The sequence below is a fragment of the Eutrigla gurnardus genome (genome assembly GCF_963514095.1).
Source record: "Eutrigla gurnardus genome assembly, contig: SCAFFOLD_54, whole genome shotgun sequence".
Classification (NCBI taxonomy): domain Eukaryota; kingdom Metazoa; phylum Chordata; class Actinopteri; order Perciformes; family Triglidae; genus Eutrigla; species Eutrigla gurnardus.
The window spans coordinates 39463-100410 of record NW_028155488.1 but is presented as its reverse complement, the minus strand read 5'-3'; the positions used below and the strand labels follow the sequence as shown (position 1 = coordinate 100410).

General features: G+C 41.9%; 5 protein-coding genes, 1 long non-coding RNA gene and 1 pseudogene across 7 annotated transcripts; 1 reads left to right on the top strand and 6 right to left on the bottom strand.

Annotated features, from left to right (window-relative positions):
• Window positions 1–1167: 1167 nt before the first annotated feature.
• LOC311010257 (uncharacterized protein) lies at window positions 1168–7360 on the bottom strand (the record flags this gene model as incomplete). Its single annotated transcript, XM_084040793.1, is given in 4 exon segments — window positions 1168–2648; window positions 3470–3473; window positions 5865–6090; window positions 6092–7360. Coding segments are annotated over 4 exon segments (2928 nt in total). The 5' UTR covers window positions 7309–7360.
• Window positions 7361–9209: 1849 nt separating this feature from the next.
• LOC311010256 (E3 ubiquitin-protein ligase TRIM35-like) lies at window positions 9210–14785 on the bottom strand (annotated as a pseudogene). Its single transcript has 2 exons — window positions 13691–14785; window positions 9210–9424 (listed from the first exon to the last, which is right to left on the bottom strand). The product of its transcript is annotated as an E3 ubiquitin-protein ligase TRIM35-like (transcript).
• Window positions 14786–23127: 8342 nt separating this feature from the next.
• Window positions 23128–26586, top strand: LOC311010250. Its single transcript, XR_014596756.1, has 2 exons — window positions 23128–24338; window positions 24373–26586. It is a non-coding gene; the product is annotated as an uncharacterized lncRNA (long non-coding RNA).
• A 2719-nt stretch (window positions 26587–29305) lies between these two features.
• LOC311010269 (nuclear factor 7, brain-like) lies at window positions 29306–30845 on the bottom strand (the record flags this gene model as incomplete). Its single annotated transcript, XM_084040803.1, has 1 exon — window positions 29306–30845. The coding sequence occupies one exon, from the start codon at window positions 30843–30845 to the stop codon at window positions 29385–29387; it is 1461 nt and encodes a 486-aa protein (XP_083896929.1). The 3' UTR covers window positions 29306–29384.
• A 1802-nt stretch (window positions 30846–32647) lies between these two features.
• On the bottom strand, window positions 32648–34187 carry LOC311010268 (nuclear factor 7, brain-like; the record flags this gene model as incomplete). Its single annotated transcript, XM_084040802.1, has 1 exon — window positions 32648–34187. The coding sequence occupies one exon, from the start codon at window positions 34185–34187 to the stop codon at window positions 32727–32729; it is 1461 nt and encodes a 486-aa protein (XP_083896928.1). The 3' UTR covers window positions 32648–32726.
• Window positions 34188–36137: 1950 nt separating this feature from the next.
• Window positions 36138–37598, bottom strand: LOC311010255 (nuclear factor 7, brain-like; the record flags this gene model as incomplete). The annotated part of the gene is made up of 1 exon (XM_084040792.1): window positions 36138–37598. The coding sequence occupies one exon, from the start codon at window positions 37596–37598 to the stop codon at window positions 36138–36140; it is 1461 nt and encodes a 486-aa protein (XP_083896918.1).
• Window positions 37599–46835: 9237 nt separating this feature from the next.
• Window positions 46836–51338, bottom strand: LOC311010254 (uncharacterized protein; the record flags this gene model as incomplete). Its single annotated transcript, XM_084040791.1, has 2 exons — window positions 46836–48389; window positions 49890–51338. The coding sequence occupies 2 exons, from the start codon at window positions 51336–51338 to the stop codon at window positions 46836–46838; spliced, it is 3003 nt and encodes a 1000-aa protein (XP_083896917.1).
• Between the last annotated feature and the right edge of the window lie 9610 nt (window positions 51339–60948).

Genomic DNA, 60948 nt, shown 5'->3' with positions numbered 1-60948 from the left:
CCGTTCTATATCTATAACCGTGTGGAGCAGCACACTGTCGACTAACAGTCCACGTGTAAAGATGTTTTATCCAAAAATATTTAAATAAAAACAATGACACTATTTAGCCTGGGTTTGAATTACACAGTGGCTTTCAGGGAAGCCCTATTTGCTGGTGTTCACTACGACTTCCCAAAGCACATGCACCCATATAGACACAATAACAACAAGGCAAGAATCATGCAAGAAGTTTAATATCCTCATCAGAGCAAACAAAACACATCATCACAAAGCAGAGGAACACATGTAATATCTCTTCTCATACACAGCCCTTCATGAACAACACATCAGGTGAACAACAAAGCTGAGCGTTATTTAGCTGCCGTAAGTTGTTTTTAACAAAGCAAAGTAAAACTGTCTGTCTGCGGCTCACAGCTCCCTCTCTGTCTCTCTCTCACTGTCTCTTCACTTTCCTCACGTTTGTCTGTTGGTTGCTCCAAAAAGATGGAAAATTGAATCAGGGACAAAAGTTATGTTTACAACCATGAGGTGTGTAGGAAAAACACAGAACTGTGTTAATTACTGGACAGACAGATGTTCAGAAAAAGGAATGGTATATTTACATATTTATACAAGGAGTAGGTCATTTGGAAAAACCACAGAAACTTTGAACACATTGCTGAACTGAATAAGCCCCGCCCCCCTTTGTTCAGACCTCAGAGTGCCGCAATCAGGAAGTAAGCATTGACAGACAGGAAGGCCGTCCAATTATTTTCTCCGGCCGTTTTTGATTGGACGGGGTTTTTACAGTCCTGCCACGGCCACAGATGAAAATTGTAAAATGTTTTTTATGTCAGAGCATTTAATGTATTCATTTCTATCGGTATGTTACAAGGATTTCAAGGTATATAACAGAAAGTATTTCTGGATAGAATCACCTACTCAACCTTTAAGTGTATTTGATGGACATGTTACATTTTCTTGCACTTTTGTTCAAATACGTGAAACTAAAGTAATATATAGAATATGTCTGACAATCAACAGTCACACTTGGTAGAAAGCAAACAGGGAGATTATTACATCAACATTCACTTTTTGTTCCATTCTGAACAGTAAATCATTATGTTTGGTTTCAAATGAAAGATTTCTTTAAAAACCTGAACAAACGACGACCACCACTCTGAAATCCTAATGAGTCGCTGAGAGCTCACCTCCCTCCCTGAACATCACAGAAACCTCACTTTGACACATTTTGATATCAGCTGTTTTAGCATCACCAGCTCGTCCAATATTGAACCAGGGGAAGAGTTTCTCAGTAAAAGTGTCTCTGTAAGTGTAGATGTGAGTCATGTCTTCAGGGTTGTAGAAAGACACCTTCCCCCCATCATAGTCTAGCTGGACTCTGATCCTCTGGAGACTCTTCTTCACTCTGACAGTCTCACCAACTCCATCAATGTATTTTCCCCCATGATACAATAAACACCAGATTCCATATTTTGGTGTCGCATATCTCTCTCCCTTCATGTCATATGACTCTTTAGCCAAACCTACCAACCAGTATGGATGTTCTCCCACCTCCACCTCCCAGCTGTGTTTCCCTGAGCTGAAGCCCTCAGAGCCCAGAACGTCGGCATACTTAGAGTTTCTCTCTGGATTGTCAGGAAGCTGCAGGTTTGTGTCTCCCCGTCTCACCTGGGTCAGATCATCAGACAGACAGAGTCTGGAGTGTGCAGTGTTTGGGTCCAGAATGACAGGACTGAAGTGGACCACATCCTTCATCTTCTCCCAGACCCTGAAGGACAGGTTGCCCAGATGTTTGGCCACATCTATCAGTGCTCCTGAGACCGGCTGTGGATCTGACAGTGAGGTCTGGACTCTGGTTCTGGTCTGACTGGATTTATAACTGCTGAGGAACGGCACGTTGTCTTTCTGCAGGTCTTCTTCAACGGCAGAGATACTGTCTGACAGAGAGGAGATCTGATCCTGGATCATCTTCATCTCTCTGCTGATCCTCTTCCCCTTCTGCTCCTCTTCCTCCCTCAGAGCTGCCAGTCTGGACTCCTCTTCCTCTTTCAGGAACTGGTGCAGCTTGTTGAACTCTGCTCTGATCTGTGTCTCCGTGGACAACAGCTGCTTCTTGGAGTGTTGAATTATTCCATTGTATGTTTCCTCCACTTTTTTGTGTTTGACCCTCTTGTCCTTCAGAGACTCCAAGTCAGATCTCATCCGGTCCTTCAGGTCTCTGACTGCTTGTTCTATAGGAATCACCTTGTGACCCTGGTGGAGAGAAAACTCACAGACAGGACACACAACTCGATCTTCATCCTCACAGAACAGCCTAGCCTCTTCTGGGTGTTTACTACACACCACCTCCACCTTCTCCTCTCCCTTTTCTGTCTCAGGTGATCCAGTTTTCTGTCTCTTGGCAAAGGAGTCAGCCAGTTCCTTCAGGGTGAAGTTCAGCGTAGGAAGTACTTTGGAGGATTTTCTTTTACAAATGGGACAGTTTTTGTTGCTAGCTTGTTCCCAGAATCGTTGCAGGCAGCTTGAACAGAAGCTGTGGCTGCAGCTCAGAGACACAGGATCACTGAAAGTCTCTGAACACACGTGGCAGGTCAGGAAACTTTCAAGAAGATCTCTCTCAGCCATTTCCTCTGGTGTGAATGATCCTTTAACAGCAAGACTCACAAAAGCTGTGTGATCAGTCCGTATGATCCGTGTTAATAGTCCACGTCCTTCTTCCTGGAATGGCGTCGAATCATTTTTTACTTTCACTTTCCAACATTTAAAGTAAAAAAGCTGACATTTCATTCTATCACCAGCAGATGGTACTATTTGATTTACTGTCAGATTTCACAGCAACTTTGTATGTAAATATTTTATCTGTAAGTGAAAAAGAAGATAAATGAGAATATGTATTGACAATGTCAACAAATGTCTGAACACAGAAACACAGAGGCTAAAACCATTCAGAATTTGTGTTCAACACGTTTTGTATCAATGTAAATCATCATTTAATTAAATGACAATGTACTCTTCCAAGACAGTGAAAATACTATGAAAGAAGTATTTCACTTGTGCAATACATTTCCTCTGAAATTACACAGACACATAATAGTCACCTTTACATCTCATTGTACACAACACAAACATGAATAAAAACCTTAATGTAAAACAAAACCTACACGACCATTCAGTGGCGGTCCTAGGTTTCATGACGCCCTGGGCGAACCTCACCTCCAGATAGAAAACTCATGGCAGCTAAAAATTAAAATATTAAATATATGTATTGACTTGAGTTTTCTAGCAAAGCCATATAGGGCATCTGAACATTCTAAATGTGATATCATGACTTGTACACTTCTTGGGTTAGGGTTAGCCCCTCCACGAATGCCGCCCTGGGCGGCTGCCCATTCTGCCCATATGAGAAACCGCCACTGCGACCATTAATGAATCCTCCACCATCAGGCCAGTATCATCAGTCTCTCACTGGCCTGCAGAGGGCAGTAGAGTAACCAAAAGCTGCACTCAAGTAAGAGTATTGTTACTTTCAAATAATATGAGTCAAGTAGAAGTAAAAAGTAGTCCTCCAAATAGTTACTTGAGTAAGAGCAAGAAAGTATTTAGTGGAAAAACTACTCAAGTACTGAGTAACGTCTGATTTACTGGTTCAATAATCAGAGCATGAAGGTAAAATAGAAAATATAAATGTGCAAATTTAGATATTGCCAAACAATATTTCTGTCACTAAAATAATTATCAATTCAATCTCTACAAAATAACCAAAAATAAGGCAAATTCAGCCACAAGAAACACCAATAAATCCTCAAGCATGCTCAATATAGTAGTTTCAAAACATTCTCTTCTGTCTCACTGTCACTCAATTTTACAACAAAGCCTTTGAAACCAGTTCCGTTCCGTCCTCCTGGTAATGATAGAGATGTTTGGAGCCCATCAGTGCTGATCAGCCAATCTGTATGATCCGTGTTAATAGTCCACACCCTTCTACCTGGAATGGCGTAACATCACCTGTCAGTTTCACTTTCCAACATTTGAAGTAAACAAGCTGATATTTCATTCTATCACCAGCAGATGGTAATATTTGATTTAGGCTATTGTCAGAAGCTCTGCAAACAATACAGTAAAGATTCTTGTTAGAGATGAAGATCAAGGGGAACACTGCTGGCAAACTTTAGAATTTAACATCGACAATTCAAAGATAAGGTCAGGTCTTTGCAGCCGACAGTTGTAGATCAATGGATTAGACGGATATGATTTTAAAAGGCTGGATCTATTTCTGATGAATGTGTGGCAAAAACTGTATGCATTGATTTATTGTGTTACTATATCAATGTCATGTCCACCTACCAGTCTATCAAACATGCTGACAAGGAGTAAAACATTACAAAAGGGAGTAAGTTGAGTGCTTACTGGCACAACCGTCTTTTCTTTCAAGTGATCACACTTGACAACTTTAAGCTTCTGACATTGTGTAAAATGTGTTAACTGTAAACTCAAGGTTTTTAAAGTGTCCATCACTTTAACGTCTTTATAGTTATGTGTACAGTTTGTGTTTTATTAATTAAGACTTTGGACCTGATGTTTTCTGACATTTTTACAGAGGCTCCAAATGTGTCATATCCATTCATTTTCTGAAATGGTCCCTGTGGCCATCTTTGAACCAAATCATGTTGTTTTCCGTTCTATATCTATAACCGTGTGGAGCAGCACACTGTCGACTAACAGTCCACGTGTAAAGATGTTTTATCCAAAAATATTTAAATAAAAACAATGACACTATTTAGACTGGGTTTGAATTACACAGTGGCTTTCAGGGAAGTCCTATTTGCTGGTGTGCAGTACGACTTCCCAAAGCACATGCACCCATATAGACACAATAACAACAAGGCAAGAATCATGCAAGAAGTTTAATATCCTCATCAGAGCAAACAAAACACATCATCACAAAGCAGAGGAACACATGTAATATCTCTTCTCATACACACCCCTTCATGAACAACACATCAGGTGAACAACAAAGCTGAGCGTTATTTAGCTGCCGTAAGTTGTTTTTAACAAAGCAAAATAAAACTGTCTGTCTGCGGCTCACAGCTCCCTCTCTGTCTCTCTCTCACTGTCTCTTCACTTTCCTCACGTTTGTCTGTTGGTTGCTCAAAAAAAATGGAAGATTGAATTAGGGACAAAAGTTATGTTTACAACCATGAGGTGTGTAGGAAAAACACAGAACTGTGTTAATTACTGGACAGCCAGATGTTCAGAAAAAGGAATGGTATATTTACATATTTATACAAGGAGTAGGTCATTTGGAAAAAGCACAGAAACTTTGACTTTGAACGCATCGGTGAACTGAAAAAGCCCCGCCCCCCTTTGTTCAGACCTCAGAGTGCCGCAATCAGGAAGTAAGTGTTGACAGACAGGCAGGCCGTCCAATTATTTTCTCTGGCCGTTTTTGATTGGACGGGGTTTTTACAGTCCTGCCACGGCCACAGATGAAAATATTAAAATGTTTTTCATGTCAGAGCATTTAATGTATTCATTGCTATCGGTATGTTACAAGGATTTCAAGGTATATAACAGAAAGTATTTCTGGATAGAATCACCTACTCAACCTTTAAGTGTATTTGATGGACTTGTTACATTTTCTTGCACTTTTGTTCAAATACGTGAAACTAAAGTAATATATAGAATATGTCTGACAATCAACAGTCACACTTGGTAGAAAGGAAACAGGGAGATTATTACATCAACATTCACTTTTTGTTCCATTCTGAACAGTAAATCATTGTTTGGTTTCAAATGAAAGATTTTCTTTAAAAACCTGAACAAACGACGACCACCACTCTGAAATCCTAATGAGTCGCTGAGAGCTCACCTCCCTCCCTGAACATCACAGAAACCTCACTTTGACACATTTTGATATCAGCTGTTTTAGCATCACCAGCTTCTCCAATATAGAACCAGGGGAAGAGTTTCTCAGTAAAAGTGTCTCTGTAAGTGTAGATGTGAGTCATGTCTTCAGGGTTGTAGAAAGACACCTTCCCCCCATCATAGTCCAGCTGGACTCTGATCCTCTGGAGACTCTTCTTCACTGACAGTCTTACCAGCTCCATCAGTGTATTCTCCCCCCTCATACACTAAACACCAGATTCCATATTTTGGTGACACACAACTCTCTCCCTTTCTGTCATATGACTCTTTAGCCAAACCTACCAACCAGTATGGATGGTCTCCCACCTCCACCTCCCAGCTGTGTTTCCCTGAGCTGAAGCCCTCAGAGCCCAGAACGTCGGCATAGTCAGTACTTCTCTCTGGATTGTCAGGAAGCTGCAGGTTTGTGTCTCCATGTCTCACCTGGGTCAGATCATCAGACAGACAGAGTCTGGAGTGTGCAGTGTTTGGGTCCAGAATGACAGGACTGAAGTGGACCACATCCTTCATCTTCTCCCAGACCCTGAAGGACAGGTTGCCCAGATGTTTGGCCACATCTATCAGCACTCCCGAGACCGGCTGTGGATCTGACAGTGAGGTCTGGACTCTGGTTCTGGTCTGAGTGGATTTATAACTGCTGAGGAACGGCACGTTGTCTTTCTGCAGGTCTTCTTCAACAGCAGAGATACTGTCTGACAGAGAGGAGATCTGATCCTGGATCACCTTCATCTCTCTGCTGATCCTCTTCCCCTTCTGCTCCTCTTCCTCCCTCAGAGCTGCCAGTCTGGACTCCTCTTCCTCTTTCAGGAACTGGTGCAGCTTGTTGAACTCTGCTCTGATCTGTGTCTCCGTGGACAACAGCTGCTTCTTGGAGTGTTGAATCATTCCATCGTATGTTTCCTCCACTTGTTTGTGTTTGACACTCTTGTCCTTCAGAGTCTCCAAGTCAGATCTCATCCGGTCCTTCAGGTCTCTGACTGCTTGTTCTATAGGAATCACCTTGTGACCCTGGTGGAGAGAAAACTCACAGACAGGACACACAACTCGATCTTCATCCTCACAGAACAGCCTAGCCTCTTCTGGGTGTTTACTACACACCACCTCCACCTTCTCCTCTCCCTTTTCTGTCTCAGGTGATCCAGTTTTCTGTCTCTCGGCAAAGGAGTCAGCCAGTCCCTTCAGGGTGAAGTTCACCAGAAGAAGTTCTTTGGAGGATTTTCTTTTACAAATGGGACAGTTTTTGTTGTTAGCTTGTTCCCAGAATTGTTGCAGGCAGCTTGAACAGAAGCTGTGGTTGCAGCTCAGAGACACAGGATCACTGAAAGTCTCTGAACACACGTGGCAGGTCAGGAAACTTTCAAAAAGATCTCTCTCAGCCATTTCCTCTGGTGTCAATGATCCTTTAACAGCAAGACTCACCAAAGCTGTGTGATCAGTCCGTATGATCCGTGTTAGTAGTCCACGTCCTTCTACCTGGAATGGCGTCGAATCACCTGTCAGTTTCACATTCCAACATTTTAAGTAAACAAGCTGACATTTCATTCTATCACCAGCAGATGGTAGTATTTGATTTACTGTCAGAAGCTCTGCAAACAATACAATAAAGATTCTTGTTAGAGATGAAGATTAAGGGGAACACTGCTGGCAAACTTTAGAATTCAACATCGACAATTCAAAGATAAGGTCAGGTCTTTGCAGCCAACAGTTGTAGATCAATGGATTAGACGGATATGATTTTAAAAGGCTGGATCTATTTCTGATGAATGTGTGGCAAAAACTGTATGCATTGATTTATTGTGTTACTATATCAATGTCATGTCCACCTACCAGTCTTATCAAACATGCTGACAAGGAGTAAAACATTACAAAAGGGAGTAAGTTGAGTGCTTACTGGCACAACCGTCTTTTCTTTCAAGTGATCACACTTGACAACTTTAAGCTTCTGACATTGTGTAAAATGTGTTCATTGTAAACTCCAGGTTTTTAAAGTGTCCATCACTTTAACGTCTTTATAGTTATGTGTACAGTTTGTGTTTTATTAATTAAGAATTTGGACCTGATGTTTTCTGACATTTTTACAGAGGCTCCAAATGTGTCATATCCATTCATTTTCTGAAATGGTCCCTGTGGCCATCTTTGAACCAAATCATGTTGTTTTCCGTTCTATATCTATAACCGTGTGGAGCAGCACACTGTCGACTAACAGTCCACGTGTAAAGATGTTTTACCAAAAATATTTAAATAAAAACAATGACACTATTTAGCCTGGGTTTGAATTACACAGTGGCTTTCAGGGAAGCCCTATTTGCTGGTGTGCAGTACGACTTCCCAAAGCACATGCACCCATATAGACACAATAACAACAAGGCAAGAATCATGCAAGAAGTTTAATATCCTCATCAGAGCAAACAAAACACATCATCACAAAGCAGAGGAACACATGTAATATCTCTTCTCATACACACCCCTTCATGAACAACACATCAGGTGAACAACAAAGCTGAGCGTTATTTAGCTGCCATAAGTTGTTTTTAACAAAGCAAAATAAAACTGTCTGTCTGCGGCTCGCAGCTCCCTCTCTGTCTCTCTCTCACTGTCTCTTCACTTTCCTCATTTTTGTCTGTTGGTTGCTCTAAAAACATGGAAAATTGAATTAGGGACAAAAGTTATGTTTACAACCATGAGGTGTGTAGGAAAAACACAGAACTGTGTTAATTACTGGACAGACAGATGTTCGTTAAAAGGAATGGTATATTTACATATTTATACAAGGAGTAGGTCATTTGGAAAAACCACCGAAACTTTGAACGCATCGGTGAACTGAATAAGCCCCGCCCCCCTTTGTTCAGACCTCAGAGTGCCGCAATCAGGAAGTAAGCATTGACAGACAGGCAGGCCGTCCAATTATTTTCTCCGGCCGTTTTTGATTGGACGGGGTTTTTACAGTCCTGCCACGGCCACAGATGAAAATTTTTAAATGTTTTTCATGTCAGAGCATTTAATGTATTCATTGCTATCGGTATGTTACAAGGATTTCAAGGTATATAACAGAAAGTATTTCTGGATAGAATCACCTACTCAACCTTTAAGTGTATTTGATGGACATGTTACATTTTCTTACACTTTTGTTCGAATACGTGAAACTAAAGTAATATATAGAATATGTCTGACAATCAACAGTCACACTTGGTAGAAAGGAAACAGGGAGATTATTACATCAACATTCACTTTTTGTTCCATTCTGAACAGTAAATCATTATGTTTGGTTTCAAATGAAAGATTTTCTTTAAAAACCTGAACAAACGACGACCACCACTCTGAAATCCTAATGAGTCGCTGAGAGCTCACCTCCCTCCCTGAACATCACAGAAACCTCACTTTGACATATTTTGATATCAGCTGTTTTAGCATCACCAGCTCGTCCGATACAGAACCAGGGGAAGAGTTTCTCAGTAAAAGTGTCTCTGTGAGTGTAGATGTGAGTCATGTCTTCAGGGTTGTTGGGACCTAACCGTTAGGACTACACAATGCGGCCTACAGAAGCCTACACATGCGGCCAGGACAAAGGGACAAAGGGGATTAAAAACTACACCGCCATTTTAGTTTCACTTCTCACCCAGGTGAGGGATGTGACGTCACACAACTCATGCGCCATTGGCTGACAACGGCAGGTACCCCGGGGGGTCCCCGGCAGCAGCCGTGAGCTTTATAAACCGAAGCCTCTTACCGCTCTCGCTCTTATTCACTCTTACTCTCTGGCTCCCACTCCTACCCGGGCGCTGGTTCCAGCGCTTCCATCGCAACACCACGTTGCCACGGGAGGCGACCCCTCCACCAACAGGAGGTGGACACGGCCCCGCAGCGCACCGTTGCAACAAGAGGAACCAAGCCGGTTCCTGCCTTCCAGCTACCAGACGCTGTCTGAAGTAAGCTGACTAAATCGCCAAGCCGCGATTATATCGCCGCTCGTGTAAGGAGGAAACACCAACTGTTTTCTTTATTTGAGTTTGATCAACGAGAGGAAACCCGCTCCGCTCTCGTCTGGACGAAGCCGACTCATCACGTCCCCCGCTGACGCCGGGGCCCACGAACTACCGCCGTTACGGAACGCCGTCATCGTCTTACGCAACGATACCAGTAAGAGGCTATCAGTCTGGGCAGAGACACAAGTGATAGTGTAGGACATGCTTGTAATTCTTGTTAATGTGTTTTAAGTTCTGATCGCGGACCGCCGAGTCCGTTGGTTCATGTGCTGCTATATTTGAATGCTGATCGTGTACCCACGCAGCTGGGTTGATTTCGGTAACAGTGTTTCCGACTAACCTCCGCCATATTCGCGAGCTCAGAAAGCCTCTACTATCAGTTAAAAGACCGGTCTCGCGGAATAAACGCCAGTTTATTCACTCGAGCCCGTGTGATAGCAACACGCTTTCTGTCCCTCCGAATATCGCTCGCGCATCCTCTCTCTCTTTGTTTATGTCCCGCTAACACACACGCACACATACTCCGCCAGCTGTTTCCAGCTCCGGACGTTACGGACATAGCTCCACCTCTCCCTCTCGCTACTCCCTCTAGCGTCAGTGGCTCCGCCCCTGAACGCCGTGAGATATAGCTCCATCTGGTGGTCGCGCACGACCATATCTCTCTCTCCCTCTCTCTACACGCACACGCACGCACGCACGCACACACACACACACACTCCACGTGTGTGTCCTTCTGTAGCTTAGCTTAGTGTGTTAGGTAGTTAGGTAATAAGGCTTTGTTAATTGCAGTGTTATTGATTGTGATCATTATTACTGATTTTAATAAATCTTATCATATTATAACTAGCGGTCTCTTGTGCTTGTTGTGTATATGTCACTGGATAACAGCAGGTTGTGAAGGCTAGTGCTTGAATTTCACGCCTTTTTAATTGTTCGATTGGTTCTGTACTCCTATGCCAATGATCACGATGATTGGCATGTGAGTATAAAACCTTCATATTGAGACTGAATACAGTTTTAGGTTATCTTTTCCCTGATCCCAGGGTGGTGCCCCGTTTATTCATGATTATATCATGATAATATATTAAATATAATTATTAATACCGATAATCATATTGATATTTATAATTAACTGTTGATAACCAAATCTGCTCCTGCTACAACCCCAACATAAATGGTGCCCCGTGTGAGGGCTTCTTAAACCAGCTTTATCCAGAGATTTGTGCACAATAACCTGAGAATTATAGTAATAATAACAATAATAGGAATTGTTGTTATTGATATCATTGTTTAGAAATCGATGTTCAAGGATCGATTTGTTTGCTCCCTGTTACTATTTGCCAAGCAAATACAGTCGAGGGTTGCATATGCATGTTGTGATTAGCCATTTATTGTTTGACAACAATACTAACAAACACAGGGTTAGGGATACTAAGACGCGTTATAACACTGTTATTACTCACCAGAGGTGCTAGAGACACCTCATTGACAGTCCACAGGCTGTAGAAGAGTACTAACATTTCCATTGTAAGTCACAGGTCGACGCAGCTCACCTGTGCACCCACATCAGCATAACAACAAATACATTCTTTTTTCTTGCGATTAACACCGAACAAGTAAAGCCACCGTATTCTCCCTTTACTAGAAGTAGAGCAGAGAATAGAGCCACAGAGTGCACCGACTCTGTGAACGTTGAAATTGTACCTTGCTATTTCCACCACGGGTTCTAGCTCGAGTTAAAATTTCAAAATAATTCCCTAACTGTTCCTGCCGTGCATTTCAGTTAGCGTGCCTTTGGCAAAGAATTAAATAAGCAGCCTACAGTAAGTCTGAGTTGCTGTATAGAATCATTCGAGCGTGAAGCTGACCTCTAAAAGAGAACCGCCAGTCACCTTATCAGGTGATTTGCATAACCCCCCTCCTTTCTCTCCAGACACAATGGAGAACTTTTGTGAACAGTTCATCTCATCTGTGGCACAGAGCCTTCAGACAGGCTACTCTGAGTTTTTGCAGAAACTAAATCTCAGTGAGTGCCAAGAGGAGATTAACGTGTTACTGAACAGCAGATCTGATGAAGTAACATCATCCAAGGGTCCATTATTAAAATGCTTGCTACTGACTTTCTACAAACAAACCTGTCTCTTGGTTCAGAGTAAATCTGCCCTAGAGAAAAAAGTGGTAGCACTAGAGGAGCAAAGTGCTTGTCGCCTCCACGAGGCTCAAGCAGCAGACATGAGAGCCATGCGTTATTTAGATGTCCTGCACACCACAGAGTCCCAGTTTTTGTCCTACAAGAACAGGTGGTCGAAGTCTAAACCAGAATGTCCTCCCTCAGCCGACTCGGCCAGTCAGTGTGATTCAGGCTTCTCCGACTCCCACTCTTTTTGTAGTGAAAATACGACTCCCCCGCCATGCAGAAGATGGGAACAGTTACCAGCGGACACAAAGTCCTTAAGACAAACGCCACTGAGAGATAGCGGTAACGGCTACGCAGCTTCCCATTGCTCCGACACAGACAGCGAAGAAACCAGCAGTGGAACTTACACAAGTTCTCCTCCAAAATCTTCCTATCTTTGGAACAAACCTGTAATTTGCGACGCGCCTCCTCAACCTAGCTTAGTCTCGCCTTCACCAGAAAGGACGCCACAGCGCTTCCGCTTTGAAGAGCTTGAGAGCATGGCTAAAGATATTCAACATTTTGATCCCGACAACTCGAATCATAATATTGACGAATATTTGAGAGAGTTAGACAGACTCCGATATCAGTCTGGGCAGAGACACAAGTGATAGTGTAGGACATGCTTGTAATTCTTGTTAATGTGTTTTAAGTTCTGATCGCGGACCGCCGAGTCCGTTGGTTCATGTGCTGCTATATTTGAATGCTGATCGTGTACCCACGCAGCTGGGTTGATTTCGGTAACAGTGTTTCCGACTAACCTCCGCCATATTCGCGAGCTCAGAAAGCCTCTACTATCAGTTAAAAGACCGGTCTCGCGGAATAAACGCCAGTTTATTCACTCGAGCCCGTGTGATAGCAACACGCTTTCTGTCCCTCCGAATATCGCTCGCGCATCCTCTCTCTCTTTGTTTATGTCCCGCTAACACACACGCACACATACTCCGCCAGCTGTTTCCAGCTCCGGACGTTACGGACATAGCTCCACCTCTCCCTCTCGCTACTCCCTCTAGCGTCAGTGGCTCCGCCCCTGAACGCCGTGAGATATAGCTCCATCTATATGGAGATATGGTCGCGCACGACCATATCTCTCTCTCCCTCTCTCTACACGCACACGCACGCACGCACGCACACACACACACACACTCCACGTGTGTGTCCTTCTGTAGCTTAGTTTTGTGTGTTAGGTAGTTAGGTAATAAGGCTTTGTTAATTGCAGTGTTATTGATTGTGATCATTATTACTGATTTTAATAAATCTTATCATATTATAACTAGCGGTCTCTTGTGCTTGTTGTGTATATGTCACTGGATAACAGCAGGTTGTGAAGGCTAGTGCTTGAATTTCACGCCTTTTTAATTGTTCGATTGGTTCTGTACTCCTATGCCAATGATCACGATGATTGGCATGTGAGTATAAAACCTTCATATTGAGACTGAATACAGTTTTAGGTTATCTTTTCCCCGATCCCAGGGTGGTGCCCCGTTTATTCATGATTATATCATGATAATATATTAAATATAATTATTAATACCGATAATCATATTGATATTTATAATTAACTGTTGATAACCAAATCTGCTCCTGCTACAACCCCAACAGGGTTGTAGAAAGACACCTGCCCCCCATCATAGTCCAGCTGGACTCTGATCCTCTGCAGACTCTTCTTCACTCTGACAGTCTTACCAGCTCCATCAGTGTATTTTCCCCCGCGATGAAATAAACACCAGATTCCATATTTTGGTGTAGCAGTTGTCTCTACCTTCCTGTCATATGACTCTTTAGCCAACACGTGAATGACAGGACTGAAGTGGACCACATCCTTCATCTTCTCCCAGACCCTGAAGGACAGGTTGCCCAGATGTTTGGCCACATCTATCAGTGCTCCTGAGACCGGCTGTGGATCTGACAGTGAGGTCTGGACTCTGGTTCTGGTCTGAGTGGATTTATAACTGCTGAGGAACGGCACGTTGTCTTTCTGCAGGTCTTCTTCAACAGCAGAGATACTGTCTGACAGAGAGGAGATCTGATCCTGGATCACCTTCATCTCTCTGCTGATCCTCTTCCCCTTCTGCTCCTCTTCCTCCCTCAGAGCTGCCAGTCTGGACTCCTCTTCCTCTTTCAGGAACTGGTGCAGCTTGTTGAACTCTGCTCTGATCTGTGTCTCCGTGGACAACAGCTGCTTCTTGGAGTGTTGAATCATTCCATCGTATGTTTCCTCCACTTGTTTGTGTTTGTCCCTCTTGTCCTTCAGAGACTCCAAGTCAGATCTCATCCGGTCCTTCAGGTCTCTGACTGCTTGTTCTATAGGAACCACCTTGTGACCCTGGTGGAGAGAAAACTCACAGACAGGACACACAACTCGATCTTCATCCTCACAGAACAGCCTAGCCTCTTCTGGGTGTTAACTACACACCACCTCCACCTTCTCCTCTCCCTTTTCTGTCTCAGGTGATCCAGTTTTCTGTCTCTCGGCAAAGGAGTCAGCCAGTCCCTTCAGGGTGAAGTTCACCATAAGAACTTCTTTGGATGATTTTCTTTTACAAATGGGACAGTTTTTGTTGTTAGCTTGTTCCCAGAATCGTTGCAGGCAGCTTGAACAGAAGCTGTGGTTGCAGCTCAGAGACACAGGATCACTGAAAGTCTCTGAACACACGTGGCAGGTCAGGAAACTTTCAAGAAGATCTCTCTCAGCCATTTCCTCTGGTGTCAATGATCCTTTAACAGCAAGACTCACCGAAGCTGTGTGATCAGTCCGTATGATCCGTGTTAATAGTCCACGCCCTTCTACCTGGAATGGCGTCGAATCACTTTTTACTTTCACTTTCCAACATTTAAAGTAAAAAAGCTGACATTTCATTCTATCACCAGCAGATGGTAGTATTTGATTTACTGTCAGATTTCACAGCAACCTTCTATGTAAACAGTTTATTTGTTTGTTTGTTTGTTTATTTCAAGGGAAAAAAAGGAATAACATTCACAGTCAATTACAATCATGTCACTTGAAAGGGAGATGGAAGAAGCTTGCGCTTATTCGATTCCAAACCCCCCACACACACCACACTATACAAAACATACAATAAACAGAAACACAAGACAAAGACAGGCCCCAAACACTCTGACTATACACCCCTCTGCCCCATGAAAATACATGATAAACACTAAACAGAACTCAAGTGTGTAGCTCCACTGGCTCACTGTTCACAATTGTGCATACATTTATATTTACAATATTCATTCATTTGTACCTGTACAGTTAAATGTACATATGAAATCCACTACAGACAAATACAAAGTAATAAATACAATATTTCTACATTATGAATACAGTTATCAAATTGGTTTATCACACATACCCAGACCCATACACATGCAGTGTGCATGTGCCTGTTTATGAGGGCATCACACTCTCAAATCTCTTCCTGATACTTACTCATTATGTATTTTTTAAACATTTTTTTAAATTGACTAAGATTTGTACATGTTTTTATTTCCTCACTTAGGCTGTTCCACAATATGACTCCTTTAACTGAAATGCACATAGATTTAAGGGTTGTCCTTACTTTTGGTTGATATAGTTTGTTGATTCCTCTGAGATTATGTGTGTGATGAGCATCTCGATCTTGAAAAAGATTCTGGATGTGATCAGGAAGAGAGTTTTTTGATGCTTTGTACATAAGCTGAGCTGTTTTATAGTTTACTAAGTCATGTAATTTTAAGTTAAATGTGATATAGAACAGTGGATGGGTGTGATCATTATATTTTACTTTATGAACAATTCTGATAGCTCTTTTTTGGAGAGTAACTAAAGGTAACAGATTTGTTTTATAGCAGTTCCCCCAAACTTCAATACAGTAATTCAGGTAAGACATTATAAAAGAGTGATACAAGATAAATAACGCATTTTGATTTAGCATTGGACTACATCTTTTCATCACACCAACACACTTTGCTATTTTGGATCTTAAATAATTTATATGGGGTTGCTAAGACAGCTTTTCATCAATAATTACTCCTAAAAACACATTTTGCTGTACTCTTCCAATAATTGTATCATTAATTGTTATTTGTACTGTCATGTCTGTATTCCGCTTTCCAAACAGCATAAGTTTAGTCTTTTTTAAGTTAAGTGATAATTTATTCATATCAAACCATTTTTTAAATTGATACATTTCTTGAGTTATTTGATTGAGAAGATTCTCCAAATCCCCACCCGAGCAAAGGATAGTAGTGTCATCCGCAAATACAATAAATTTCATTAGTTTGGATACTTTACAAATTTCATTAATATAGAGTAAAAACAATGTTGGCCCAAGGATTGAACCTTGAGGTACCCCACACATGATCTTACTGCATGAAGATTTGTATTGGTCAAACTGTACAAACTGCTGCCTATCTCCCAAGTAGCTCTCCAACCAGTATTGTGTTATTCCTCTAATACCATAGTTGTCCAATTTATGTCATAACATATGATGATCAATTGTGTCGAACGCCTTTTGTAAATCAATAAAAATGCCAATAGTAAATTTCTTTTTTTCTATACAGTTTGTGATTTCTTCAACAAGTTCAATTAGAGCTAGTGATGTTGATCGCCCTTGTCTAAAGCCATATTGGCTGTTTGACAACAAATTGTTTTTTTCGATAAAATCCACCAGTCTTGAGTTGAATAATTGTTCCAGTATTTTTGAAAGCTGGGGTAAATTATATTATTCAGTACCTTCCAAATACCCTGGATATTATTTTTCTTACTATGAAGTAACTTTGCATAGTAATCTTTTTTGCATCCTCTAAGAATACTTGTTAATTTATTTTTGTATTTTTTGTACTTCAGTTCGGCCTCAGTAGTCCTGGACTTAAGGAAATTTTTTTGTAAATTGTTTTTCTTTTTGCAAGAATTTACTAATCCTTTTGTTATCCAAGGAGTATTTGATCCCCTTTTCTTTCTGCATTTCCTAATTGGACAATTCTTGTCATAGAGAGCAATAAGTATGTTCATAAAAGCGTTATATGCTGTGTTAACATCCGACTCCTCATAAATAAATGACCAGTTGTAAGAGGCCAAGTCGGTTTTTAGATTTTCCAGTGCTTGATCTGTTTTAACCCTTTTGTAAGTGTATCCATTTTCTCTAATGATCTTGTAGTTCAACTCATAAACCATGAACACAGGGAAATGATCGCTGATGTCATTCAGGAGTAGCCCGCTAGCTATTTTATTGTCCATAATATTGGAAAAGATATTATAAATTAGAGTTGCGCTGTATGCCGTTATTCTTGTAGGTGTTGAGATTAATGGATACAGATTATTACTTAACATTATTTCAATGAAATCTTCTGTAGTTTTGTGCTTATTTCCATTCAATAAATCTATATTAAAGTCACCGCACACTATGACATCTTTTTTTGTTTTTCTGGAAAACAGCCTTTCCATCCAGTCATTAAATAAATGGATATCAGATCCTGGAGCTCTGTAAACACAGCTTACAACAATACTTCTCCTTTTTTGCAATGCCAGTTCCACAGTAACACACTCAAATAATTCATCCACTGCTAATGACATATTTTTAATAAGTTTACAATCCATAGTTTTATCAACAAATAAAGCTACCCCCCCTCCTTTCTTATGCTCTCTATTGTATTAAACATTTCATATCCACTCATTTTAAAGTCTGTACCACATTTATCCATGTCTCTGAGACTGCAATTATATTAAAAGGTGATTTGAATTGGGACAAGTAGTCTTTAATATTTTCAAAATTACAATAAAGACTCCGGCTGTTAAAGTGAACAAGTGATAGCTTGTTATCTAATATAATTGTTTTTCTGAATGTTGCATCTGAATAATATGCACAATTATTAACCATATCTTTGAGGATATTATTATCTGGATCTATGTCATTCATCTGATTATGTGCTTCATGAACGGAAAATTGTGGAAAATCTAGGTTTAAATCAGAAATACCCTCTGATGTGGATGAGTTCTCACTATCTGAATTGTGCATAATACTCCATCTCAGAAACATGGAAGCGGGGTGAGTAGGTACATGGTCAAAGAGTAAGGGCCATAGACGAACATACAGACAATGCATTCATACCACTCAAACACACACGTATCCATCCACACACAGACACACAAACAAAATAACATAATCAACATTAAAGAGAGAAAAAGAGGATGTCAGCAGGCACTGACTACTATGCTGTAATTATTTATTTGCAAATTAATATCACTGTTCAATTTTCAAATATTAGATATTCCCTTTGAATAGACACGTCCTCAAATCAATATGTACGTATTATATACCGATCGACAGCATCTGTCAAAATCATAGTCAAAAATGTATTTTACGACACTTTGTGTCCCAAGCTTTGTGTCGTAAAAGAGTCACTTTACGGAAGACGCTTTACGGCAAATACGGAAGTCCTGCCCTGCCGGACTGTCATCATGGATGTATGACTTATTATAAACAAAAGTTCGCAACAGAAATGAAATGGCAACTAATGTAGTCTCGACAACAAAACTCCTGTCGAGATCCAGAAACCGGCAAGGCATAGAAAACACACGCTGAAAGGAAGTCTTACTTACATCGCTGGTTTAGGAAGATCTTTGAAGAATACTTTAGCGTCCTTAGAGCAGCGGAAAAGTTTAGGCTTCCCATCCAGGCTTTTGTAAGTGAAAAAGAAGATAACTGAGAATATGTATTAACATTGTAAACAAATGTCTGAACACAGAAACACAGAGGCTAAAACATTACAATTCAGAATTTGTGTTCAACACGTTTTTGTATCAATGTAAATCATCATTTAATTAAATGACAATGTACTCTTCCAAGACAGTGAAAATACTATAAAAGAAGTATTTCACTTGTGCAAAACATTTCCTCTGAAATTACACAGACACATAATAGTCACCTTTACATCTCATTGTACGCAACACAAACGTGAATAAAAACCTAAATGTAAAACAAAACCTACACAACCATTAATGAATCCTCCACCATCAGGCCAGTATCATCAGTCTCTCACTGGCCTGCAGAGGGCAGTAGAGTAACCAAAAGCTGTACTCAAGTAAGAGTATTGTTACTTTCTGATAATATGAGTCAAGTAGAAGTAAAAAGTAGTCATCCAAATAGTTAATTGAGTAAGAGCAAGAAAGTATTTAGTGGAAAAACTACTCAAGTACTGAGTAACGTCTGATTTCTGGTTCAATAATCAGAGCATGAACGTTAAACATTATTGTGTTACTATATCAATGTCATGTCCACCTACCAGTCTATCAAACATGCTGAAAAGGAGTAAAACATTACAAAAGGGAGTAAGTTGAGTGCTTACTGGCACAACCGTCTTTTCTTTCAAGTGATCACACTTGACATCTTTAAGCTTCTGACATTGTGTAAAATGTGTTAACTGTAAACTCAAGGTTTTTAAAGTGTCCATCACTTTAACGTCTTTATAGTTATGTGTACAGTTTGTGTTTTATTAATTAAGACTTTGGACCTGATGTTTTCTGACATTTTTACAGAGGCTCCAAATGTGTCATATCCATTCATTTTCTGAAATGGTCCCTGTGGCCATCTTTGAACCAAATCATGTTGTTTTCTGTTCTATATCTATAACCGTGTGGAGCAGCACACTGTCGACTAACAGTCCACGTGTAAAGATGTTTTATCCAAAAATATTTAAATAAAAACAATGACACTATTTAGACTGGGTTTGAATTACACAGTGGCTTTCAGGGAAGCCCTATTTGCTGGTGTGCACTACGACTTCCCAAAGCACATGCACCCATATAGACACAATAACAACAAGCCAAGAATCATGCAAGAAGTTTAATATCCTCATCAGAGCAAACAAAACACATCATCACAAAGCAGAGGAACACATGTAATATCTCTTCTCATACACACCCCTTCATGAACAACACATCAGGTGAACAACAAAGCTGAGCGTTATTTAGCTGCCGTAAGTTGTTTTTAACAAAGCAAAATAAAACTGTCTGTCTGCGGCTCGCAGCTCCCTCTCTGTCTCTCTCTCACTGTCTCTTCACTTTCCTCACGTTTGTCTGTTGGTTGCTCCAAAAAAATGGAAGATTGAATTAGGGACAAAAGTTATGTTTACAACCATGAGGTGTGTAGGAAAAACACAGAACTGTGTTAATTACTGGACAGACAGATGTTCAGAAAAAGGAATGGTATATTTACATATTTATACAAGGAGTAGGTCATTTGGAAAAACCACAGAAACTTTGACTTTGAACGCATCGGTGAACTGAAAAAGCCCCGCCCCCTTTTGTTCAGACCTCGTTAGCTGTGTCCCAATTCAGGGTCTGCAGCCTTCGGAGGACCCAGCCTACGTGGTCTACGGAGGCGACACCTTCGGAGACTCCTCCGAAGGCTGGGTCAACCGTCGGTAAATGGGACGGTCTAACCTACGGAGCATTTCCTGATTGCGTCGCGACGTCATCACTTCTGCCGGCCAAGCCCGGGAAAAACACCGGTCAAAACAAAAATACGACAGACGAACATGATGGAGAGTTTTTAAAACTATATATATATTTTTTTTTCTTTTAATTTAATTTTATTTTTATTTTTTTGAGCAAGAGGAGAGGCGGCTGCGGCGACACCGGCGGCTTGTTTATCTCCGGCTGGGAGAGAGCCGTGGGGAGGTAACGTTAAAGCCGTTATTTTAACCCATATTAATGTTCATACATAGCTAGCGTAGTACGTGGTAATTAATATACCCGTTAATAAATGATACCGCTAAGTGACGAGCCATATTAAGTATAGATTGACATGGATAATGTCATTTAACCATAAGACTTAATACAGGGTTTGTACAGGTGCTTAAAATGTAAAATCTTTGAAAATGCTGTAATTTTAATGCTGTTTTTCAAGGTCTGAAAAGTGCTTGAATTTTAGTCTAAATGCTTGGCTTATAAAGTGATTGAATTGAATAGTAAAATGTGTACGAACCCTGTAAATAACCCTGACTAAATTCAATATTTTATTCTTGGCATCCGTCGATTGCATCAGCCCTGCAAACCCCGATGATGGACGATGTGGTGGACAGTGGAGACATGCATCCCACACCCCCCACCTTCCAGATGATGTCCCACTCAGAGCCAGAAGACTCCAGGGTCCTTATTGTGGCATCCCATCCAGTCCAGCAGCACCACCAGGGACTCCTGCTCAGTCAATACTGTAATGTTCTCTGTAAATAGTTATTTCTGATGATCTTTTGTAAATAGTTCTACATGTTAAGAACACCCACTTGTCAATAGTTATTGTAACTTTGTAAATATTTGTTAATTACACAAAAGATAAATTATTTTCTTGTCACTGAAAAGCAGTTCAAAAGTTGACTTTCGTTGTAAATAAATGGAACAGATAATGTTACAGGTTATAATATTTTAATTTAACTATTTACAATATTTGGAACAGAAAATGGAACGGTACAATATTTTTAATTAACAATTTAAATTACAAATCAACACAGAACTTAATCGAAGAGAAAAAAACATCCACCACCCCCCAAAAAATTCAACGCCTCTCAGCCATTCTCTCCAATAAACTAAAAGGTCTCTCCATCCTCTCTCCATCCTCTCTCTTTCCTCGCTCTCCCTCTGTAACTTCATGTCCTCCCTGATCAAATCCAGCAAGTCATCTGTTTTCCTCTTTCTTGCTGCTGTCGGTGGCCCTGGGTTCTTGGCCTCAACAGGTGGTCGTTCTCATCCCGGACCCGGAGTTTGATCAAATCCTCAGTCTGCTCCTTGCTCTCTACAACAAAACGACATGTGAAGCACATTTCCTGTTATGTCAACATGCAAAATGATTGTACGATATAATAACGATATTAACAGTAATAATGATCCCACGGTTAGCTCTGTATTAAATCCAAACGTTTACAGTTTTACAGCCTAGAAATACAGCGGGGCTCACAACCCATCGTTAACGTTATACATTCAGCTGCGAGAGGAGCGAACTGTAGCCTACACGACTTACAACGAGAACAAATTAACTGAACAGCTCCACGATTACAATAACATATACGTTACCATCGGAGCTTGTAACATTTGAAAGTGAAGGGTTTTAGGCTTACGTTACGTTTAAAGGCTAACGTTAACTGAGCTCCTCGTATCAACAGCCCTAAGCTACATCACGTAGCTGGCCCTACATTCCGGTGGCTACACGTATTAGCATTTTTAACTTCACGTATTTTAACACTCAAATGTGTTTTAAGGCCCCTTGAACGTCCGACGTTAAGCAAAAACCCGTAACTTACATTTAAATGTGTATTCGGCACTGCTGCCGGTGCCGGAGCTGCTGCCGTCTTTCGCCGCCATTGTTGGTTGAACAGCGGCGCGCAAAGCATCTTGGGATATGGGAGGCCGCGAAGGATAGTAGCGGTGCATCCTCCGAATACGGGGGAAAGGAGGACACATTTGTCGGCCGCATTTGGAGGAGCCTTCGAATTTAGACGAATTGGGACAGCCTTCGCGCAGCTCTGTGACGTAAGCGGCCTTCAAATGCAGCCTCCGAAGGCTGCAGACCCTGAATTGGGACACAGCTATGGAGAACTGTGAATCTCACATGAAGCTCACACCAGATCAACAGCCATGCCACTTTTAATTCCTTTTTTTAAATTCCTCTCATTTCAGCCTGGACACAGAGAGGAGGAGAGATGACACATTTTACATGCATCTCATACAGCTGTCAGCTGAACTCTGTCATTAACATCCAAACTATTATAACTTCAGTGTTTCTTCTCTGATCTGCTCCAAACTTTCCACACCTGATAAGAGTTCCTTCCTGAACACATCTGCACTTTGATATTCACTCACAGTCAGAGCGCCACCTACTGGCCACAGGAAATGTCATTGCTTTTGTGACTTTTTCCAAGTTAAAGCCACACCTGATTTTTTTTATAACTAATTCCTCTCATTTCAGCTTGCAAGGAGGACACGGGGAGGAGGAGAGGTCACACTAGGGGGAGGAGGAGAGATGTCATGAAGGCAGAGACATGTGTGTGAGCTCTGTTACGGAAATGTAGTTTCACTTTGGATCACAGCAGATCAACAGTCATGAAACGTTTAATTCCTTTTTTTAAATTCCTCTCATTTCAGCCTGGACACAGAGAGGAGGAGAGATGACACACTTTACATGCATCTCACACAGCTGTCAGCTGAACTCTGTCATTAACATCCAAACTATTATAACTTCAGTGTTTGTTCTCTGATCTGCTCCAAACTTTACACACTTGATTAGAGTTCCTTCCTGAACACATCTGCACTTTGATATTCACTCACAGTCAGAGCGCCACCTACTGGCGACAAGAAATGTCATTGATTTTGTGACTTTTTCCAAGTTAAAGCCACACCTGATTCTTTTTAACTAATTCCTCTCATTTCAGCCTGCAAGGAGGACACGGGGGGAGGAGGAGAGGTCACACTAGGGGGAGGAGGACAGATGTCAGGAAGCAATGAACATGTGTGTATGTGACAGACAGATGGCTTTGAATGTCAATTGCTTGTGTCTAACCTCACGCTACGAGGAGGTGGCTGCTGCACAGGTAGGCGGCTGCCACGCGTGTGAATGCAGGCACTCCACGATCGCACGTGACAGACGGATGCCTTTCGGTGTCCATCGCTTGTGTCTCGACTTGCGCCACGAGAGGCGGCCGCGCCAAGGGCAGCGTCCACGACACTGCCCTGTGACCGCAGGCACTCCACGACCGCATAAGAGCGAGGGCCCGTCATGACACTGCTCGCAGTTTTAATTATTATTATTTTTTTGTTTGTTTCTTTGCTTTGTTTGTTGTTTTTTGTTTTTGTTCATTAGGATCCGGATCGGGCTGCAGCTATTTTTACGGCTGTGGTCCACATTAGAAATTGTGTGTGGTATCACAGAATCTCTGGGTTCATTCTGGTAAGACTTGTTGAAATGATTTACCATGGGTAAGAATCAAAGTAAACTAAGGGGTCCAAAATTTGATATGAGGGGTGTGCAAAGACCATGTGTGACAAGCATGGAGACGGAACATGTGAGTATCTGGAGGTTTGGGAGAAATATGGTTTTTCATCGAGTGGTAGTTCCAGTCTAAATTAGATAGATAGATGTATTAAGGCAGCAATTAGTGCTGAAAAAAAAAAAAACATTTCATGGAGGTTGAAAAGCTTTCAGTGATTGTAAACAGCAGTATTGTACAGGGACATACAAAAGAATTAACATAGCGGGGGGTGGGGAACTAAAAACCCAGTGTGCTAACTTTCCCACAGGCAGAGTACACCAGGACCTGGACTGTTTCTCTGGCGAAGCACGGCCTCCTCCTCCCTACACACCTCCTGAAGCTGCACCACAACAACTATTACCTGCGACAGCCGGACCCGAGTCATCGGACCTGCTGCACCTTTGCCCGATATGAACGCTCCAGCTATGCCAAATATGTAAGCAAGAACTGAGGAGAAAGCTGACAAGAAGAAGGCAAAGCTGGAAAATAGACTGCAAATGGCTCAACTGCAGGCCTATGAACGGAAACTACACCATCAGGGCAGAGGAAGACCAGGCAGACGGGGCAGGGCTCATGGATGGACATTTCAAAAACACCGCTCACCACGCCTGTCACCAGCGTGGGAGTTCACTGGATTAAAGACTGTCCCAAAGCAAAAAAAAAAAAAAAAAAAACTCAGAAGAATGGCAATTCTGACCAGAGGACAGGAGTTATAGTAACAAATCCAGGAACAAGAGGGAGAAGGACACATGGGAGAGGAGGTTGGTGACTAAGCAGAGAGACGGACAAACACACGGACTTGGACAATGTCGGACATGCCAGCTTTGTTTAGCTTGTACCAACCCTGACTGCCGCCCCGACCTTGGGCTGACCCAACTCAGAGCAACCTTTTGACACAGACTGTTTGTAAAAAGAGAGAATGAATGTCATCGCTAAATCTTTTTGTTCCTCAGGTAGTTGCATCCATTCTCCTGGAGTGGAGAATGAGCCACCTCACTTCAGCACAGATGATGCATTACCATAATGTTTTGCTCTCACTCCCTAATGTCACTATAACCTGATGCATTGTACTTAACCAGTAAGCCTTTTGTCTACAGCAGTGGATGGTGAGCCACACGACTGCATGGTGGCAATTGTGGAAACCTGCTCACCACGACCCCATTCAGATAACAATGTAAAATGTGAAAATGCCTAACCTTTCTTCCCAAATAACACCTCCTCTCTCCTCCAAAGGGCAACCTGGGTTTGCTAAGATGTTTGTATCAGTGCCTGGCTAGATATGGTAGAAACAGCTGACAGTTCCTAGTGTACACAGGACTTCTCTAACCACTCACAAACATTTTGTTCTAAAGTTTTCTTTTCCCAAAGTGCTTAGTGTGCCTCAGACCCATGTCAGGAGAAGACAAGGAATCCAGCCAACTTATGCTATGCTTGACTACTGCATTAACCTCTCCAACTCTCAAGTCTGTCCACACACAGGTCAGAGCAGCCCTACCACCCCCTTGCAAGGACCCCTACAGCCTGGAGACTGGGTGGTGATAAAAGACTTTGCTGACATTGCTGGAGGGAACCACGCTGGGCAGGACCATTTCTGGTACTCCTGATAACCAACACGGCTGTGAAGATAGCAGAGAGAGCCACGTGGGTCCACTCCAGCCACTGCAGGAAGGAGCCACCACTCAAGGCGGAGATCCGGAGCGAGGGAGCTGACCCACAACCCAACGAGGATGAGAAGAAGAAGACCCAGCAAGAACCACAGGAGCGACTGCTGTGATGCCGACGGACAACAATGGCTGAGTGACCAATTTGGTCCGTGGGGAACAGTGGTGGTCCAGTTTTCCACCCGTCTTGATGGTGCTCTGTACACTTCTGTGGACCGGCATTTGTGCTCCGACGTGCATAACAACACCGACGAAGCAGGAAAGATAGTTGAGCAGTACGTTCAGCTCTGCACCACGGCTTGGGATAAGAAGGAACACTCTTGAAGAGGAAGAAAACAGGATCCTGGTCATTGAACAATCGTATCACCTGACCGAAAGAAATAAAATTGTATAACACGTAATATAAATCCAGCAACTTTTATTAGTAACGATTTAGATTTCTGTAACCCCAATGTGATCCTTTTATGACAGTACCTATTGATTGTTGATTTAATTGTTTGATTTACAAATTAATCAAAAGGGGGGAATGTGAGGGAAATTCCTATTTAATCATGTATTTATGTGGGCAAATGGCTGTTTGTCCTAAATGCGTATTGCAGGACCATTTGCCACCAGGGGCGTCACCAAACAAGCCCTTTGATGCAGGATAAGACAATGACCCTTTGATCAAAGACAACATCTGGGGACACATGGAGAAGGGGGGATGCAGGATGTCAGACCTATATGTAAATTCAACTGCATTATAAGTGCCAACAGAAAGAGTGACTCTTCAGTCATTCCTGCGTCGCACTGGGGATGGCTCATGCTGCAGCATTAAAAGATCTTCAGATTCGGATATTATGTCTACTGGTATTTCATTGCCAACTCTCACATGCACTAGACTAAACTGGTATTTCAGTTGCAACGACAGAACCTAGACATTAGACATACCTGCAGGGTTGGTGGAACACAGGCCAGGTGGGTTACACTTGTAATTCTTGTTAACGTGTTTTAAGTTTTGATCACAGACCGCCGAGTCTCCACACACACACACACACACGCACGCACACACACACATTCCACGTGTGTCTCTTCCTTTGTTTAGCTTAGCTTTGTGTGTTAGGTAGTTAGGTAGTAAGGCTTTGTTAATTGCAGTGTTATTGATTGTGATCATTATTACTGATTTTAATGAATCTTATTATATTATAACTAGCGGTCTCTTGTGCTTGTTGTGTATATGTCACTGGATAACAGCAGGTTGTGAAGGCTAGTGCTTGAATTTCACCCCTTTTTAATTGTTCGATTGTTTTTATACTTCTATGCCAATGATCACGATGATTGGCATGTGAGAATAAAACCTTTATATTGAGACTGAATACAGTTTTAGGTTATCTTTTCCCTGATCCCAGGGTGGTGCCCCGTAGATTCATGATTATATCATTGTCGTTGCAACTGAAATACCAGTTTAGTCTAGTGCAGGTGAGAGTTTGGCAATGAAATACCAGTAGACATAATATCCGAATCTGAAGATCTTTTAATGCTGCAGCATGAGCCATTCCCAGTGTGACACAGGAATGACTGAAGAGTCACTGTTTCTGTTGGCACTTTTAATGCAGTTGAATTTACATATAGGTCTGACATCCTACACCCCCCGTTCCAGGTGTCCCCAGAAGTTGTGTTTGATCAAAGGGTCATTGTCTTATCCTGAATTAATGGGCTTGTCTGGCGACGCCCCTGGTGACAAATGGTCCTGCAATACGCATTGAGGACAGACAGCCATTTGCCCACAGAAATTCATGATTAAATAGGAATTTCCCTCACATAATAATAATATATTAAATATAATTATTGATATCGATAATCATATTGACATTAATAATTAGCTGTTCGCATAATCTGCTCCTGCTACTACCCCAACACTACGTTTGACTCCATTTGACAGACAGGAAACATAAACACAGGAGAACAAACAGAAGCTCTGCAAACAATACAATAAAGATTCTTGTTGGAGATGAAGATTAAGGGGAACACTGCTGGCAAACTTTAGAATTCAACATCGACAATTCAAAGATAAGGTCAGGTCTTTGCAGCCAACAGTTGTAGATCAATGGATTAGACGGATATGATTTTAAAAGGCTGGATCTATTTCTGATGAATGTGTGGCAAAAACTGTCTGCATTGATTTATTGTGTTACTATATCAATGTCATGTCCACCTACCAGTCTTATCAAACATGCTGAAAAGGAGTAAAACATTACAAAAGGGAGTAAGTTGAGTGCTTACTGGCACAACCGTCTTTTCTTTCAAGTGATCACACTTGACAACTTGAAGCTTCCGACATTGTGTAAAATGTGTTCATTGTAAACTCCAGGTTTTTAAAGTGTCCATCACTTTAACGTCTTTATAGTTATGTGTACAGTTTGTGTTTTATTAATTAAGACTTTGGACCTGATGTTTTCTGACATTTTTACAGAGGCTCCATATGTGTCATATCCATTCATTTTCTGAAATGGTCCCTGTGGCCATCTTTGAACCAAATCATGTTGTTTTCCGTTCTATATCTATAACCGTGTGGAGCAGCACACTGTCGACTAACAGTCCGCGTGTAAAGATTTCAGGGAAGCCCTATTTGCTGGTGTGCAGTACGACTTCCCAAAGCACATGCACCCATATAGACACAATAACAAGAATCAAGAATCATGCAAGAAGTTTAATATCCTCATCAGAGCAAACAAAACACATCATCACAAAGCAGAGGAACACATGTAATATCTCTTCTCATACACACCCCTTCATGAACAACACATCAGGTGAACAACAAAGCTGAGCGTTATTTAGCTGCCGTAAGTTGTTTTTAACAAAGCAAAATAAAACTGTCTGTCTGCGGCTCGCAGCTCACTCTCTGTCTCTCTCTCACTGTCTCTTCACTTTCCTCACGTTTGTCTGTTGGTTGCTCCAAAAAAATGGAAAATTGAATTAGGGACAAAAGTTATGTTTACAACCATGAGGTGTGTAGGAAAAACACAGAACTGTGTTAATTACTGGACAGACAGATGTTCAGAAAAAGGAATGGTATATTTACATATTTATACAAGGAGTAGGTCATTTGGAAAAACCACAGAAACTTTGACTTTGAACGCATCGCTGAACTGAAAAAGCCCCGCCCCCCTTTGTTCAGACCTCAGAGTGCCGCAATCAGGAAGTAAGCATTGACAGACAGGCAAGCCGTCCAATTATTTTCTCATGCCGTTTTTGATTGGACGGGGTTTTTACAGTCCTGCCACGGCCACAGATGAAAATTTTAAAATGTTTTTCATGTCAGAGCATTTAATGTATTCATTGCTATCGGTATGTTACAAGGATTTCAAGGTATATAACAGAAAGTATTTCTGGATAGAATCACCTACTCAACCTTTAAGTGTATTTGATGGACATGTTATATTGTCTTGCACTTTTGTTCAAATACGTGAAACTAAAGTAATATATAGAATATGTCTGACAATCAACAGTCACACTTGGTAGAAAGGAAACAGGGAGATTATTACATCAACATTCACTTTTTGTTCCATTCTGAACAGTAAATCATTATGTTTGGTTTCAAATTAAAGATCTTCTTTAAAAACCTGAACAAACGACGACCACCACTCTGAAATCCTAATGAGTCGCTGAGAGCTCACCTCCCTCCCTGAACATCACAGAAACCTCACTTTGACACATTTTGATATCAGCTGTTTTAGCATCACCAGCTGGTCCGATATAGAACCAGGGGAAGAGTTTCTCAGTAAAAGTGTCTCTGTGAGTGTAGATGTGAGTCATGTCTTCAGGGTTGTAGAAAGACACCTGCCCCCCATCATAGTCCAGCTGGACTCTGATCCTCTGGAGACTCTTCTTCACTCTGACAGTCTCACAAGATCCATTCATGTATTTTCCCCCGAGATAAAATAAACACCAGATTCCATATTTTGGTGTAGCAGATCTCTCTCCCTTCCTGTCATATGACTCTTTAGCCAAACCTATCAACCAGTATGGATGGTCTCCCACCTCCACCTCCCAGCTGTGTTTCCCTGAGCTGAAGCCCTCAGAGCCCAGAACGTCGGCATACTTAGAGTTTCTCTCTGGATTGTCAGGAAGCTGCAGGTTTGTGTCTCCCCATCTCACCCGGGTCAGATCATCAGACAGACAGAGAAAGCAGTGTGCAGTGTTTGGGTCCAGAATGACAGGACTGAAGTGGACCACATCCTTCATCTTCTCCCAGACCCTGAAGGACAGGTTGCCCAGATGTTTGGCCACATCTATCAGCGCTCCCGAGACCGGCTGTGGATCTGACAGTGAGGTCTGGACTCTGGTTCTGGTCTGACTGGATTTATAACTGCTGAGGAACAGCACATTGTCTTTCTGCAGGTCTTCTTCAACAGCAGATATACTGTCTGACAGAGAGGAGATCTGATCCTGGATCACCTTCATCTCTCTGCTGATCCTCTTCCTCTTCTGCTCCTCTTCCTCCCTCAGAGCTGCCAGTCTGGACTCCTCTTCCTCTTTCAGGAACTGGTGCAGCTTGTTGAACTCTGCTCTGATCTGTGTCTCCGTGGACAACAGCTGCTTCTTGGAGTGTTCAATCATTCCATCGTATGTTTCCTCCACTTGTTTGTGTTTGACCCTCTTGTCCTTCAGAGACTCCAAGTCAGATCTCATCCGGTCCTTCAGGTCTCTGACTGCTTGTTCTATAGGAACCACCTTGTGACCCTGGCGGAGAGAAAACTCACAGACAGGACACACAACTCGATCTTCATCCTCACAGAACAGCCTAGCCTCTTCTGGGTGTTTACTACACACCACCTCCACCTTCTCCTCTCCCTTTTCTGTCTCAGGTGATCCAGTCTTCTGTCTCTTGGCAAAGGAGTCAGCCAGTCCCTTCAGGGTGAAGTTCAGCGGAGGAAGTCCTTTGGAGGATTTTCTTTTACAAATGGGACAGTTTTTGTTGTTAGCTTGTTCCCAGAATCGTTGCAGGCAGCTTGAACAGAAGCTGTGGCTGCAGCTCAGAGACACAGGATCACTGAAAGTCTCTGAACACACGTGGCAGGTCAGGAAACTTTCAAGAAGATCTCTCTCAGCCATTTCCTCTGGTGTGAATGATTCTTTAACAGCAAGACTCACCAAAGCTGTGTGATCAGTCCGTATGATCCGTGTTAATAGTCCACGTCCTTCTACCTGGAATGGTGTTGAATCACTTTTTACTTTCACTTTCCAACATTTTAAGTAAACAAGCTGACATTTCATTCTATCACCAGCAGATGGTAGTATTTGATTTACTGTCAGAAGCTCTGCAAACAATACAATAAAGATTCTTGTCAGAGGTGAAGATTAAGGGGAACACTGCTGGCAAACTTTAGAATTCAACATCGACAATTCAAAGATAAGGTCAGGTCTTTGCAGCCAACAGTTGTAGATCAATGGATTAGACGGATATGATTTTAAAAGGCTGGATCTATTTCTGATGAATGTGTGGCAAAAACTGTATGCATTGATTTATTGTGTTACTATATCAATGTCATGTCCACCTACCAGTCTATCAAACATGCTGAAAAGGAGTAAAACATTACAAAAGGGAGTAAGTTGAGTGCTTACTGGCACAACCGTCTTTTCTTTCAAGTGATCACACTTGACAACTTGAAGCTTCCGACATTGTGTAAAATGTGTTCATTGTAAACTCAAGGTTTTTAAAGTGTCCATCACTTTAACGTCTTTATAGTTATGTGTACAGTTTGTGTTTTATTAATTAAGACTTTGGACCTGATGTTTTCTGACATTTTTACAGAGGCTCCATATGTGTCATATCCATTCATTTTCTGAAATGGTCCCTGTGGCCATCTTTGAACCAAATCATGTTGTTTTCCGTTCTATATCTATAACCGTGTGGAGCAGCACACTGTCGACTAACAGTCCGCGTGTAAAGATTTCAGGGAAGCCCTATTTGCTGGTGTGCAGTACGACTTCCCAAAGCACATGCACCCATATAGACACAATAACAAGAATCAAGAATCATGCAAGAAGTTTAATATCCTCATCAGAGCAAACAAAACACATCATCACAAAGCAGAGGAACACATGTAATATCTCTTCTCATACACACCCCTTCATGAACAACACATCAGGTGAACAACAAAGCTGAGCGTTATTTAGCTGCCGTAAGTTGTTTTTAACAAAGCAAAATAAAACTGTCTGTCTGCGGCTCGCAGCTCACTCTCTGTCTCTCTCTCACTGTCTCTTCACTTTCCTCACGTTTGTCTGTTGGTTGCTCCAAAAAAATGGAAAATTGAATTAGGGACAAAAGTTATGTTTACAACCATGAGGTGTGTAGGAAAAACACAGAACTGTGTTAATTACTGGACAGACAGATGTTCAGAAAAAGGAATGGTATATTTACATATTTATACAAGGAGTAGGTCATTTGGAAAAACCACAGAAACTTTGACTTTGAACGCATCGCTGAACTGAAAAAGCCCCGCCCCCCTTTGTTCAGACCTCAGAGTGCCGCAATCAGGAAGTAAGCATTGACAGACAGGCAAGCCGTCCAATTATTTTCTCATGCCGTTTTTGATTGGACGGGGTTTTTACAGTCCTGCCACGGCCACAGATGAAAATTTTAAAATGTTTTTCATGTCAGAGCATTTAATGTATTCATTGCTATCGGTATGTTACAAGGATTTCAAGGTATATAACAGAAAGTATTTCTGGATAGAATCACCTACTCAACCTTTAAGTGTATTTGATGGACATGTTATATTGTCTTGCACTTTTGTTCAAATACGTGAAACTAAAGTAATATATAGAATATGTCTGACAATCAACAGTCACACTTGGTAGAAAGGAAACAGGGAGATTATTACATCAACATTCACTTTTTGTTCCATTCTGAACAGTAAATCATTATGTTTGGTTTCAAATTAAAGATCTTCTTTAAAAACCTGAACAAACGACGACCACCACTCTGAAATCCTAATGAGTCGCTGAGAGCTCACCTCCCTCCCTGAACATCACAGAAACCTCACTTTGACACATTTTGATATCAGCTGTTTTAGCATCACCAGCTGGTCCGATATAGAACCAGGGGAAGAGTTTCTCAGTAAAAGTGTCTCTGTGAGTGTAGATGTGAGTCATGTCTTCAGGGTTGTAGAAAGACACCTGCCCCCCATCATAGTCCAGCTGGACTCTGATCCTCTGGAGACTCTTCTTCACTCTGACAGTCTCACAAGATCCATTCATGTATTTTCCCCCGAGATAAAATAAACACCAGATTCCATATTTTGGTGTAGCAGATCTCTCTCCCTTCCTGTCATATGACTCTTTAGCCAAACCTATCAACCAGTATGGATGGTCTCCCACCTCCACCTCCCAGCTGTGTTTCCCTGAGCTGAAGCCCTCAGAGCCCAGAACGTCGGCATACTTAGAGTTTCTCTCTGGATTGTCAGGAAGCTGCAGGTTTGTGTCTCCCCATCTCACCCGGGTCAGATCATCAGACAGACAGAGAAAGCAGTGTGCAGTGTTTGGGTCCAGAATGACAGGACTGAAGTGGACCACATCCTTCATCTTCTCCCAGACCCTGAAGGACAGGTTGCCCAGATGTTTGGCCACATCTATCAGCGCTCCCGAGACCGGCTGTGGATCTGACAGTGAGGTCTGGACTCTGGTTCTGGTCTGACTGGATTTATAACTGCTGAGGAACAGCACATTGTCTTTCTGCAGGTCTTCTTCAACAGCAGATATACTGTCTGACAGAGAGGAGATCTGATCCTGGATCACCTTCATCTCTCTGCTGATCCTCTTCCTCTTCTGCTCCTCTTCCTCCCTCAGAGCTGCCAGTCTGGACTCCTCTTCCTCTTTCAGGAACTGGTGCAGCTTGTTGAACTCTGCTCTGATCTGTGTCTCCGTGGACAACAGCTGCTTCTTGGAGTGTTCAATCATTCCATCGTATGTTTCCTCCACTTGTTTGTGTTTGACCCTCTTGTCCTTCAGAGACTCCAAGTCAGATCTCATCCGGTCCTTCAGGTCTCTGACTGCTTGTTCTATAGGAACCACCTTGTGACCCTGGCGGAGAGAAAACTCACAGACAGGACACACAACTCGATCTTCATCCTCACAGAACAGCCTAGCCTCTTCTGGGTGTTTACTACACACCACCTCCACCTTCTCCTCTCCCTTTTCTGTCTCAGGTGATCCAGTCTTCTGTCTCTTGGCAAAGGAGTCAGCCAGTCCCTTCAGGGTGAAGTTCAGCGGAGGAAGTCCTTTGGAGGATTTTCTTTTACAAATGGGACAGTTTTTGTTGTTAGCTTGTTCCCAGAATCGTTGCAGGCAGCTTGAACAGAAGCTGTGGCTGCAGCTCAGAGACACAGGATCACTGAAAGTCTCTGAACACACGTGGCAGGTCAGGAAACTTTCAAGAAGATCTCTCTCAGCCATTTCCTCTGGTGTGAATGATTCTTTAACAGCAAGACTCACCAAAGCTGTGTGATCAGTCCGTATGATCCGTGTTAATAGTCCACGTCCTTCTACCTGGAATGGTGTTGAATCACTTTTTACTTTCACTTTCCAACATTTTAAGTAAACAAGCTGACATTTCATTCTATCACCAGCAGATGGTAGTATTTGATTTACTGTCAGAAGCTCTGCAAACAATACAATAAAGATTCTTGTTAGAGGTGAAGATTAAGGGGAACACTGCTGGCAAACTTTAGAATTCAACATCGACAATTCAAAGATAAGGTCAGGTCTTTGCAGCCAACAGTTGTAGATCAATGGATTAGACGGATATGATTTTAAAAGGCTGGATCTATTTCTGATGAATGTGTTGCAAAAACTGTATGCATTGATTTATTGTGTTACTATATCAATGTCATGTCCACCTACCAGTCTATCAAACATGCTGAAAAGGAGTAAAACATTACAAAAGGGAGTAAGTTGAGTGCTTACTGGCACAACCGTCTTTTCTTTCAAGTGATCACACTTGACAACTTTAAGCTTCTGACATTGTGTAAAATGTGTTCATTGTAAACTCCAGGTTTTTAAAGTGTCCATCACTTTAACGTCTTTATAGTTATGTGTACAGTTTGTGTTTTATTAATTAAGACTTTGGACCTGATGTTTTCTGACATTTTTACAGAGGCTCCAAATGTGTCATATCCATTCATTTTCTGAAATGGTCCCTGTGGCCATCTTTGAACCAAATCATGTTGTTTTCCGTTCTATATCTATAACCGTGTGGAGCAGCACACTGTCGACTAACAGTCCACGTGTAAAGATGTTTTATCCAAAAATATTTAAATAAAAACAATGACACTATTTAGACTGGGTTTGAATTACACAGTGGCTTTCGGGGAAGCCCTATTTGCTGGTGTGCAGTACGACTTCCCAAAGCACATGCACCCATATAGACACAATAACAACAAGGCAAGAATCATGCAAGAAGTTTAATATCCTCATCAGAGCAAACAAAACACATCATCACAAAGCAGAGGAACACATGTAATATCTCTTCTCATACACACCCCTTCATGAACAACACATCAGGTGAACAACAAAGCTGAGCGTTATTTAGCTGCCGTAAGTTGTTTTTAACAAAGCAAAATAAAACTGTCTGTCTGCGGCTCACAGCTCCCTCTCTGTCTCTCTCTCACTGTCTCTTCACTTTCCTCACGTTTGTCTGTTGGTTGCTCCAAAAAAATGGGAAATTGAATTAGGGACAAAAGTTATGTTTACAACCATGAGGTGTGTAGGAAAAACACAGAACTGTGTTAATTACTGGACAGACAGATGTTCAGAAAAAGGAATGGTATATTTACATATTTATACAAGGAGTAGGTCATTTGGAAAAACCAAAGAAACTTTGAACGCATCGGTGAACTGAATAAGCCCCGCCCCCCTTTTGTTCAGACCTCAGAGTGCTGCAATCAGGAAGTAAGCATTGACAGACAGACAGGCAGGCCGTCCAATTATTTTCTCCGGCCGTTTTTGATTGGACGGGGTTTTTACAGTCCTGCCACGGTCACAGATGAAAATATTAAAATGTTTTTTATGTCAGAGCATTTAATGTATTCATTGCTATCGGTATGTTACAAGGATTTCAAGGTATATAACAGAAAGTATTTCTGGATAGAATCACCTACTCAACCTTTAAGTGTATTTGATGGACATGTTACATTTTGTTGCACTTTTGTTCAAATACGTGAAACTAAAGTAATATATAGAATATGTCTGACAATCAACAGTCACACTTGGTAGAAAGGAAACAGGGAGATTATTACATCAACATTCACTTTTTGTTCCATTCTGAACAGTAAATCATTATGTTTGGGTTCAAATGAAAGATTTTCTTTAAAAACCTGAACAAACGACGACCACCACTCTGAAATCCTAATGAGTCGCTGAGAGCTCACCTCCCTCCCTGAACATCACAGAAACCTCACTTTGACACATTTTGAAATCAGCTGTTTTAGCATCACCAGCTCGTCCGATATAGAACCAGGGGAAGAGTTTCTCAGTAAAAGTGTCTCTCTCAGTGTAGATGTGAGTCATGTCTTCAGGGTTGTAGAAAGACACCTTCCCCCCATCATAGTCCAGCTGGACTCTGATCCTCTGGAGACTCTTCTCCACTGTGACAGTCTTACCAGCTCCATTATTGTATTCTCCCCCGAGATAAAATAAACACCAGATTCCATATTTTGGTGTAGCAGATCTCTCTCCCTTCCTGTCATATGACTCTTTAGCCAAACCTATCAACCAGACAGGATGGTCTCCCACCTCCACCTCCCAGCTGTGTTTCCCTGAGCTGAAGCCCTCAGAGCCCAGAACGTCGGCATACTCAGAGTTTCTCTCTGGATTGTCAGGAAGCTGCAGGTTTGTGTCTCCCCGTCTCACCCGGGTCAGATCATCAGACAGCCAGAGTCTGGAGTGTGCAGTGTTTGGGTCCAGAATGACAGGACTGAAGTGGACCACATCCTTCATCTTCTCCCAGACCCTGAAGGACAGGTTGCCCAGATGTTTGGCCACATCTATCAGCACTCCAGAGACCGGCTGTGGATCTGAGAGTGAGGTCTGGACTCTGGCTCTGGTCTGACTGGATTTATAACTTCTGAGGAACGGCACGTTGTCTTTCTGCAGGTCTTCTTCAACAGCAGAGATACTGTCTGACAGAGAGGAGATCTGATCCTGGATCACCTTCATCTCTCTGCTGATCCTCTTCCCCTTCTGCTCCTCTTCCTCCCTCAGAGCTGCCAGTCTGGACTCCTCTTCCTCTTTCAGGAACTGGTGCAGCTTGTTGAACTCTGCTCTGATCTGTGTCTCCGTGGACAACAGCTGCTTCTTGGAGTGTTGAATCATTCCATCGTATGTTTCCTCCACTTGTTTGTGTTTGACCCTCTTGTCCTTCAGAGACTCCAAGTCAGATCTCATCCGGTCCTTCAGGTCTCTGACTGCTTGTTCTATAGGAATCACCTTGTGACCCTGGTGGAGAGAAAACTCACAGACAGGACACACAACTCGATCTTCATCCTCACAGAACAGCCTAGCCTCTTCTGGGTGTTTACTACACACCACCTCCACCTTCTCCTCTCCCTTTTCTGTCTCAGGTGATCCAGTTTTCTGTCTCTCAGTAAAGGAGTCAGCCAGTCCCTTCAGGGTGAAGTTCACCACAGGAACATCTTTGGATGATTTTCTTTTACAAATGGGACAGTTTTTGTTGTTAGCTTGTTCCCAGAATCGTTGCAGGCAGCTTGAACAGAAGCTGTGGTTGCAGCTCAGAGACACAGGATCACTGAAAGTCTCTGAACACACGTGGCAGGTCAGGAAACTTTCAAGAAGATCTCTCTCAGCCATTTCCTCTGGTGTAAATGATCCTTTAACAGCAAGACTCACCAAAGCTGTGTGATCAGTCCGTATGATCCGTGTTAATAGTCCACGTCCTTCTACCTGGAATGGTGTTGAATCACCTTTCAGTTTCACTTTCCAACATTTTAAGTAAACAAGCTGACATTTCATTCTATCACCAGCAGATGGTACTATTTGATTTACTGTCAGAAGCTCTGCAAACAACACAATAAAGATTCTTGTTAGAGATGAAGATTAAGGGGAACACTGCTGGCAAACTTTAGAATTCAACATCGACAATTCAAAGATAAGGTCAGGTCTTTGCAGCCAACAGTTGTAGATCAATGGATTAGATGGATATGATTTTAAAAAGCTGGATCTATTTCTGATGAATGTGTGGCAAAAACTGTATGCATTGATTTATTGTGTTACTATATCAATGTCATGTCCACCTACCAGTCTTATCAAACATGCTGAAAAGGAGTAAAACATTACAAAAGGTAGTAAGTTGAGTGCTTACTGGCACAACCGTCTTTTCTTTCAAGTGATCACACTTGACATCTTTAAACTTCTGACATTGTGTAAAATGTGTTAATTGTAAACTCAAGGTTTTTAAAGTGTCCATCACTTTAACGTCTTTATAGTCATGTGTACAGTTTGTGTTTTATTAATTAAGACTTTGGACCTGATGTTTTCTGACATTTTTACAGAGGCTCCAAATGTGTCATATCCATTCATTTTCTGAAATGGTCCCTGTGGCCATCTTTGAACCAAATCATGTTGTTTTCCGTTCTATATCTATAACCGTGTGGAGCAGCACACTGTCGACTAACAGTCCGTGTGTAAAGATGTTTTATCCAAAAATATTAAAATAAAAACAATGACACTATTTAGTATGAGAGGCCATCAGTGACATGATTCAGAATTACCTCTCACATGCACATGTGAATTGCTCTCATACACACTACTGAAACACTCATATAAACAACTGAAAAATGATTTGCTCGCATACATTACTGAAATGCTCATATACACACTAGTGAAACACTCACATAAACAACTGAAAAATGATTTGCTCACACACACTAGTGAAATGCTCTCATACACACTACTCAAATGCTCTCACACACACTACTGAACACTACTGAAATGCTCTCACACACACTACTGAAATGCTCTTGTACACACTACTGAAATGCTCTCATACACACCACTGAAATGCTCTCATTTGTGAGAGGATTTTCACTTGGTTATATGAGAGCATTTCAGTATGGTATGTGAGAGGATTTCAGTTCAAACCGAAGGCATTTCAGTCAAAACGGAAGGTGTTTTAGTCTAACCGGAAGGTCTTCCGTTCAACAAAATTGTGCAATTCACAGCGCGATTCACATGTTGATTATCGTCAGCCACGTTGTTCGCAACACTAATGTCTGCCCAACAGCCTGCATGTAGCCTATCCGAGGCAGCAACGTTACTTCACATTGTACTGGTATCAGCGGATACGATCAGAACGAGCGATTGATCTGCTGTGATTGTTCCAAAATACAACTTGCGCTACTTAGCAAGCTGCGCAGTTGAAGTATCAACATCACATGCAAGAAGAACGTTAACCGTTCGTCAGCCGTGCGCACTTTTGTAGTCAACACAAGCGGAGCTAAACGAGCAAGTGGCCATGAGCGGGCAGCGGATTACACCATCAATCGCACCACGAGTCTGAAGCCCAAGCCCGACCCAGAATTCCACTGTGTCCTGCAGAGTCATCAACAGTATTTTCAGTCATAAAATGGCTCAATAGCAGGGTTGAACACTGAGCAATAATAAGAGGGACTGCCTATCGATTAAAGTCTATGTCATGTCCACATTGCCTACCCGTGTATGTGCTCGTGCATCTTTAAAGATTTCATACAGAATGTTTTATTGCTTTCAAGTAGTAATTCCTTTGTAAGATGTTAAAAAATTCCAATGTAACATTAACATGATATTCGTATTAAAATATTGTAACACATAATTCATGTTTTGTAATGAATTAGGATGTTATGGTTATAATCTGAAAGGTAAAACCATCTCGTTTTACTCAATGGCCTTTGTGCCCTGTCATGTGGCCTTGGTGCCCCTAAAAAAGGAAAATGAAGGCCAAATGGCCTTGCCCCTAAAATTTCAACCCTGCACACACACACACACACACACACACACACACACACACACACACACACACACACACACACACACAGGTAATTCTGAATTATGTTCCTGACTGCCCCTCATAATATAGCCAGGGTTCGAATTACACAGTGGCTTTCGGGGAAGCCCTATTTGCTGGTGTGCACTACGACTTCCCAAAGCACATGCACCCATATAGACACAATAACAACAAGGCAAGAATCATGCAAGAAGTTTAATATCCTCATCAGAGCAAACAAAACACATCATCACAAAGCAGAGGAACACATGTAATATCTCTTCTCATACACACCCCTTCATGAACAACACATCAGGTGAACAACAAAGCTGAGCGTTATTTAGCTGCCGTAAGTTCTTTTTAACAAAGCAAAATAAAACTGTCTGTCTGCGGCTCACAGCTCCCTCTCTGTCTCTCTCTCACTGTCTCTTCACTTTCCTCACGTTTGTCTGTTGGTTGCTCCAAAAAAATGGAAGATTGAATTAGGGACAAAAGTTATGTTTACAACCATGAGGTGTGTAGGAAAAACACAGAACTGTGTTAATTACTGGACAGACAGATGTTCAGAAAAAGGAATGGTATATTTACATATTTATACAAGGAATAGGTCATTTGGAAAAACCACAGAAACTTTGACTTTGAACGCATCAGTGAACTGAAGAAGCCCCGCCCCCCTTTGTTCAGACCTCAGAGTGCAGCAATCAGGAAGTAAGCATTGACAGACAGGCAGGCCGTCCAATTATTTTCTCCGGTCGTTTTTGATTGGACAGGGTTTTTACAGTCCTGCCACGGCCACAGATGAAAATTTTATAATATTTTTCATGTCAGAGCATTTAATGTATTCATTGCTATCGGTATGTTACAAGGATTTCAAGGTATATAACAGAAAGTATTTCTGGATAGAATCACCTACTCAACCTTTAAGTGTATTTGATGGACATGTTACATTTTCTTGCACTTTTGTTCAAATAAGTGAAACTAAAGTAATATGTTCCGGTGACATGGCGGCAGCTTGAAAATAGTTCCTCGCAAGCCCTCCCGCAAACTTTCAATGAAACTGGATTTACGCCATTAAAAAAGAGGAAATGCCCGTCGGTAAGGAGTAGGGAATGAATCTCCGCTCGGGTGGCGCTTCTAAGGAGTTTGCTGAAATGAAACTCTGGGAGAAAACTAAGGAGGAGAAATTTGAAAAAAATGTAAAAGACATGGCGGAAAAACGCGAGATTCAACAATTGTTTGGTGAGCTAAAAGACTCCCTAACTAAAGAATTTAAAGAACTACGAGTTGAATTGAAGGAATTTCGCCAAGACACTGAACGAGACATTAAAACAATAATGCAGCAAACAGCAGACCTACGCAATAACCTGGATTTGATTGCAACCCGGGTGGACCAGCTGGAGACCAGAGTAAGCAGTCTGGATGACGCGGAGATAAATAATCAGAAAAGAGCAGAAGCAAGTATATCTCGGGTCGACGAACTAACTGAGCAGATGGACTATCTGGAAAACAAATCCAGACAGAACAACGTCTGTATCTATAATGTCGCGGAAAAAAGTGAAGGCACCGTTATGACGGCTTTCCTCAAGAAGCTGCTCAGAGAAGCCCTCGGAGTTTCAGGAGATCTTCATATTATGACAGCACACCGTACCTCCAAAGAGCGAAAGGACTCTGCACGACCTATCATCGCTGCCCTTTTTGATTCTGACACGAAAAGAAGAGTGTTGCAAGCAGCCTGGAGCAAGAAAGAGGTGAATTTCAAGGATACACTGATTTTTTTCGACCATGACTTCACGTTTAAAGTAAGACAACAGAGATTGCTGTACAAAGATGTCAGAGAGCAACTGAAGGCCCAGGACATTAAGACGCACATTCTGGCACCAGCAAAGTTGAAAATGTTCAACAAAGACGGGACAACTACAACGTATCCAAACCCCACAGCAGCAATGAAAGAACTGAAGGAGAAAGGCTTATACCAAGCAGATAGAAGAGGATGAATAGTGGATTAACGAATTGGATTGCCTATCGCATCTCTCTCTCATTCTTCTCCTCTCCTCTCCTCTCCTCCTCTTCCTCTCTCTTTATTATTATTATTATTTTTTTAATTATCAAGCAAACCTAAGCTGAAAGTTGGAATAGATAAGAGGAACATGCATGACTAATGGTGCCAAATCCCATTGCAACATAACGAGAGAAAAAAAAACTCCACCATAGAGCAGCAAAAGGGATATTGCAACAACTGATGAACTGAAGGTATGAATGCATTGAATTGTACCAGAGGTAGTCAATTAATGCAAGCTATGTGGATTATGTTTGTTCTTTTTTCTGTTTTTCTTTTCTCTTTCCCCTAAATTACTGTTCTTATTCGTAGAACTGTCTGCTTTACCCAAATCCATGATATTGATTTGATGTTTGAGGGGATTCACAAAGAATGGGGGGAGAAGATAAGAGGGAAAAGCTGAGAAGGAAAAGCTGAGAAAAAAAATAAATAAAATATATATATATATAAGTGCTATTTAAGGAGGATAAATATCATTACATTACTGTTAATTTTTGTTTTGTATATGTACTCAAGGATATCTTGACTGCCTATATTACAGATGTAGGGAGGGGAGGGGGGGGGGGGTGATGGGGACGGTGGGAGGCATCCAATGGAAACTATTGGTTTAAATAGGTTATGGCTAATTAACTTGTTGATTTGGTCAAAGAGAAAATAGAGATATGGAAGAATAATTTTTGGTTAATCCTTGTACTGCCCGAAAGTATTGGCTTGTTTCTTTGTTGTATTTCTGATGGATTACTTTACCAATAGTATTTTTTATTGAATTTTTTTTCTTTTCCAGAAATGGGGGGGGGGGGGGGGGGGGGGGGGGGACAAACAAAATATTCGAATAAAAAAATTTAAATGAATTTATGAAAATGGCAACTGTAAATGATAAACGCTAAGTTTAACTATTATTTTTTTATTGTATGTATTCCCCCAGTTAATAATTTGAAATTAAATTAACTTTAAAAACAAAATAAAATACAATAAAAAGTGAAAAAAATAAAAGAAAATGGAATTAAAAATAAGAAAGATAAGCGGTTGCTTTGGTTGTTTTGTTTTGGGTGTGTACACATGGGTCTGGGTGTGTGTGTGTGTGTGTGTGTGTGTGTGTGTGTGGGGGGGGGGGGGGTGCTGTGGGGGTGTGTGTGTTGAGAAGGGGGGTTTGGTGGACGCATGTGTGGATGTATGTATTTCTGCCTGTATATATGTATACATGTGGGTATGCATGGAGGGGTGTGTGTGGGTGAGTGTATGTAGATATGAATGAAAAGGACTAAAGCCATACTGGGCTTTATTATCTTCCTTTTGTGGGGAATATGGATACTAGATACAAATCAGAAATTAAGGGGAGGGCGAGGGGGGTTTTTCTATTACAAGCTGACACAGTAGGGTATGTCCATGCTTACAATGTTGGCTGACACCCTGATCCCAAAGATGTTCATAACAACAGTCACCAAGGGTTATCACCTCTGCCTGGGGTGGTACAAATGGAACTTAATTTTTCTGTTTTTCTGTTTTCTGTTTTTTCATTTATTTATTTATTTTTTGGTTTACCTCTAATAACAGCTTCATGATCACTACACAGCCATGTAGGTCCATACACATGCATTCATGCACGCACACATACATATATGCACCTGGATACACATATATCTGCCTGCGCCACTCTGTAGGAGTACATCAGTCAGATAAAATGACGAATACAAAATATAGTTTCTCCGAGGACTTGTCAGCTGTTTCATGTGTGATTTAAAGGTAATATCTCTGAATGTCAATGGGATAAATAATGTCATAAAAAGGAAAAAGATTTTGTTGGAGATGGAGAAAGAAAAAGCGAACATAGTTTACTTGCAAGAAACCCACTTGGAAAAACAGGAACATGAAAAATTTAAGAAAATAACAAAGAGCCAGGTATATTATAGCACATATAACTCAAAACAAAGAGGAGTAGTAATAATAATTAAACCTCATGTAAGCTTTGAATTAGAAGACTGCTATACGGATAAGGAAGGAAAATATGTTTTAGTAGTTGGTAAAATAGAAGGACTGGAAATTTCTTTTTTGAATACTTATTATCCACCTGACACGGGCCCTGAACTTATGGTACAGTTGATAGATCTATTAGCCACAAGGACAAAGGGAGTGGTAATAATGGCGGGGGACTTAAATTTGGTGATGAATTCAAAACTAGATTCATCAAGTACCAAAGTACATAGAGCAGAGAAAAATGCCAATTTATTGAGGAAAGCATGCTCTGAACTGGGACTTGTAGACATATGGAGAGAGCTCAATCCAGATACAAAGGAATACACCTGTTACTCTGGGAGACATTCAATCTATAATAGGCTTGATTATTTCTTTATGTATAAAAAAAATGTAACGCTAGTTAAAACATGCTACATCAGCTCAATAAACCTGTCAGATCATGCAGCGATTTCCCTGACAATAACATTACAAACTAGTAAGGGCAAGAGCCTATGGAGACTAAACAATTCACTTTTGCAGGAACTAGACTTTATAGAACGAATAAAAAAAGAACTAAAAGATTATGTGGAAATAAATGACACAGAAGATATAGATCCAATTACATTATGGGAAGGAGCCAAAGCAGTTTTGAGAGGATATATTATTTCATATTCCTCAACTAGAAAAAAAAGAAGAGAACAAGAGAAACAGCTAATTGAGGACATAAAAACAATAGAGAATAGACACAGTAAAACTAATAGCAATGAAGATAAGCTACAATTAAAAGAAAAACGGACACAATTAGAAAAAATACGTATGCTTGAGATTGAAAAGTTAATCACGTTTACAAAGCAGGAAAGCTATGATGGTGGGCCAAAGTCCTTAAAAATACTGGCTTACAAACTCAAGAAACAAATGAAGAAAGCGTACATTACAAATTTAAAACCAGATAAAGCTAGAATAATAACTGAGTATCAGGATATAAAATAAATGAAAATAAATGTGAATCCCTAAGTATTGGAATACAGATGAATCAAGCTTTTAAACAACATTATAAGTTTAAATGGGATACAGAGATTATAAAATATTTAGGTATTTCTATTAGTACAAATTTGGATGAACTATATAAAAACAACTACTGCACCCTGGAAAGAAAGATAAGGCAGGATTTAAATAGGTGGAAATTAATACCAGATGGGATACTTAGTAGAGTGGAAACGATTAAAATGATGATACTTCCGCAACTTCTTTACTTATTTCAAGCACTACCTCTTATTCTACCAGAAACCTGCTTTAATACTTGGAATAAAATAATTGCAAATTTTATTTGGAATAATAAAAAACACAGAGTTAAATTTAAAATACTAACTCAACATAAAGACGAAGGAGGGCTAGGCCTCCCGAATATACAAAATTATTATTATGCAACACAAATTGTAACAATAATGAAATGGATGAAAGGTGACACAGAGATAAAGTGGATAAATATAGAGAACGAGTTAACAACAGGGTCAATTGGAACATTGCCTTTTTAAAGGAAAGAGAGTCAAAAACAACAGCTACATCTATTCTGTATAGGAAATACTGTAAGGAATTGGAGACGACTGTGCAAAAAATTTAAAATACAGAGTGAGAATGTACAACTCAGAGTAATGAGGCATGACCCGGACTTTATACCAAATCGAAGTGATAAGATTTTACAATCTTGGGCTGGTAAGGGATTATTTTCATTTTCACAATTTCTCACTGAAAATATAATAAACACATATGAAGCCATGGCTTCTATGTATGGTCTGGAGCAAAAACATTTTTTTTTATATTTACAGGTAAGGAGTTACATTAAGAAAAATTCAGAAGAAGAAAAAAAGGGAAATGAGTTATTGCAATATTTGGTAGAAAACCGAAATAATGGTAGGATGAAACTTTCATGTATATACAAAATATTGCAAAAATTAACAATTGTGGAAAGTAAAGTAAAAGAAGAATGGGAAAAAGAGTTAACCATAAATATCACAGAGGAAGCCTGGAGAGAATCTTTGAAGGAAAACTTTGAAATCACACAGTCAAAACATTGGAGAGAGTTTGCATGGAAAATAAATCTGAGATTTTTCATTACTCCACATATCACTGGAAGGATCTCTTCTGCAACAGGATCTGGTTGTTGGAGAGGATGTGGGGAAAGTAAAGCAAATCATATGCATATTTTTTTTACATGTCCGGTAATAAAGTCTTACTGGGAAGAGGTAGAGAAAGCTATTAAAGACATTCTTGACATTAAGGAATCCCTGACATTAGACAACTGGCTGGGTATCAACATGCACCATAAGACAAAATTAAAGGAGTGAAAGGTCTTTAATATTTTGCGCCTAACCGCACTGAAGCAGCTGACCAGGATATGGAAACAAACCAAAACACCAGAATTACACCTGTGGTATGAAACAATACAACAAGTATTGGAGATGGAGAGGCTTACACTTGTGGCTAATGGCAACTTGGAGAGGTGGAATAGAGAATATTTGGGATACATTGACAAGGTGACGAAGTACTTTGATAGTCTGGTGTAGGACACATGTTGTGTACATGATGCATTCACACACGCCACATGTACGCACATACACGCACGCACATACACGCACGCACATACATACACACACATTCACATTCACACACCATTATTACTGCGTTTTTGTTGTTGTTGTTGTTTGTTTTTGTTGTTGTTTTGTTTATGTTTTTGTTTATGTTGTGTCACAATGTATGTGTTTTCCTTTATTGTTAAATGCTATACAAATTTAAATAAAAAATAAAAAAAATAAATAAAAAAGTGTATTTGATGGACATGTTACATTTTCTTGCACTTTTGTTCAAATACGTGAAACTAAAGTAATATATAGAATATGTCTGACAATCAACAGTCACACTTGGTAGAAAGGAAACAGGGAGATTATTACATCAACATTCACTTTTTGTTCCATTCTGAACAGTAAATCATTATGTTTGGTTTTCATATTAAAGATTTTCTTTAAAAACCTGAACAAACGACGACCACCACTCTGAAATCCTAATGAGTTGCTGAGAGCTCACCTCCCTCCCTGAACATCACAGAAACCTCACTTTGACACATTTTGATATCAGCTGTTTTAGCATCACCAGCTGGTCCGATACTGAACCAGGGGAAGAGTTTCTCAGTAAAAGTGTCTCTGTGAGTGTAGATGTGAGTCATGTCTTCAGGGTTGTAGAAAGAAACCTGCCCCCCATCATAGTCCAGCTGGACTCTGATCCTCTGGAGACTCTTCTTCACTCTGACAGTCTCACCAGTTCCATTAGTGTATTTTCCCCCGCGATACAATAAACACCAGATTCCATATTTTGGTGTCACATATATCTCTCGCTTCCTGTCATATGACTCTTTAGCCAAACCTACCAACCAATGTGGATGTTCTCCCACCTCCACCTCCCAGCTGTGTTTCCCTGAGCTGAAGCCCTCAGAGCCCAGAACGGTGGTATACTTAAAGTTTCTCTCTGGATTGTCAGGAACCTGCAGGTTTGTGTTTCCCCATCTCACCTGGGTCAGATCATCAGACAGACAGAGACTGGGGGCTGCAGTGTTTGGGTCCAGAATGACAGGACTGAAGTGGACCACATCCTTCATCTTCTCCCAGACCCTGAAGGACAGGTTGCCCAGATGTTTGGCCACATCTATCAGGGCTCCCGAGACCGGCTGTGGATCTGACAGTGAGGTCTGGACTCTGGTTCTGGTCTGAGTGGATTTATAACTGCTGAGGAACGGCACATTGTCTTTCTGCAGGTCTTCTTCAACAGCAGAGATACTGTCTGACAGAGAGGAGATCTGATCCTGGATCACCTTCATCTCTCTGCTGATCCTCTTCCTCTTCTGCTCCTCTTCCTCCCTCAGAGCTGCCAGTCTGGACTCCTCTTCCTCTTTCAGGAACTGGTGCAGCTTGTTGAACTCTGCTCTGATCCGTGTCTCCGTGGACAACAGCTGCTTCTTGGAGTGTTGAATCATTCCATCGTATGTTTTCTCCACTTGTTTGTGTTTGACCCTCTTGTCCTTCAGAGACTCCAAGTCAGATCTCATCCGGTCCTTCAGGTCTCTGACTGCTTGTTCTATAGGAATCACCTTGTGACCCTGGTGGAGAGAAAACTCACAGACAGGACACACAACTCGATCTTCATCCTCACAGAACAGCCTAGCCTCTTCTGGGTGTTTACTACACACCACCTCCACCTTCTCCTCTCCCTTTTCTGTCTCAGGTGATCCAGTTTTCTGTCTCTCGGCAAAGGAGTCAGCCAGTCCCTTCAGGGTGAAGTTCAGCGGAAGAAAATCTTTGGAGGATTTTCTTTTACAAATGGGACAGTTTTTGTTGTTAGCTTGTTCCCAGAATTGTTGCAGGCAGCTTGAACAGAAGCTGTGGCTGCAGCTCAGAGACACAGGATCACTGAAAGTCTCTGAACACACGTGGCAGGTCAGGTAACTTTCAAAAAGATCTCTCTCAGCCATTTCCTCTGGTGTGAATGATCCTTTAACAGCAAGACTCACCAAAGCTGTGTGATCAGTCCGTATGATCCGTGTTAATAGTCCACGTCCTTCTACCTGGAATGGCGTCGAATCACCTGTCAGTTTCACTTTCCAACATTTAAAGTAAACAAGCTGACATTTCATTCTATCACCAGCAGATGGTAGTATTTGATTTACTGTCAGAAGCTCTGCAAACAATACAACAAAGATTCTTGTTAGAGATGAAGATTAAGGGGAACACTGCTGGCAAACTTTAATTCAACATCGACAATTCAAAGATAAGGTCAGGTCTTTGCAGCCAACAGTTGTAGATCAATGGATTAGACGGATATGATTTTAAAAGGCTGGATCTATTTCTGATGAATGTGTGGCAAAAACTGTATGCATTGATTTATTGTGTTACTATATCAATGTCATGTCCACCTACCAGTCTTATCAAACATGCTGAAAAGGAGTAAAACATTACAAAAGGGAGTAAGTTGAGTGCTTACTGGCACAACCGTCTTTTCTTTCAAGTGATCACACTTGACAACTTGAAGCTTCTGACATTGTGTAAAATGTGTTCATTGTAAACTCAAGGTTTTTAAAGTGTCCATCACTTTAACGTCTTTATAGTTATGTGTACAGTTTGTGTTTTATTAATTAAGACTTTGGACCTGATGTTTTCTGACATTTTTACAGAGGCTCCAAATGTGTCATATCCATTCATTTTCTGAAATGGTCCCTGTGGCCATCTTTGAACCAAATCATGTTGTTTTCCGTTCTATATCTATAACCGTGTGGAGCAGCACACTGTCGACTAACAGTCCACGTGTAAAGATGTTTTATCCAAAAATATTTAAATAAAAACAATGACACTATTTAGACTGGGTTTGAATTACACAGTGGCTTTCGGGGAAGCCCTATTTGCTGGTGTTCACTACGACTTCCCAAAGCACATGCACCCATATAGACACAATAACAACAAGCCAAGAATCATGCAAGAAGTTTAATATCCTCATCAGAGCAAAAAAAACACATCATCACAAAGCAGAGGAACACATGTAATATCTCTTCTCATACACACCCCTTCATGAACAACACATCAGGTGAACAACAAAGCTGAGCGTTATTTAGCTGCCGTAAGTTGTTTTTAACAAAGCAAAATAAAACTGTCTGTCTGCGGCTCACAGCTCCCTCTCTGTCTCTCTCTCACTGTCTCTTCACTTTCCTCACGTTTGTCTGTTGGTTGCTCCAAAAAAATGGAAGATTGAATTAGGGACAAAAGTTATGTTTTCAAGGTATAACAGAAAGTATTTCTGGATAGAATCACCTACTCAACCTTTAAGTGTATTTGATGGACATGTTACATTTTCTTGCACTTTTGTTCAAATACGTGAAACTAAAGTAATATATAGAATATGTCTGACAATCAACAGTCACACTTGGTAGAAAGGAAACAGGGAGATTATTACATCAACATTCACTTTTTGTTCCATTCTGAACAGTAAATCATTATGTTTGGTTTCAAATGATAGATTTTCTTTAAAAACCTGAACAAACGACGACCACCACTCTGAAATCCTAATGAGTCACTGAGAGCTCACCTCCCTCCCTGAACATCACAGAAACCTCACTTTGACACATTTTGATATCAGCTGTTTTAGCATCACCAGCTCGTCCGATACTGAACCAGGGGAAGAGTTTCTCAGTAAAAGTGTCTCTGTGAGTGTAGATGTGAGTCATGTCTTCAGGGTTGTAGAAAGACACCTGCCCCCCATCATAGTCCAGCTGGACTCTGATCCTCTGGAGTCTCTTCTCCACTCTGACAGTCTTACTAGCTCCATTAGTGTATTTTCCCCCGCGATAAAATAAACACCAGATTCCATATTTTGGTGTAGCAGTTGTCTCTACTTTCCTCTCATATGACTCTTTAGCCAAACCTACCAACCAGTCTGGATGGTCTCCCACCTCCACCTCCCAGCTGTGTTTCCCTGAGCTGAAGCCCTCAGAGCCCAGAACGTTTGTATACTTAGAGCTTCTCTCTGGATTGTCAGGAAGCTGCAGGTTTGTGTCTCCATATCTCACCCGGGTCAGATCATCAGACAGACAGAGTCTGGAGTGTGCAATGTTTGGGTCCAGAATGACCGGACTGAAGTGGACCTCATCCTTCATCTTCTCCCAGACCCTGAAGGACAGGTTGCCCAGATGTTTGGCCACATCTATCAGCGCTCCTGAGACCTGCTGTGGATCTGACAGTGAGGTCTGGACTCTGGTTCTGGTCTGAGTGGATTTATAACTGCTGAGGAACGGCATGTTGTCTTTCTGCAGGTCTTCTTCAAAGGCAGAGATACTGTCTGACAGAGAGGAGATCTGATCCTGGATCACCTTTATCTCTCTGCTGATCCTCTTCCCCTTCTGCTCCTCTTCCTCCCTCAGAGCTGCCAGTCTGGACTCCTCTTCCTCTTTCAGGAACTGGTGCAGCTTGTTGAACTCTGCTCTGATCTGTGTCTCCATGGACAACAGCTGCTTCTTGGAGTGTTGAATCATTCCATCGTATGTTTCCTCCACTTGTTTGTGTTTGACCCTCTTGTCCTTCAGAGACTCCAAGTCAGATCTCATCCGGTCCTTCAGGTCTCTGACTGCTTGTTCTATAGGAACCACCTTGTGACCCTGGTGGAGAGAAAACTCACAGACAGGACACACAACTCGATCTTCATCCTCACAGAACAGCCTAGCCTCTTCTGGGTGTTTACTACACACCACCTCCACCTTCTCCTCTCCCTTTTCTGTCTCAGGTGATCCAGTTTTCTGTCTCTCAGCAAAGGAGACAGCCAGTTCCTTCAGGGTGAAGTTCAGCGGAGGAAGTAATTTGGAGGATTTTCTTTTACAAATGGGACAGTTTTTGTTGTTAGCTTGTTCCCAGAATCGTTGCAGGCAGCTTGAACAGAAGCTGTGGCTGCAGCTCAGAGACACAGGATCACTGAAAGTCTCTGAACACACGTGGCAGGTCAGGTAACTTTCAAGAAGATCTCTCTCAGCCATTTCCTCTGGTGTGAATGATCCTTTAACAGCAAGACTCACCAAAGCTGTGTGATCAGTCCGTATGATCCGTGTTAATAGTCGACGCCCTTCTACCTGGAATGGCGTCGAATCTCCTTTCAGTTTCACTTTCCAACATTTAAAGTAAACAAGCTGACATTTCATTCTATCACCAGCAGATGGTAGTATTTCATTTACTGTCAGAAGCTCTGCAAACAATACAATAAAGATTCTTGTTGGAGATGAAGATTAAGGGGAACACTGCTGGCAAACTTTAGAATTCAACATCGACAATTCAAAGATAAGGTCAGGTCTTTGCAGCCAACAGTTGTAGATCAATGGATTAGACAGATATGATTTTAAAAGGCTGGATCTATTTCTGATGAATGTGTGGCAAAAACTGTATGCATTGATTTATTGTGTTACTATATCAATGTCATGTCCACCTACCAGTCTATCAAACATGCTGAAAAGGAGTAAAACATTACAAAAGGGAGTAAGTTGAGTGCTTACTGGCACAACCCTCTTTTCTTTCAAGTGATCACACTTGACAACTTTAAGCTTCTGACATTGTGTAAAATGTGTTAATTGTAATATGTGAAGTATGAGGGATTGTGTGATAGTGTGTGTTACTCTGAGAGATAAAAAAAAAAAGAAAGAAAGAGACAACACACAGTGGACTTTTGATAAGGACAATTATTAATTTTCCCTGCACGTTTTGTGCAGGCTGGTTTTTTGTTGAGCTGTTCTACAAACTGGATTGAGTGCTCAAGCTGCCTTCATTCTGCTGCTTTCTGGTTCCCCCTCATCATTCCCCTCCATCACTGCTCACTGGATCTCCAGTCATCATCCCCATCATCTTCAGTCCTCTACTCACCTCACAGCCTTCATCGTCTGTAACCAGGATGGACAGTCTTTCTCATAAAGGGTGGTAGGAAACTTGAGTGCACTCAAAATAAACTGAAACATTCACAAACTTGGGTTGAGTAACCAAAGACTGACTCATACTCAACCTGTTGACACAAGAGTACATTTTTTGTTCATTTAGATCTCAATTTTTTGTTTTTTATTTTGGTTGGGTCTCAACGATTTATCTAACAATTATTTGCCATATTTGTTTTGGTATTGATAATTTAACTTCAAATTGGGCCAGATGTGTGTTTAAATTTTGTCATGCCCAATTGTGTACCAGGTTAAAGTTCCTCGTTACAAATATAAAAAAGTGTATTGAAGTGAAAAAAAATCCAATTAAAGCTATTGTTTAACTTAAAGGTGAATACCGGAAAAAAGTGAAACAAACCGTTAAACATTGAAACAGAAACCAATACAGTGAATTTAAACGGTTTAGCTGTTGGTGTGAGTTATTGTGGGAAGAAATAAAAGTGTTTCATTTACTACTTTACTGCTCTATTTTACTTTCAGTCTCCTCTTAGAACTGTGAGGGAAATTCCTATTTAATCATGTATTTCTGTGGGCAAATGGCTGTTTGTCCTCAATGCGTATTGCAGGACCATTTGCCACCAGGGGCGTCACCAAACAAGCCCATTGATTCAGGATAAGACAATGACCCTTTGATCAAAGACAACATCTGGGGACACATGGAGAAGGGGGCCTGCAGGATGTCAGACCTGTATGTAAATTCAACTGCATTATAAGTGCCAACAGAAACAGTGACTCTTCAGTCATTCCTGTGTCACACTGGGAATGGCTCATGCTGCAGCATTAAAAGATCTTCAGATTCGGATATTACGTCTACTGGTATTTCATTGCCAAACTCTCACCTGCACTAGACTAAACTGGAATTTCAGTTGCAACGACAGATGGGGGCTCGTCCGGGATTGCTGGCTTCAAGGATTTCCTGAGACACAGTTAGAAAGGAGGGCGCCTGAATCGGTTGTGCTTCACGGAATCCTTGACACAGCAATCCAAAGTGAAAAGAACTTTAAAGGTGAGGACATAATATCTGATAATATTCAATAGTAGAGGCCTAATGGGTATTACTCGCGTACGGGCCGACGGGTCTATCACCGATGTCTGGGACACGCTGATCGAGTAAGGAAATAACTCGCGTTTAAGGGCCGAAAGGGTCTATTATCGGTGTCTGCAGGCGCATTAATCGAGTTAAGCTAACCAAGGGTTGGCATCTGGACTACTGAGCTTAGTCCAAAGTCTATTGACGGCAGCTGAGAACGCGTTAATAAAGCTAACAAGGAGTTGGCACCCAATGTCAGGAGGACTGATCTGGACTAGACGTAGGGGCTAGTCACCCTTTTAATGAATATCCGGAAAATGATATCTCATTGAAAGGTCCTAACTGACTGAGCGCAGTTAAACTTTTTATTCTATTTTATCCAGGGTCCATAACGGCAGCTGAGAACGCGTTATAGGAGCTAACGACGAGTTGGCAACCAATGTCAGGAGGACTGATCTGGACTAGACGTAGGGGCTAGTCACCCTTTTAATGAATATATGGAAAATGCTATTTCATTGAAAGGTCCCAACTGACTGAGCGCAGTTAAACTTTTATTCTATTTTATCCAGAATCTACTTAACGGCAGACGTGAACGCGTTAATAGAGCTAACGAGGCAGTAGCACCCGATCTCAAGAGTACTGATCTGACAATAGAGGTACCAGGGGTCGGCACCAAGTCCAGACGGGCTGACCAGATTGGACGTAGGGGCCAATCACCCTTTCAATGAATATCTGGAAAATTGAAAGGTCATTGAAAGGTCCCGACTGACTGAGCGCAGTTAAAAGTTTCTATTTTTATTTTTTATTATTATTTTTTTGTTTGTTTCTTTGCTTTGTTTGTTGTTTTTTGTTTTTGTTCATTAGGATCCGGATCGGGCTGCAGCTATTTTTACGGCTGTGGTCCACATTAGAAATTGTGTGTGGTATCACAGAATCTCTGGGTTCATTCTGGTAAGACTTGTTGAAATGATTTACCATGGGTAAGAATCAAAGTAAACTAAGGGGTCCAAAATTTTATATGAGGGGTGTTGTTACGGACTAGTCGGGTCTATGGAGATTTAAACAGAAGTAACATAATGCTAGTCCTAACCTGGAGTGCGTAAGAAGGAGAAAGACCTTGGGAAAGAAGCAGAGCGGAGATGGACTGGTTTTCACCTAGAGAGAAGTGTGGAGGTGGGTCGGCCTACCGGAGATAGCTGGTCTTCCAGGACGACACCGCCGCCAGCTCAGACCTGTGCTCTCTCAGGAGCGGCGAGCTTCGTCTTTGGTTTCAGTTCAGAGTTTTTAAAAGAATGATGGTGGATGGGTCTTCGTGCACCAGACTGGTTCTCAAGAGGCCCGGGTGCGTCTCGTCGTCCGACTCTCGTCCCGTGCTGCGTGGCGCTCACTCAAGCCACCACTCAGCCCCCCCCCGCACACACAGGTGAGTCTCATTTTCTTGATTCCAGGGGAGGAGACCACGCCCCTCTCCAAGTGAGGTTATCCCAACCTCAGCACCGCTTAACCACACCTCTTAGATCTCTCATGAAAACCAGTCCATTAAATTTGTGAAAACAGAGGGAAAAGAAAAGAAAGAAAAAGGAGCTACAATCCCTCTACTCCTAACATTCCTCCCCCCCTGCAACAAAAAAAAACCAACCCAGATCCACCCTATTTGTTTTTTTTTCTATTATTATTCTGTTTATCCATTTTTATAATAATTTTCTTTGCTTTCTTAAAACCTCAATATAGCCATCACATTAATACAGCACACAGGGATTGCGACTATCCATTTGAAAGGTGACGCAAACGTCTCATAAGTCTGTTAACCCAAATACCTTAAGTGCCAGCAATGATGCACTATTGCACTCCAAAACGTTTCACATACACAACTAATACGCTCACCCCCTTGACAAGGCATCTGCAATGACATTCTCTTTTCCTGGCAAATGCACCACGGTCAAGTTATATGGTTGCAAAAACAAGCTCCAACGGAACACTCTCTGACTAGATGTTTTGAACTTTGCCAGGAATGTTAGTGGGTTATGGTCAGTGAAGACCACCAGATCACCTCCAGCACTAGAGACATAAACTTCGAAGTGTTGAACTGCTAGAACAAGTGCCAGGGCCTCCTTCTCAATGGTGGAATATCGCTTCTGATGGCGATTCAGTTTCTTAGAGAAGTATGCCACGGGCCTGTCTATACCCGACACATCAGTCTGCAGTAGTACTGCCCCCACTCCAACATCACAAGCATCCACTGCCAGCTTGAATGGGGCAGAAAAGTCCGGAGCAACCAGTACTGGTTCACTAGCTAAGATAGCCTTAACCATCTCAAGAGCTTTCTGACAATCTACTGACCAGCTGAACTTGACTCCCTTTTTCAGTAGGTTTGTTAGTGGTGATGTCACAGCTGCAAAATTTGGAACAAAACGTCTATAGAAGCCACACATTCCTAACAGGCGCATTAGCTGCCGCTTCGTTTTTGGCACAGGCAGATCTAAAATGGCCTGCACTTTGGCAGTCCTAGGTCTAACAGAGCCTTGACCCACCTGGTGCCCCAAATATGTGACCTGCCCTTTTCCAATCTCACACTTAGGCAAGTTGACTACCAGCCCTGCTTGTTTAAGACGGTCAAACAGCTGTTCAATATGTTCCATATGGTCAGACCATGAAGCACTGTAACAAACCACATCGTCCAAATATGTCACTGTGTTCTGTAATCCAGAGGTGACCAAATTCATTAACCTCTGAAATGTTGCTGGGGCATTTTTCATGCCAAATGGGAGGACTTTACAGCGGTACAAACATTCAGGGGTAACAAATGCAGATACACCTTTGGCCCTTTCTGTCAAGGGCACTTGCCAGTAGCCCTTTAATAAGTCAAACTTAGACACGTATTGTGCATTGCCAATCTTATCTATGCAATCCTCCAATCTGGGTACAGGATATGCATCAGTTTTAGTTACGTTGTTTAACTTTCGGTAATCAATACAAAGGCGCACAGTTAAATCAGGCTTGGGAACAAGGACTAAAGGAGAACTCCACTCACTCGAGCCCTGCTCAACCACCCCAATTTCCTCCATGTACAGCAACTCTGATTTCACCTGAGCCCATTTCTGTGGGTTCATCCTGTAAGGATGCTGCTTAATGGGTGTTGCCTCACCAATGTCCACATCATGAGTTATTAACTTTGTCAAACCAGGTGTATTGCTGAACAGAGGCCTAAACTGCTCCACTAGCTGTACGACATCCTCCTTCTGCTCTGTGGTGAGATGACTGAGTGACTCTCTGAGATTAGCCAGGGCGCTGGAGTTCCTAAGCCTAGCTGTAACTGGCTCCCCTGAACCAACCCCATCATCCTCACTCTCCCCATCCTCCACAGCAACCTGAGATGTTATACAGACTACGGACGAGTCACGAGCATAATAAGGCTTCAGAAGGTTGATGTGACAAAGCCGCGATTTTTGTCTCCGGTCAGGGGTTTCAATAACATAATTACAATCACTGACCTTCCGGACAACCTTATACGGACCATAGAACTTCACCCCCAGCTTGTGTCCACCCATGGGTAACAACACCAAAACCTGGTCTCCTATGTTAAAAGTCCGCTTCACTGCTTTTCTGTCATATTGGACTTTCATCTTTCCCTTAGCTGCTTCCAAATTACTCCTGGCCAGGTCACAAGCTGTATGCAGCCGGTCCTTGAAGGATGCTACATACTGCAGGACACCACCCCGAGCATCTGTCTGGGAAGCTGACTGCAACAGCTGCTCTTTCACCATCCTCAGTGGTCCCCTTACTTGGTGACCATAAACAAGCTCAAAAGGGCTAAAACCAGTAGCCTCATTCACAGAATCTCTGATAGCAAACAATAAAAATGGTATTGCTACATCCCAGTCACTTGCGTAACTAACACAGTAGGTTTTAATCATAGATTTTAAAGTCTGATGGTACCTCTCGATGGCACCCTGGGACTGGGGATGATAAGCAGATGACATGATTTGTTTGACTCCAAGCTCATGCATCACTTCCTGAAATACACCAGAAGTAAAGTTGGACCCACGATCATGTTGGACCTCTAATGGTAAACCTACTCTAGAAAAGAAATGCAGCAGAGCTTCCACTACGACCTTGGTCTTGATTGATCTCAACGGCACAGCCTCCGGAAATCTGGTTGAAACATCCATAATGGTAAGAAGATACTCATTCCCTTTCTTAGTTTTCGGCAAAGGGCCGACACAATCAATCAGAACCCGAGAGAAGGGCTCCTCCATGACAGGCAGAGGGCAGAGAGGAGCAACTGGGATTGTCTGGTTGGGCTTGCCCACAACCTGGCAAGCATGACAGCTACGACAGTACGACACCACATCTTTATGCATCTTAGGCCAGTAAAAATGTCTACTGACTTTCTCTTGAGTTTTACGGATGCCCAAATGACCAGTCATGGATACCTCGTGAGCCAAACGAAGGACTTCCCTTCTGAAACTCTCAGGTAACACAATTTGAGTCATCACAGTCCACAGCTCATCAGCAGGACGATCACGAGGTCGCCATTTTCTCAACAAGACGCCATCTTGGAGAAAGTAACCTTCAGCTACATCCTTCATATCCTCAGCACTAGCAGCTGTCTGTCTTAAAGGAGCTACAGAGGGATCCTTTTCCTGCTCTGACATAAGGACTTCCCGAGAAAACTCGGAGCAAGGAGACACCTCTGCCAGCCTAGCAAAGAAAGTATCAGCTAAACCACCAGATACTTCATCTTGCTCATTAGCATTCCCCTGTATAGCAGAACGAGCCTGAGAACGAGTCACCACACACGCTGCAAACACCTCAGGATGCTCTCTCTCCAAAGCTACGGTCTCAGGGGCCTCACAAGGTTCCTCACTCACAACAGGTGTTACACAAACTTGAGTACCAGCTAAATCATTGCCTAATACAAAGGACACGCCTTCAATTGGCAAGGAGGGGACGACACCCACCACTACTGGCCCATTCACAATATTAGATGTTAGAAATATTTTGTGCAGACGAACACTCACAAAACCACCGCCAACTCCCTTCACAGGTGTGGAAGCTTTTAAATAGGAAGCAGACGGTAGGTCTATGACACCTTGAACCATTAAGGACTGCGTAGCTCCTGTGTCCCTCAGGATGGATATTGGGACCATTTCACCATGGGGTACACCCGAAACCGCTCCTTTTGACACAAAACCTTCAAACCCTTTTGCTACCTGGCAAGATGGCAGATTCTGGCTGTCCACTTCACAGGGACTGATCTGAGTCTGAGCACTAATCAAGCCCACAATTTTCCCTCCCCCACTATTCCTCTTGAGATTGGGACAACTGGACTTAATATGGCCTGGCTTCCTGCAGTAGTGACAGATGACCTCACTTCTGGGAAAGTATGGTTTCTCATACCTTTTCCCAGGCATTGGAGACTGGGCAGAGGTGGGAGCAGATTTTTGCATAACAGCTTCTGTTGGCCTGTCAAATGCAGCTTGCTTCCTATCCTGTCTGCTAAATCTTCCCTTCCAAGGTGACTCTCTGTGGATCAACTCATAAGAATCTGCCGCCATAGCAGCTTTTCTTAAATCAGTAACGCCCAACTCATTTAGATGTATTTCCATGTGCCGGGGTACACTGATTTTAAACTGCTCCACCAGCATAAGTTGCCGCAACTCTTGGAAATTGTGAGTTTTAGTGCTGGCCAACCACCTATCAAACACAGCCTCCTGTTGCCTAGCCAAATCGAGGAAAGTCTCACTTGACTTGCACTGCAGAGACCTGAATTTCTGTCTGTAGGCTTCTGGTACCACCTCATAGGCTGTCAAAATCACTCTCCTCACAGTGTCATAGTCTCTGCTGTCAGAAGCATCTAAAGCTGCATAAGCTTCCTGAGCTTTTCCTTCAAGCACACTCTGGATAAGCAGCGTCCACTTGTCCTCGGGCCAGTCTAGCTCTCGGGCAATTTTCTCAAAAGAGTCAAAAAAAGAGTTCACATCACCCCGATTAAACTTAGGCATGAGCCTCAAACAGCCGGAAACATCAAATCGAGCTTCATGTTCACGTTGTAAAGCAGTGTTGTTCACTCTAAGTTTTTCCTGCTCCAAAGCCAGCTTTGCTAACTCAAGCTTCTGCTCTCGTTCTCTTGCTGCCACTCTAGCCAATTCAAGCTGAAAAGTGCGCTCGTTCTCTCTCTCCCTCTCTTTTTCCTGCACAGGGTCATGCAAACGCAACACTGAAATGAGAGTCTCCACAATTTCTGGCTTTTTAATATCTGAACTAACCTCTACCTCACAATATTGAGCAACTGCGAGCAAATCTTCCTTTTTAAGCTTACGCAACTCACTGCGTCCAAAGTCACTCTCACAAAACACTTCCGCCTTGAAAGTTGTCATGGTTACCGCCTCCAAACACTCACCACAGTAGGCTAACGCAAAAGAGACACGCTCTCACTAATTACCCTTCAGGTAACTAATACAAAATAGCCATACCAACTTGTAGCGAGCAAAAATGAGACAGCTGGTAGCTCACTTAATTACCGGAGCCAGATACACACACGAACCGCACACCGAGCGTCCATGAACCACAAACCGATACACTTCAGTACCCACCGGAAACACCAGCCACAACAAGCCAAAGCTATCCGCCAAACCAAATCGTTACCATCAACCTTTAACCATATACCCTGGTTTTTATTAACCTAAACGCACACAGTAAATGCTATAACTTAGCTTAGTTTTGCATACACACACAAACATCGGTTTTACAACGAGAAGGCGACACCGTGCAGCTACCCTGCCCGTAGCCGTATGTCCGTGGCCTGCCGCTAAACCTAGCAACATACAGCTTTTAACGAGCTGAATACAACTCAATCGTGCCTCTTCTCGCAAACAGGATGCCTGGGTGTAACTCTCTAACTTCAAAGAGGATCCCGGACGAGCCCCCAAATATGTTACGGACTAGTCGGGTCTATGGAGATTTAAACAGAAGTAACATAATGCTAGTCCTAACCTGGAGTGCGTAAGAAGGAGAAAGACCTTGGGAAAGAAGCAGAGCGGAGATGGACTGGTTTTCACCTAGAGAGAAGTGTGGAGGTGGGTCGGCCTACCGGAGATAGCTGGTCTTCCAGGACGACACCGCCGCCAGCTCAGACCTGTGCTCTCTCAGGAGCGGCGAGCTTCGTCTTTGGTTTCAGTTCAGAGTTTTTAAAAGAATGATGGTGGATGGGTCTTCGTGCACCAGACTGGTTCTCAAGAGGCCCGGGTGCGTCTCGTCGTCCGACTCTCGTCCCGTGCTGCGTGGCGCTCACTCAAGCCACCACTCAGCCCCCCCCGCACACACAGGTGAGTCTCATTTTCTTGATTCCAGGGGAGGAGACCACGCCCCTCTCCAAGTGAGGTTATCCCAACCTCAGCACCGCTTAACCACACCTCTTAGATCTCTCATGAAAACCAGTCCATTAAATTTGTGAAAACAGAGGGAAAAGAAAAGAAAGAAAAAGGAGCTACAATCCCTCTACTCCTAACAGTGTGCAAAGACCATGTGTGACAAGCATGGAGACGGAACATGTGAGTATCTGGAGGTTTGGGAGAAATATGGTTTTTCATCGAGTGGTAGTTCCAGTCTAAATTAGATAGATAGATGTATTAAGGCAGC